At 38.6% G+C, this 60,948-nt stretch overlaps 5 protein-coding genes across 5 annotated transcripts; 4 read left to right on the top strand and 1 right to left on the bottom strand.

Annotated features, from left to right (window-relative positions):
* The first annotated feature begins 255 nt into the window (after positions 1–255).
* LOC128857147 (transcription factor IIIA) lies at positions 256–1,855 on the top strand. The gene is made up of 3 exons (XM_054092747.1): positions 256–582; positions 640–935; positions 995–1,855. Exons 1-3 carry the CDS (start codon positions 400–402, stop codon positions 1,749–1,751), a joined length of 1,236 nt encoding a protein of 411 aa, XP_053948722.1. The 5' UTR covers positions 256–399; the 3' UTR covers positions 1,752–1,855.
* On the bottom strand, positions 1,752–2,766 carry LOC128857148 (39S ribosomal protein L22, mitochondrial). The gene is made up of 3 exons (XM_054092748.1): positions 2,428–2,766; positions 2,148–2,361; positions 1,752–2,087 (listed from the first exon to the last, which is right to left on the bottom strand). The coding sequence occupies exons 1-3, from the start codon at positions 2,644–2,646 to the stop codon at positions 1,870–1,872; spliced, it is 651 nt and encodes a 216-aa protein (XP_053948723.1). The 5' UTR covers positions 2,647–2,766; the 3' UTR covers positions 1,752–1,869.
* Positions 2,767–8,693: 5,927 nt separating this feature from the next.
* LOC128856604 (uncharacterized) lies at positions 8,694–11,758 on the top strand. Its single transcript, XM_054091914.1, has 2 exons — positions 8,694–11,678; positions 11,741–11,758. Exons 1-2 carry the CDS (start codon positions 8,694–8,696, stop codon positions 11,756–11,758), a joined length of 3,003 nt encoding a protein of 1,000 aa, XP_053947889.1.
* Positions 11,759–12,092: 334 nt separating this feature from the next.
* Positions 12,093–13,214, top strand: LOC128856601 (uncharacterized). Its single transcript, XM_054091911.1, has one exon. It carries the CDS (start codon positions 12,093–12,095, stop codon positions 13,212–13,214), a length of 1,122 nt encoding a protein of 373 aa, XP_053947886.1.
* Positions 13,215–17,279: 4,065 nt separating this feature from the next.
* Positions 17,280–26,901, top strand: LOC128856309 (post-GPI attachment to proteins factor 2-like). Its single transcript, XM_054091605.1, has 5 exons — positions 17,280–18,014; positions 23,255–23,530; positions 23,701–23,974; positions 25,901–26,122; positions 26,219–26,901. Exons 1-5 carry the CDS (start codon positions 17,844–17,846, stop codon positions 26,380–26,382), a joined length of 1,107 nt encoding a protein of 368 aa, XP_053947580.1. The 5' UTR covers positions 17,280–17,843; the 3' UTR covers positions 26,383–26,901.
* The last annotated feature ends 34,047 nt before the right edge of the window (positions 26,902–60,948 follow it).

Genomic DNA, 60,948 nt, shown 5'->3' with positions numbered 1-60,948 from the left:
TTTCGTTAGCTTTAAATTAAAAAAAAGAAACAAAACGAAACTTCAAAATGTTCACATTTTGGGTATAAAAAAGCACTAAATTTATTGTGAAGAGCAAATGGTTGGCAACACTGCACAATTTGGCAAACATGACGTTACGCACTCTCTGATGGGCGCAATCTTGTTTCTACCATTCTTGTGATTAAACAATGTATTCCTTTTTGCTTAACAGTCTGGCAATCACTTTAGCATTCGCTTACCAACACTTCTTCGTCGAGGTTTTTTGTTGACATATAAACTTCGCGTGTGATTTTGTTGGTTTGTCCATGCTCTATGCGGAAGTCAATATAATCAAAAGTTGCTCAAGAAGTGTGGAGGAGTAACATAAATAAAAAAAAGAGTGTCTCAAACTCTAACAAGATGACTCCAGGAAACCAAGCAAACTCAGACAGCGATTTGGAAAGTGTTATTTCATTTAAGGAAGTACCCAAGCTTCGACGCAACAGCAGTGGTCCCAAATACGTTTGTAGTATTGAAGGCTGCAGTCAGAGTTTTAAGCGGTTAGATAAATTGGATCAACATGAATTCCATCACACAGGAATAGTAAGTCTTACTAAAAAAAAAGCATAAATATGTAACCGAATTTATTTCGCTTTCCAGAAAAAACATTACTGCATTTATGATGGTTGCGATAAGGTCTATTCCATTTTGACACATTTGAAGCGTCATTTGCGTACAACGCATGAACGCGTTGGGCCGGCAGAGAAGAATGTGCCTTGCCAAATACCCGGTTGTTTGAAAATGTTTCAAACTGAGACCAACATGCGTCGCCACATACGTGAAGTACATGAAAATCCAAAGATCTATTCATGCAAATTCTGTGCAGAAAAGTTCACGCAGAAACTGAAATTGCGAAGGCACGAAATTCAAAAACACACTGGCGATTATCCGTATACGTGAGTTTAAGAATTGTTATTGTGTTTGTAATGTATGTAAAAATGCAATTATCTTACAGTTGCGAGAAGTGTGCAAGGGGATTCTATCAGCAATGGCAACATGACCGGCACATCTCTTGTTGTAAAGTGTACATTTGTGCCAACTGCGAAATGCAGTTTAATAAATGGACGCAATATGTGAAGCATTGCAAGGAGAAGCAACATGGGCGAAAGTTTTACCAGTGTGAAAATTGCGAGCGTGTATATGGCAGACCAAGTGAATTGCAAAAGCATATAGCGGCGAAGCACATGGATAGCGAGAAGAAAATGATTTTCAAATGCCAAACCTGTGATCGCAGTTATGCGTATGAACGAAATCTGAAGCAGCACATGCGCGTTGCGCACGATGGCAAACATTTTGAGTGCACTGAGGACGGTTGTGAGCGTGTTTTCAGCAGTGGACAAAACTTGGCAAAGCACTTAGAGCGTGAACATAAACGTCCAGCCATAGAAGGCACAAATGTGATTCAACAGAAAAAGAACAAAACCAAAGTGGCGCGAAAAAAACGCAAGGACGCTGGCCGGTCAATTATATCGAATCTATCAAGATTTAGCGGTGTTGTTGTGGACAAAAATTTAGATAAATTATTGAGAGAACGTGAAGATGACGCTTTGGATATGGCTGGAAAAATGTTAGTTGAACAACATAGTGAGAGCGATGATAGCGAAGATGATTTGCCACTTGCAAAATTTGCGCGAAAGCAGCAACCTGAAATCACAAAACCAATCGAAAATGGGCTGGAAACATTGATGAGCGCAATTTTGACCGATGCATAATATTTGTAATATATATTATTTTATTTAGTTAGCTGTAAAATGTACATACTTAAACAAATTATAATTAAAAAACTCACTTTATTGTAACAATGAAATTACATTAATTAAGCACAAATTTCTAAAGGGAATTCGTGATCTTGCGTTTACGCATTTGCTCGATCCATTTTTCCAACTGCTGTTCAGGTGTTTGCACAGGTAGATAATAGTCTTTGGGTGGCTCACCCTCCTCCAGACGCACGAAATAGTGGCAGTGTTTGTATTCAACCCTCCCCGTACGTCCACGCGCATGCCGGCGCACACCGCGGAAATAACGTCCTTTGCCCACAAAAGATTCAGCTGTAAATTATAGAATAATTGATTGTGATATGCATTTGTTGATAATCAAATTTTGCATACCAATCCATAAATTGCTTTTATATTCCACATTGTGTTGGCGCACAGCCATTTCTTGTGCTTCTTGTATCACCTCCTTGACATGTGTGGCGCCTTTCTTCAAAACGAAGCTTAACTGCTTTACAGCTTCATCGACGGACATGCCACGCACAAACGAAGCGATATACCACATTTTATCTGGACTATATTTAATGTTGGTGCGCAAATGGCAAACATACTAAATGAGGAAGTTTAAAAAAAATTAAATTAATTGCAAGTTTTCTATGGCATAGCAATGACTTACCGCCTTTCGTGGCTCTTCATCTGGCTTTTGTGGTGGATGTACTACTTTATTGTACTGCAGCCACTTGCGTGGTCCGTAATTTGCTTTATTCCAATTAGCGTTTAGTGCGTCGGAAGTGTGCAGGCTGTTAGTTGCGGCGAGTAGCAGTTTACACGAACCTTGCAACAGATTTTGTTGTGTAAGACTGAGGCGCACCATCTGTCGCACCAACGAATTCATTGTTTTTAGTTAAGTAAATACTTTTAAGTTAATTTAGAGAAAGATAAAAACAAGCAAATTACGACATAACCCCAAAGAAATTGTTATGGAGCCCGATTGGCATTCGATGTGCATTGACAGCTGCTAACAGCTGATTTTAACAGTACTGCTAGTGTTGTAACAGGATAAAAAACCACAGGGTGTAATACAATTCAAATAAAATTAATATGTGATTTTTTAAATTTATGCTACATAAAGCAACAACAAAAAGTTACTTGGTTGAAAAACGCAAGGACAAGGACTCTGATGTTTATATTTAATTTTTTTTTTATTTTAATCAACAAAGAAACCATTTATTTTTTATAATTATAATTTATTATGAATATCTTTTTATTGTAAGTTTTTCGTGGCAAATGCGGTGTATTCAAATGGGAATTTTTGTGAAAAAAATAATAATGAAGAAAAAGGAAAAAGGAAGTAAGGTGTAGGCGGATATACAGATGAATTGCCTGATGAATATAGCTTTTAAGTACACAATTTAAGTTAGAAAAATTCAACAAAATTATACATTAAAATGCATGTAGCAAGCACAAAATAATGTAAATAAAACTTTGGAAGAAATTTTGATTTGAAGGAATTTGTCGATTTATTGCTTATTAATTTATGTATTACTCGCTATTATCTCGCATTTGTTCTTTAAATTATAGAAAATATGTTGAAGGATTCACTAGAATCGCCGTGGAGCTCTACGAAAATGAGCAGACTTATATAAAACTGTTTTTAAAAAATTTTTGGGATATGAAGAAAAAAAAAATAAAAAATGAGTGCGGGAAAGCACAACTTATTTTCTCAGGTTTTAAACATAAAATAATTTTTAATTGGAGCCTATTTTTTGGCTTGAAATATTTAATATTTTATTAAATTTATTAGTCAGCACTTTTGTCATTACTATGGTCTGGTGGTTATTATTATTATATCAATTTGCTTAACCCTGCCAGAGCAATGAAATTACCGATCGCCATCATCCAATTCATCTTACGGTAGGTCCAGGAAACGTGCTGTTTTGACAGGTTGGGTCCAGTGGGAGAGGCGTGTTAGGTGAGTAGGTTTGATGGGGCATGTGCATAAGTGGTTAATGTAGTGCGGGGTGCCTTCAGACGCTGGACATTTTTTGGGTATGTTGGGGTCGATTCTGGATAAGTAGGAGTTTAACCTGCTAAAGTATCCAGAACGTACAATAGTTGAGCCAAAGCTCTTCGTCTGCAATAGGTGGTAAGGGTCTCCCGATGAATATCGTTTAATGTCTGCCTGTATACTGTTCACTACAGCCTGGTATTCCAACGCTGATTTAGGTGAATCCACAGCGACAATCCATCTTTTTTGTGATTGGTGCGATAAGCGCCTAAGCGATTTTGGCCGAATTTAAGAAAGCGCGCCAGACGTTTCTTCCTCGTGCTAACCTGCGCCGCAATTAATTAAACCAACGCAAATGCAAATGCAAAGCAGAGCATCCTCATCTTCTGCTAAAATCAGTAGGTACCGCGTGGAATAGTTTGAGAGCTGGAGCGTTTGAATCCATTCGTGCGACATTTTCTAGCCAGCGGAGCCGCTAGATCTTGATTCGTTGCACTACGCCAATGTCGAATTAGAGCTTATTCAGCTAATTGTGCCATGGTCTGCGATATTTGCCGTCGTTAACGTGCAAAAGGCTAAAAATTTTCCGCAGAATCTTTCTCTCGAGCACTCCAGGTGTCCCCATCATCCGAGCTTCTTTATTTTATCTTCGGATGGGGGGTAAGCATTATTAGCGCCTTTATACAAATTTTGGTGTACATTTCTAAAACTATTCCCCTCTTTTTTATTCTACCTATTCCTAAAAGGCTACCCATAGTCAAAGGTGATAGATTACCAGGTTCGCTATTTAGCTATGGAGAAAAAAAAAATTGTGAGGGGAACTTTGACTGCCACGCCACTTGCCGGCAGCCCCATGCATGTATTCATACCCTACTCCAATCAGTCGCCGCTCAGATAGCAACGAAGTGTCATTGGCTAATTTTTTTCTTATATCACTAGCTCACATTTCAAGTGAAGTTAGCCCATCAGCTGATTCTGTCAAATTCGCTCAGAGCCGAATAACGGGCTGTTAAAGAGCTCACCTTTAAAATCTGACGAAGCCAAAGAATAAAGAGTGACCCCTATAAATTTTCGTGAACCTCATTTTACATTTTTTATCTTCTTACACTTTACTTGGCTTGTGCGAAGATCTGAAGCATATTTTTAAATTTCTTTTTCCATAGTAATCGCGAAAAGTCGATTTTTCCACCCGAACTCAGAAATTTAAAAAAAATGTATAATATTTATATATTTTTTAGAGACCTGCAAAAAAATTCCGGGTTCGATAAATCTTTAATTTCCTCTTTGCTCGTTTTCTATATATGGAGAAGCTTTGAAGTTTTTGCTTTTAATGATAAACTAGAATATACTGCATTTCTTATAGATTCAAAAACATTCTAGGAACTATTTTTTAATCCATTTAATACCAAATTGAAGTTTTATCTAGTATCAGACAACCTTAAAGATGTGCTCCCTCTTCCAACGTCTTCTGTCATACGCATAATTCTTTATTTGACTCCAGGAACCAAAACGCATCAGTACGCACCATTCTCACCCAAGTCATCTTCGGTCGATCATGCGCTTTTTCCCCTTGAGGGTTCCACTCGAACGCCATTTTTGTAATGTTGGCGTTGTCTTTTCGAAGTGGCCATCCAGCTCCATTTAATCTTTTTTTAATTTCTCCCGTCGATGGGCATGTTGTGTGTGAGCGCGTAGAGAACCTCATTTGAGATGGTGTTTGACCAGAAAACTCGGCAGATTATAAAGGGTGTTTTTTTTTAGAGTTTAGGTTTTCAAGATGAAATAAAACGTATATAATTTAATGTTATGGCCAAGAATTTAGCTTTATTATAAAGATAAGGGTTTGCCATTATGTTTTAAAAATGATTTCGGGCAAGTGGCCGCCGCGGCTGGCTGAAATAAATTCCAGGCGAGAGGCCCAATTTTCGACCACTTTTTGCAGCAATTGGGGCCGTACGTCAGCAATAACGCGCCGAATATTCCCTTCCAAGACGTCAATCGTCTCGGGCTTATCTGCGTAGACAAGCGACTTCACATAGCCCCACAAGAAATAGTCCAGCGGTGTTATATCGCACGATCTTGGAGGCCACGCCACAGGTCCACGGCGCGAGATAATGCGCTCACCAAAAGTTTCCTTCAATAAATCGATTGTTGCGTTGGCTGTATGGCATGTAGCGCCGTCTTGTTGGAACCAAAGGTCGTCCACATCAACATCGTCCAATTCAGGCACGAAAAAGTCATTAATCATGGCTCTATAGCGCTCTCCATTGACTGTAACATTATGGCCGGCTTCATTTTTAAAGAAATATGGAATGAATGATTCCCTCTGCCCATAGAGCACACCAAACAGTGACTTTTTGAGGATGTAACGGCGTCTCAGCAATGGCTTGTGGATTATGTTCACTCCAAATGCGACAATTTTGCTTATTGACATAACCATTCAACCAAAAGTGCGCTTCATCGCTGAACAAAATTTTCTTCGATGCGTCGCGCGAGCCGAACCATTATTTTCGTAATAAATTTACACGATTTGCAAACGTTGTTCAGGTGTAAGCCTATTCATTATGAAATGGCAAACCAAACTGAGCATAAATCAAGTGACAGCTGTCAAAAAGACCATCTACGAAAAAAGTAGTGCCAACTTGAAAACCTAACCTCTAAAAAAGACACCCTTTATGTAGCTATTTGTGAATAAAAACGAGAAATGTGTTGCAGATTGCGCCAGTAACTTTGAACCAGTCTTTAAACCATACAGAAGGACAATTTAGTGCTAGTGTTAAAGTTCTTCAGTTTAGTATTTCGGGAAATAACATTTGAGTCGTAAATTCGTTTGAGCTGGAAGAAAGCTGCGCGCGCTTTGCTAATGTTGGAATCTACGTCAGCATTTGCTTCACCACCCTTTGTTATCACATTGCCCAGATAAGTAAACTATTTAACGTCATCAATTGCTACAGTGTCGACATCCAGACAGATGATTTGAGACAGCGGTGACATGTCCATATGCGCATGAGTTTTGTCTTAGCCATATTTACCTTCAGGTCCACCAGCTTTGCGTTTTCATAGAGATTTTCTAATTTCGTCTTTATTCCGTGCAGCGAATGAAGGCTCAAACTTTAGAAAGCAACCCTCCTAAACTTGGCGCGATCGAGAGACTTGTCATTAAATCAATCAGTAAGTAAAAGCTGAACAGTTCTTTAAAAGGATTGGCGATAATCCAACAAGGTGAGTTTGCTTTGTCGTTTTTATTAGCCTGATCCCATTTTCTACGTAATTAAGTAATAAAGAAAGTGAACGAAAATAATCTGGCAGTTGGGCTCGGGAGGCAATCCACTCCTCCATTTAACTATACTTCGAAATTAAGCCGGGAAAATCTGCAAATAGATTAGCAGCTTCTAACGAAGAATGGGCTTGCATTTCGTTAAAAAAATTGTAGATGGAATGCTTGAGTATATTGATGATGCATCTTCAAAAAGCCTTGGGGCTTCATTTTTTTACTGACTCAAATTACCGAACTTAGTTTCTCTTAAGAACTGGACGTAACGCTTTGAAGTACAAAGACAAAATACGCAAGTATCCTTCCATATAGAGAGAGGAACTTGACATTTAAAATTTTCTTCGTCGAATTTTTCAGTGCCCTTAATTCTTTAGTATACCTTGGATTCTTATATACATATATAATTGGCACGTACATCCTTTCTGGGTGTTTGACCGAGCTCCTCCTCCTATTTGTGGTGTGCGTCTTGATGTTTTCCCACAAACGGAGGGACTTGCAGCTCTAAGCTGACTCCGAACGGCAGATATTCTTTATGAGGAGCCTTTTCATGGCAGACTTACACTCGTAGGTAGGGCGACCGCTATTAGAATAAACTTTTTCTTCATTTTCACCGAGAACTCCGAATGGTAATCACGCACCAACCTATTCGGCTACGGTGGACTCTTATATCTACATTATATGGTAGGGATTAGTGGTTGTTGTTGTTGTCGAAGTGGTTCAGTTTTTCCACTGAAATAATCCTAATTAGTGATCAACATCGTTTTACTACCACTGCCCTCGTGTGATGATGTTTTTCTTTTGTTTCCTAAGTCAGATCCATTTAGTGAGGTCCAGCAAATTTTTTATCTCGATGTCTGACATCTCATTAATTCGCTGCAAGAAAGGCTTACCAGCGGAGGCGCGGAGTCGTACCCTAGCTAGCCCTGGACATTCACATAAGTAGTGGAAAAGACTTTCCTTCGCTCCTTCCGCTTGACAGCTTCTGCAGATGGCATTGAAGGGTAGGTTGAGTTTAGCTGCATGATCCCCTACTTTCCAATGGCCTGTAAGGGTTGCAGTGATGCGTGAAGATGTTTGGCCGAGAGCATCCTAACAGATCATTCGTCCTTTGCACTTTGTACGACGGCCATGTGTTTTTTGTTGTAATACATGTAGTTAATTGCTTCCATCTTCTTTCGGCTTGTTGTGAACCCCTGATTAGTTGTAAAAATATTGGGAACCCCTGATTACTTGTAAAACGTTGGGAACCCTTGATTAGTTGTAAAAATATTTGGTGTACTATATACTTTATGTATTTGATTCCCGCTAATTCTGTGTATGCGTGTTTGTACACAACTAGTATGTCCGCACAATAGGTAACGGTCAATGCAGAGTTCCTATTTCGTTGTTTCTTGTTCGCGTACATATGTACAAACGCGCATATATAGAATTAGCGCTAATTTGTATGTGTCCTTCGCCGAATTTGCCGCTGCGTTAATGACTGGTTCGATTTCAGAAATCAGTCGTTAGCCAGCGGAGGGAGGACACACTGCGAAATAAACGCTACAACGCACGGAAAGTTAAATTCGCAATTCCCTCTTTTTTTTCACAAAAACTTTATTTCGCACGTCCGTTCGAAGTCATTTGTTCGCCACTTGTTCCAGCCAGGACCTAGGTAAGCATGGCGACACCAGTTTCAAAGGCCACTACACCTGCATCAGTAGCCGACCAGCAAAGGGTGTCGGATACTGGCACTGCCGTCGGTGTAGTGGATTTGCCAAGTGCTCCCGTTGCCGAGGGAGTCACCACTCGTGCTTCATCTGCCGCCCGCCAAGAAGTGATGTTCCAGGCTATGCAAAAACGCATCGCCGCGCTTGAACGTAGCCTGAAAGTTGCCCAAGACAAAATAAGGGAACACGAGTTAACCAACGAAGCCCAGCGCGCTGATGCGCAAAGCATAGCCAGTGCACCCAGCGACAGTTCCGCCAACGAATCTGCCTTGCCGTCATCAAGCCTGCCGATGACACAGATCCAGTTGCTTCAGCCGCAATCGCCGTTAATAACATGTGCTGCTACCTGTGTGCATACGGTGCAGCCGCCGCCGCCTCAGAACGCTACACGTTATCAGATGTACACCGCTACTCGTTCCTCACCGCTTATTTACACATCCTCAACAAATGGGACGTACAGCAGCTCGACTTTGCCTCCGGGCGACACATTTGTTAGCAGTCTTCCGTCAACGGTGCCAATTTCCGCTAATGTGGGCTCCTTACCCTTGCAGTTTTCAACCCAGCCAAGGAAATTGCAAGATTTGCCGGAGTTTAGCGGGAAACCAGAGGACTGGCCGATATTTTTTACTGCCTACACCGAGTCAACCACTGTCTATGGGTACAGTCGCTTTGAGAACAACTTACGCCTGCAGAAGTGCTTAAAGGGTGAAGCCCGAGAAGCTGTTAAATCGCTACTAATCCATCCAAACAACGTGGCCAATATCATAGAGCAACTTAAGTTCCGATTCGGTCGCCCAGAGCAATTAATTCGAAGCCAGCTAGCCCATGTTCGAGAAATTGCCCCGATATCGGAAAGCTCAGTGGTAAAGTTGATACCATTTGCGACGAAGATTAGCAACGCCTGTGCATTTTTACGTTCTGCATGTGGCGGAGAGCAGTATTTAGTGAATCCAACACTCCTCGATGAGCTCGTCGGAAAGTTACCCATGAGCAAGCGTATCGAATGGGCAGTCTTTGCGTCATCTTTACAGCCTTACGCAACTGTTCAGCATTTTAGCGATTGGCTCACTCAACTTGCCAACGTCATCTGCACGGTTTACGATGGAGAAGCAGCGAAAGATTCGAAGCGTCGGGTTGTGTTGCACGCTGCCGAATCTCAACGTCATTCAGCCTGCCCTATTTGCCAGGGCCAACATAAGCCAGCCGATTGTACGCAGTTTAGTCAACTTACAGTGCCGGAAAGGTGGGAGGAAGTGAAGCGACGTCACCTTTGTTTTTCTTGTCTCAACGTTGGACATGGGTCGCGCAATTGCCAACGGCGCAAACTATGTTCAACTGACGGGTGCAAACGGTGGCATCATAAATTGTTGCACGATATTGGGAAAATAATCGATGGGTCATCAAACCAGTCACCGCGGCCTCGAGATCGCCAACGACGTACTTCCATTGCCGATACACATACAGGTATTAGTACGAGGACGCAGCCAGCGTCTCGTATTGAACAGCAAGGTGATGCGGGTGCAGCGGTCCTTAGTTGCAGTACAGATAACAATAGTAAGTTATTATTTCGGATTCTGCCGGTCGTGCTGTATGGGAACCAAAAGCGCGTTGAGACGTACGCACTTTTAGATGAAGGTTCGTCAATAACAATGATTGATAGCACACTAATTGAAGAGCTCGGCTTACGTGGCCGGACTGAACGCTTGAACCTACAGTGGTTCGGAGGACGTGCCGCTCAGGAGTCGGCCATGGTGGTAGATCTACTCGTGAGTGGTGCCGGTATGCAAAAGAGACATAAGTTACGAAGGGTTTATGGTGTTTCAAACTTGCAGCTGCCTTCTCAGAGTCTGAATAAATCCGATTTGCGTTGCCATGAAAGCCAATTGAATAAGCTGGCAGTTGAACCATACGCACAAGTCAAGCCAAAGCTGCTAATCGGACTCGACCACTGCCACCTCGGTTTGCCGTCAACTACAATGCAGCTAAACAAGTGTGGGCCATTCGCTGCGAATACTGAGCTAGGATGGGTTGTATTTGGGCCAACAATGAACTCCGATCCATCATTGCCATCATGCTTATTCGTTAACTGCCACACTGATCAATCTCTACATAATATGGTTGCTGAATACTTCGAGACGGAAAGCTTTGGTGTTCGAGCTGCACCTATCATGGAGAGTGAAGCTGACGTCCGTGCTCGGGAAATCTTGAAGTCTACTACATGCCGTGTTGAAGGAAGGTACCAGACTGGTCTGCTCTGGAAACGTTCCGACATACAGCTACCTGCCAGCTATTCTATGGCTTTGAAAAGATTAGCGGGTGTTGAAGCAAAAATGAGGCGCGATACAGACTTTGCCGCTGAATATAACCGCATCATAAGTTCTTACGTCATGAAGGACTACGCACGAAAGCTGTCGCCAGAAGAAGCCGCTTTAACTTGCAATAGAACATGGTACCTGCCTCATTTTGCCGTGAAGAATCCAAATAAGCCAGGCAAGTTACGCATGGTGTTCGACGCAGCTGCTGAGGTGGACGGTGTGTCCCTTAATTCACAGCTTATGAAGGGTCCGCAAGAGTATCGGTCTTTGCCTGCTATACTATTCCACTTTCGGGAAGGAGCAACGGGCGTGTGTGGGGACATCAAAGAGATGTTTCACCAGGTGCTGGTTCAACGTGACGACAGATGTGCGCAACGATTTCTTTGGCACCAAGGTGATACTACCAGACAGCCCGAGGTATATGAGATCCGCGTAATGACCTTTGGAGCAGCATGTTCGCCTTGCGCCGCCAATTATGTGAAGACGATCAATGCGTTGGAGTATGGCAACAAAGTCAAGGGTGCTACCCGAGCCGTGAAATCGATACTGGACTACCATTATGTCGATGACTATGTCGATAGCTTTGACACAGAGGAAGAAGCAGCTGACATAACGAAACAAGTTCGCGCAATACATAAGATGGCCGGTTTCGATCTTTGTAATTTCGCGTCAAACTCATTAAGAGTGACAGAAGCACTTAGTGGTGACGGGAATATCCGTCAAATAGCAAATAAAGAAGGAGTACTGGTGGACAGAGTCCTCGGTTTGTTTTGGCAGGCATCAACCGACACTTTTGGGTTTAAACTGAGATTCAACAACGTGGATTCCAACGTTTTGGACGGAGGGCGCCGTCCGACGAAGCGAGAACTTCTCAGTGTGGTCATGTCGATCTTCGACCCGCTGGGCTTTCTTAGCAACTTTGTAGTGAGCGCTAAGATCCTCATGCGGGAAGTGTGGAAGAATGACATCCGGTGGGACGAGCCACTGCCAAACAACGTAAACACCGCATGGGAAGGATGGCGTAAACAACTGCCAATGGTCGCCGAATATACCGTCCCTCGATACTATTATCGAAATGGGAAACCTGAAGTTTTGCAGCTCCATGTTTTCGTCGACGCCAGCGAGGATGCCTTTGCCGCGGTAGCCTACTGGAGGTCAACTAATGCCGCCGGTGAGGTTGAAGTCGCATTTATATCTGAAAAAACTAAATGCGCGCCGATGAAGTCATTGACGGTCCCTCGATTGGAGCTTCAGGCAGCTGTATTGGGTACGCGTTTGCTGAATTGCCTACGAGAGGAGCACTCCTTGCACATCGATGACTGCGTCATTTGGAGTGACTCCAAAACAGTGATCCAGTGGCTTCGAAGTGAACATCGACGCTATAAGCCATTTGTGCAGCATCGGATCGCCGAGATATTAGCCACAACTACTACTGCAAACTGGAGATGGCTACCTACCGAGCACAATGTCGCTGATGAGGCTACTCGAGCTAATAACTTTGTCGACTTCAGCTCGTCCGCCCGTTGGTCCTGCGGCCCACCATTTTTGTTACGAGAAGAGCAGTATTGGCCGACAGAGAGCTCTACATGCAATCATCATGAGGAAGCTGACAAGGAACTACGTCCTAAATTCGCCCTTGCAATCGTAAGCTGTACGTTTCTAGACTATAACCGATTCTCTACATTCAGTAAACTGGTGAGAACGACAGCATGGGTCCTGCGATTCATTGACGTTTGCCGCCGCCGTAAACCGCCAGACCGAGGCTATGGGTTGACTGCCAAAGAAGTTGAGACTGCTAAGCTTTGTTTGTGCCGCCTCGTTCAACGCGGTGAATACGCCGAAGAGTTTCAGCACATCGAAAGCGGTCGCAACCTGCCACGCACCAGTTCGCTCATTCAACTTTCGCCGTATATAGACGAAGATGGTGTTCTTCGTGTACGAGGACGCATAGAAGCTGCCAGCTGGCTCCCAATAAGCGCGAGACGCCCTATCATACTACCGCCAAAGCATTGTTTCTCAAATCTGGTCGCCATGCACTACCACGTCAAAATGCATCATCAAAATCTAGGAGCTGACGTACGCACTTCGAGTGGATTAAAGCGCCGTGCCGTCTCCAAATTGGCAGTTCTGGACGTTGATGATGGTGAATCGGGTTGATTCACGGAGGCGGGAATGTTGTGAACCCCTGATTAGTTGTAAAAATATTGGGAACCCCTGATTACTTGTAAAACGTTGGGAACCCTTGATTAGTTGTAAAAATATTTGGTGTACTATATACTTTATGTATTTGATTCCCGCTAATTCTGTGTATGCGTGTTTGTACACAACTAGTATGTCCGCACAATAGGTAACGGTCAATGCAGAGTTCCTATTTCGTTGTTTCTTGTTCGCGTACATATGTACAAACGCGCATATATAGAATTAGCGCTAATTTGTATGTGTCCTTCGCCGAATTTGCCGCTGCGTTAATGACTGGTTCGATTTCAGAAATCAGTCGTTAGCCAGCGGAGGGAGGACACACTGCGAAATAAACGCTACAACGCACGGAAAGTTAAATTCGCAATTCCCTCTTTTTTTTCACACGGCTGAATCATGATAGTGTGAAGCAATGGATGCTTTTAATGTGTGGAGTGGGGTGGAGACTGCCACCGCCTCTGCTATGTCTAGTGTCGAACCTTTTCTTGTTAGCTCATCCGCTATCTCCATAGCCCGTATGTTCCTATGATCGGGAACCCATGTCAGAGTAATTTCAAGCCGGCATTAGTGGTATAATATGTATGTATGTATATAAATTTCATTTATTTTAGGCTTAAAAATATCAAAACATTCGAATACTTCGACTACAGTAAACAACGCATCCCAGTCAAGTAAGAAAATGGTATCATTAAATATATCGAAATTGCAGTTTGTAAACAAAAAGACGCTACCATAGCCGAATGAGTGAATACCATTTGGAAGTGCGTAGGTTCGCATCTTCGTGTATGAAATACAAAAATGATAGAAAGTTTTTTCTAATAGTGATGGTCCCTCGGCAGACAACCGTAAGCCTCCATGAAAACTCTCCTCACAAAAAATATCTGCCCTTCGGAGTCGGATTTGAACTCATAAGATTCGAATTACAAAGTAAGTGGAGCATGATGGACACCGGGTGTCGACAAAGCGTCGAAGCATTCATGTAATGAAAAAATCATGCTGTTACTAATAAAATAATTAATATAATATTATAATAAAGAAGATCTAAAATTCGTAAGAGTTTATTCAAAAAGCTATTTACTTGAGTCCGATCAATATTTCAAAAATTCAATTGAAATTGGAAAAAATGTTTCTAGTAGCGACTGTCAGCTTCCCCTCAAAATGAAATGCCACTTCACTCTCTCAATTTCTCCTACTTTGTTGGAGTTTTGCGTACGTGAACGCGAAAAGCTGTTACTTTGGGACCATCATCATCATGCACAGCACTAAAGTTCGGCACAGCACCGCAATTTTTCTCCATGCATTTCGGTCCATAGCCATACTACGGTAGTTGGTCGCTCAAAGTCTTCAACGCCATCTAATCATCTTTTCTGCGTCGCCCTGTTTGCTTTTCACCATACAAGCGTGCATCCAAAACTTTGCGAGATATTCTTTCAACTGACATTCTGCGATCGTGTCCTAGTCATCGGATGAGCTGTGATTTTACAAACCGCACGACGTTTTCACCTTGTAGGAATTCTTTTAGTTCGGAATTATATCTGATGCGATAGAGACCAGTTTCTTCTAATACCGGATCCAGTATTATTCTTTCCAATATGCTTAATTGTGTAATTGTATCTGCTTTCAGTGTCCGCGTTAAGTCCATATGTTGCCACTGGTCGAATCAGTGTTTTATATATTTTGATTTTTGTTTTTATACGCAAAAAGCTGGCTTCTTAACAGTTTAACCCCTTGCCATGCCATTTAGCTCGACGCAACTCGAGCCCAAGTATTATGCGTGGTAAACAGATCATAATAATATACATGAACTACTTTGTAACAGCAATTATGAGACTCGTGACTAACTCTGGTGGCGTACCGATAGAAACTAACATTCAATCACGACCCGGGCTCGTGAAGTTTATGTTTGATTCGACTGACTGTACACGACCTCGGCTCGTAATATTTATTTTTGGTCCGACGATCTTTTCACGAGCCTGGCTCGTCATATTCAGGCTTGGACCAAAATTTGTATCAAAAGTCAGATTCGTTAAAGCACGGCAAGGGGCTAACGTGGCTAAATATGCTCTGTTTGCAGCCTGCACACATTCTTGGGTTGCAATCGTTGTTTCATGCGTTCTACTGAGAAGAAGTCCTAGATATTTAATATGATCAATACTTTCAAGTTTAGGATCGCCGATTGTAAGCTCTGGCGCTTTTCTCAACGTCTTAAGTCTTGCGAGGTATTTCGTTTAGCTTTCATTGATCTTTCATCCAAAGAATTTTGCTTTTATTTGAAGTGCTTGGAATATTTCTTTTAGAACATTCATATTTCTCGCGAGGATGACCAGGTCCTCCACAAACTCAATTCTCCTGTACGGCAGCCAAATATAGGGAATTGTGCTAAAATTGCAAAGCCACTCTCAAAGCACTGGAGGCTGTACAACGAACTGCGGCAATTAGAGTCACTTCAGCCTACCGCATTGCCTCAGGCGCAGCAATTTTTGTGATCAGCGGGGAGGTACCCGTCGACCTCATGGTACGGGAACGAATGGATGCTTGGGACTCCAAGAAGAAACACGTTATTTGCGTCGCGGAACGGAGATGCCAAACGTGCTGCGGTGGCAACACCGATGGGACACGGAACCGAGTGGTAGATGAACGGTGAAACTTATTCCATGAATAGGCAAATGAATCCAAAGGAGCTTCGGAGCAGTGAGTTGCTTCTTAACTCAGTTCGACAAAGAAATACATCGAGAACGTACTACGGAAAAAAAATAGATTTCGACACAGTGCAACAAAGCGAAGCCGCACAGATAGCGACACAAGAAGACGAGCCTATAGCAGGAAAGCTGGCTACAAATATGGTGCGCCCAGAGGTGGGTGAATAGAATTGGTACTTTATGGATGCCATTCCGGGTCCACCTGAAGTAATATAGAAAGCAATCCCGGGAAGGATGCCTCCCCAAGAGGAGAGGAGGGATCGTTTTAGTGGCCACACCACACGACGCAGTAGACGACGGTCGCTGTAAGGGCGAAGATATTTTGAACTCTACCTCACCCACCAAAGAAAAAAATTACCAGATCATCAGCAAAGCCGCTTATTTGGGAAGTTTTGGTGAATGTAGTCGCTTATGGATAAACATCTTTAATTACATAATCTAGGATCAGATTGAAGACAAGCATCTCCCTGCTTTACTCCTGTTTCAACTCTGAATGAATAATACCCTTTGCCTTGTAAGAGGCGGCGGGTTACACTTAATAGCGAAGCCAATGTTTTCGGTATTCTTTGCATGCGTGACACGCATTCAATTTTTCTTCTTTGAATACTATCGAAAAAATCTATAAAGATGCAAGTTAACGAAACTTTTTAAACTTTGGCAAAGCTTTAACCGGCCGTCGACCTTCCACTCCTAAAACTACGTTGCTACTCGCCTAATATTTGTTCAGCGTACCCATTCAGCCTCTCAGTAACTGGATATTAGTTTATTCCTTGTTTGGGAAATTTTACAAAAACAAAATACTTGGAAAGCATTGCCGAATACTGGAGTTGTAACTTTAGTGATAGAAAAAGCGGTTGTCTCTCAGCAGGCAATGGCAAGCCTCCGAGTGTATTTCTGCCATGAAAACTATGGTCATAAAAAAACATTTACCGTTTAGAGTCGGCTTGAAACTGTGGGCCCCTCCATTTGTAGAATAACAGCAAGGCGCACGCCATAAATAGGAGGAGGAGCTCGGCCAAACACCCAAAAAGGGTGTACGCGCCAATTATTTATTTATTTTTGATTATTAAATTTCGATCTGAAAAGCCTCAACGTATTATTTTTATACACAAATATCTTCTTTTATATTGCCTGACTTTTGTATTTGACTGTAATATTTTGAGAAGTTTTTCACATAGTACAATCGGCCTCACAAATACGAGTGCAACAACGACGTGCACATGACAAATATGGCGAATAAAGTGAAAAGGAAAATCCATGGTGACATAACAGCAGCACATCCTCAAAGCAACACTGCTTCCGCGTATTGTGTAAGACTGAAGCGGAAAGTGATTGAATGTGGGGAAAAATCGAAATCGAAATTTGTTATTTAGAAAATTTTCAAAAGTCGCTGACTAAGTGAATCTAAGTGAATTGATTATAAAACCCATGGATATGAAAAAGTAAAAACAAGACGCACAATTCATAGTGAGGCAAATACATAGTTGATGGTGCACATGCGAGTATGCGTGTATGAATATTTGTTCGCCACCCACGCATATAGTTGAAGAAGCGACGGCTTGCAGCCTCACTCAGGCAGCGTGTTAGCGAAAAAATCGATATTTCTTGAATATTTACGTAAAGTATAAATAAAATGCAAAGCATGTGGCAAGTGCAGGGCAAAGTGAAATTTTAGCATAAAGCCAATTTAAAAACATACGTTCAGCGAGCAACCAGGCAGCAAAGCCTTGCTATTATTTTGTGAGAGTCTATCGGCGGAGTGAAGTTTGTGCAAATAAAGTTTATTTGCGCATACGAGCACTCGTACTCACCTACATATAAGTTTTATTCATAGCGGCTGTGTTCGGGTGTGTTTTTGTTTTTGTGTTTGGAGCGTCAGGCCTGTGCTGCAATGATGGATGGTGTGACCGCGAATGCTGAATTGAAAGATATGTCCGACTCCAGTGATAGGCCGAGTTCAGCTTGTGACAGCAGTGGTGCAGTCTTGCGTAACTCAAAGAATTTGACGGCATTACCGCTGGCTCAGCAGGCCAACGAGCACTCGAATGATGATGAGCAGTTGGTAAGCATTAAAGTAGAGAGGAGGGGAAGGGAAAATTAAAATTAAAGTTTAAGTTTAAGCTACACTTTTTATGTGTGTAAGTGTGCGTGCAGAGTGCTTGAGAATGGATTTAACCATCCGTTGGACATCTTTTTTAAAACCGTCGGTTGGGCACCCGGATCTGGACTTTTTTCGTGCTGCTCAGGAGCCTTTTTAAAAGAATATTTTTTATATCCATAAATTGATAGAAACTTAAATTTTAGGAACCTACCTGGAAGCTCCAGTCGTTAGCTATAACAGAAATATGTTAAATTCTCATCCAAAGTAGAAAAAGTCTGGTCAGACCCGGGTGCCCAGCGGAGGATTAATGCCCTTAATAATTTTTTTTAATATATGTACTTATTTTCATGTTTATATGTATGTAAAATCCTGTAAGCAGGAGAAGGGGTCGACTGAATTGGCCTCAGAGACCTTCTACCCGGTCATCGGTCAAAGGGGAGCTCCACAAATTATTTCTCAGGAAAGCGCAGAAAAGATGGGGAGCTCCATTTCTTCCTGTGCTATTTCGAAAACCCCTTAGCACAAGATGACCTCCTACCCGGTCATCGGCATCCCTCTGAATGTTGTTAAAAAGGGAACTGCACAAATTATTTCTCAGGAGAGCGGAGAAAAGATGGGGAGCTCAATTTCTGCGTGTCCTATTTCGAAAACCCTTTGGCCCCAATACGATATACGAAGGACTCAGAAAGTTCTTTGGACTCCTCTTCATTTAATTTACAAACTCGTAGCTGTGTTTACCGGTCACTGGACGATCGGCACACTCGCGGAAAAGCTAGAGTTACCATTTAGCCCCCATTGTAGAAACTGTGGAGACCTTTCAAAGAAGGATACTGTTGAGCACTTTCTCTGTAAATGTCCGGGTTTGGCAGCTAGACGATTAAGGTCACGATAAGGTGCTCTTTTCTTCGACAGTCTGGGGCAGTGCGCCAACCTAAAGCCCATCAATCTTCTCCATTATATCAACACCTCTGGCTGGCTGTAGATATCTGCTTGTTGGACTGGCACTTCAACCATTTCACCTACCCACCTATGTATGTATGTATTAACCTCATCGCTCGGCGCTTCGCAGTAAATACCATTGGGATCGCTTACCACCGGATCGGTATCTCCGAAAGTATCCGTGGACCGAGAGGAACTGAGTTAAGAAGTAACTTACTGCTCCGAAGCTCCTTTGGACTCATTTGCCTATTGATGGAATAAGTTTCGCCGTTCATCTGCCACCCGGTTCCGTGTCCCATCGGTGTTGCCACCGCAGCACGTTTGGCATCTTCGTTCTGCGACGTATGTGGTGACGTGCTTCTTCTTGGAGTTCCACGCAACCATTCGTTCTCCGGCCATGAGGTCGATGGGTATCTCCCCGCTGATCATAAAGTCTGCAGTGCCAGCGACAGTGCTGTAGGCTGAGGCAATTCTGAGTGTCGCTGTTCGTTGCACAGCATCCAGTGCTTTGCGCTTGGCTTTGCAGTTTTGCACAATTGTCGAGACTTCGCTGCCCTAAAGGAGAATTGAGTTTGTGGCCTAACCACCGATAAGTGTTTGAAGGACGCATAGGTGTATACCTCTTTTTACATAGTCAAGCGGCAATTAAGGTAACATCTAAACTTGCTAAGTGGACACTCTTGAGCTTCTGGCAGAAGAAAAAAATGCTGTTATTTCGTCCTAGCCACCTGGTAAACACCTTTATGTGACAGAACTCCTTGTGTGGCACTAGCTAACGGTTTTCCATATTTAAAATTAGTGAGTGGTTAAAACCAGAGCAAACTAGGTACTGTAGTCCGATGAGGAGCCTCAGTCAGGCGCCACTATGTGGTCATACGCTCAGTAGAACATTAAGGCACTGTGTGGGGCTGACATTAAGTTGCTCTCTGGTTAGCCATATGGACAGCGGTTTTACGAGCACCGATTCATCGATCTACTGCATTAGATTTCCTTCTAAATATCCGAGCTCGGATCATCATTTGATGTTTCATGCCCGGAGATTCGAACCTGTGAACTTCCGAATGGTATGTCATGCAAAAAACCAATCGGCTACGGTGTTCGCCGTACGAGAAACTTCTTGAGAAGCCTTGTCTTGCTATTTTACAATGTGGTACCAGTGGAAATTGCACCAGATATAACTACCACTGTACGAGCCGTAATCAGACTAAGAGGCTCCGACCTCAAGCTTGACCTCACTAACGGACATTCAAGTATTCTCAGAAAAGATACATTCTTCACGCAAATTCCATTAAGAGAAGAGTAGGCGGGGTGTAGAAATTGGAGACAGGGGCTGGTGAATCTTTTTACGGATGGCTCACAATTGGATCAAAGAGTTGGTGGAGGAGTTTTCTGTGAGAAGCTCCTCATCAAACTCAAGCTATGGCTACCGGATCACTGCTGTGTATTCCACGTGGAGGGAGCCGCAAGCAAAGAAGCAACTGATTCGCTGCTTTTTTGCAGTAACTGTCAGGGAAGTAAATAGTTACTCCGAGCGGCAATTACTCCGAACATCAATCAGGATCCTAAGCTCAATGATGTTGCACTCGAAACTGGGCGGGGAATGTCATGTCTCTCTTTCGATTGCATCTAAATTCTTTGATATTAGGCACATCCGGATAACTGGCCGCAGGAACATTACAGGAAATTGCTGGCCGTATGAGCTAGTTAAACAGGAAGCCTGTGAGATGGTTTCTTCGGTAAATGAGAGAATTGGGACTATGACTACCTCTGGCCTGCTTCTGGAAGGGTGAGCTTCGCGTCAACTCAGCGATCGTTGGGAAAGTACACAAACTTGTAAGATCGAGAAATCCTTCTGACCACTTGTGAATAAGTGGCGCACGAAGAGCTTCTAAGGTTAGCAAAGCCTGATCTCTCAAATTTTGTAGGTGCCTTTAGAAGGCATTGTTTGTGAGATATGCATTATTTCAAGTTCTTCGAGCTGTTCTATTTATGCGAGGCATCTTGGTGCTTACTTTTTTGCTACGGTTGCTGATATTAAGGGTGCCAAATTTATAGCTATCAAATTTTAAATTGAAATAAAACAATGAAAATTTAAATTGATCAGGCAATCTTTATTATTTTTGAGTAGAACCATTCAAAGAATTAATTTTTTAAATACAAAGTGAAGTCCAAAATAAACAAGCTGGTGTCATAAAAATGTTTTTGATGGCGCCATCTTTTTAATGAGTTAGTGCGTCGGAAGTTACATCCTTAGTTGACTTCCAGTGAAAGCTCGGCGATATTCGGTTCAGTGGAAGCGAAGTTATTGCACCTAAAGTGTCAGTATGTTTGTGTCATCGGCGCAAAAATGAGTTTCGAACAAAGAGCTAATATCAAAGTTTTAAAATCGGTAAAGAGTTTACCGAGACATTTGAATTTATGTACAAAGTTTATGGCGGTGCTTGTCTATCTCGTGCCAGAGCTCATGAGTGGTTTACACGTTTCAGGATATGAGGAAGTGAGGACATAAATGACAACCAACCTACGGGAGGCCCAAAATCAGTTTTCACTGAAAACTCCATCGAGGTTGTTCGTAAATTGCTCAAAAATGAACCGAAATTATCGTTGAATTTCATGGAATCCGAGTTGAATATCTCCAAAGCATCGATTTATCGCATTTTAACTGATCATTTGGGCTTAAGAAAGGTCTGTGCACGATTCATGCCGCACAAGTTGGCTGAGGACCAAAAATTGCTCAGAATTCAACATTCGAAAGACCTCATTGAAGACGCGAGAAAAGACGATAACTTCCTTTACAACATTATAACTGGTGATCAAACGAGGTTTTTCCAACATGAACCTGAAACTAAGCGTCAAACCGCCGATTGGAAGGCCCCAGACGAGCTACCACCCAAAAAATCGTTTTAGAGAAGCCAAAAATCAAGTCGATGCTCATTTGTTTTTACGATTCCAAGGGAATTCTCCACAAGGAGTTCATGCCAACGGGCCAAACCGTCAATGCAATTTTCTATCTTGGTGTTTTGAAGCATTTGTTGCATCGCATTCTTCGAATTCGCCCTTAATACTGCGAACCACCTTCTCATCGATCTATTCTTGTGGCTAGAAATCGCATTTTAACCATCAATCACTCACCTTATTCGCCTGATATGGTTCACTGTGACTTCTCTCATGAAAGAAAAAAACGTTTTGCGTCCGTAGAAGGCATCCAAACGGCTTGTACCGACATCCTGAAGGACATTCCGATCAATAACCTGAGACACTCTTTCGAACAGCTTTTAGATCACGCAAAACAGTGTTTCGGGGCCAGAGGGGACTATTTTGAATGAATAAACTCGAAACTATCAGAAAAAAGCTCCTGTCGTTTCTCTTTTAGCTCAGTCTTGCTTATTTTGGACTTCACCTTGTATAATCCCTTTCAAATGTTAGCCGCAATTTTGAATGACTGGAGGACTTCGGTCGCTATCTCGTGAATAGGTTCCCAATACCTTGGTGTTAATCTGCGATTTTCGTTAATACCTCACACATAGTTTTTTTATTTTTTTTCGACTCACCTGGCAAACTCAATGGCAAACCTTTTTGCAAACCTAAGTTTATTTTTATTAACTTCCAAACTTTAATAGCAAACTAAATTTAATTTGAAATTAATATTTTCTAATTATTTATATTCAAATTAGTTACAAAATAAAAATTGTTCATTGTCGCGAGCTTCGTTATATCGAGGTTTCACTGCATTTAAATATCAGTTTTCATGCGTTATTTACTTTGTAATGGAAATATTTATTTAATTTTGCAATTTATTAAATTTGTGTAATCCGTTTCAACCTCCCCGCAAAAATATACCATTTCCCCACTACTTATCTACCGTTCATGCTCGTCCTTCTCTCGAATGACCTGAATTTACTTGTCAATGTATGAATGTAGCCACATACATTTACTGTCACCGCTGATGAGTTGTCATGATGAGATGCTTTTATGTAATTTATTACTTGCTATTGATTTTCAATGTTTGTTTTTTGCTTGTTTGCGTGCCTGTCATGTTTTCGCCCTCCCACGGCGAACAAAAATGCTAAATGGGGTGTTGTGGGCAGACATGGCGTATGAGTGACATTAACAATAGCGCACGACCACAATTAACGAGCACAATTTAACTTGCTCTTCTTCTTCTTCTTCCTTTTATTCCTATTCATACAATTCTTCTCGTTTTTTTTCATTGTTTTTTTGCGCTTATTCTACGCTTTCTCGCTTCCTTCCGCCGCTTGCAGTTTTGCGCAACAGCAACAAAAACAACAACAGCCGCAACGACAGCAGCCGCCGCTACCGCTACCGCTAACGCCACCGCCGCAGCAACAGTCACAAATATGTCTTCGCTGTCATCGACGTCCACCACGTCTGCAGCGCTCCCCGCTGCCGTGCATTTCTTGGCCAGCTTCCATCAGATTTGTGTGGTGACTGCTCTGCTTCCATTGGTGACACTATTCACCTGTTTCGTCACCGCGTACGTCTTCCAATATGACGATGTGCACGAAACGCATTGCCGTGTAAGTTTGTAGAGTTCGTAGTTGTCCTTTACAGTGCAAGTCGCATGCAAGGGCACTTTCACTCTAATATGCGATTGCCCATTAGGCAGCTAATGAATTTTCAATTGTAATGCCTTCGATTGCTTGATGTTAATGATTTTTCTTTTTTTTTCGTTTCGTTTCGTATGCAGGTCTACAACGTTGTACCATCGATAAGTGCCATTACCGGCGTCAGTCCACAACGCTACTTCTGGCGCCTGAGTATTGCCTTACACATCGGACCACGTTTTCCCATCGCCTTCGTGTATAAGAATTATTACCGCAGTTTGTTGGGCAATTTGCAGCAACGTCGGCCGCATCTGGTGGCGAAGGCCGATAAAATGATTACGTTAATTTTAGTTTTGAATATCATCGAAATTTCATCGTTGGGCGGCGTCACCTACATTTCGAATAGAGAGAATTACCGTAAGTAAATACATAGAAAAATTTATTTAAGTTTGTGCAGGGATTTTTGTGGTGGTAAATCAGGCGGCAGGCTAATCGCCTACACTGTCAGAAAGCAAACTAGATTAACGAAACCAACGCAAGACAAGTCTTGTCGAGGCCCTATGCTCCCGAGAGGAGTGAACAAGGGGAAAAAATAAAAAAAATCAGGCGTTTGGAATTCAATTTAATTCGGCTATAAAAAAAATGCATGAATACTTTTCAAAGAAAACATTTTTCTTTACAAATATGGAAGTCATTTTTAGCTTCTTTATTTTAAGAAAAATAATTGAAGAAATTTTACTAAAATGAAGTAAAGCCACGAGTTAAGACAAAGAAGTTTAGTGAAGAAGTGAAAGAAGATTAATGAGTTAATAGAAAGGCAGACATGGTGAAGTTTTCAAAATCACAGAGGATTAAATAGTCAAGACACGTGACACATACGGAGGCGGAGAGAGTACAGAAGAGATCATCAGAGACTAATGACTAAGGACTTGGGACAAGCGAAAGAAGTCAAGAAAGTCTAAACTATAGTGGAAAGATGAAATAGCAGAAAACATTCTAAAAATGAGAGTTAGAAACTGGGAAAAGACTGCTTGTGAACGAGAAGAATGAAGAAAAGCCGTCTGGCAGGCAAATGCTCACAAGTAGCTGGAGCAGGCTTTGCACTAACCTAATCTGCCAACATCCCAGGGAGTGTTTGATAGAAAGATTCCGTGGAAGATTTTTGGACCTTTGCACGTTGGCAACGGCGAATATCGCAGGCGATGGAACGATGAGCTGTATGAGCTTTACGACGAATAGACGTAGTGCAGTGAATAAAGATCCAGCGGCTACGTTGGCTGGGTCCTGTCGTCCGAATGGATACAAACGCTCCGGCTCTGAAAGTATTCGATGCGGTACCAGCTAGTGGTAGTAGAGGAAGAGGAAGGCCTCCTCTGCGTTGGAAAGATCAAGTGGAGAAGGACTTGGCTTCACTTGGTGTGTCCAATTGGCGTCGGTTAGCACGAGAAAGAAACGACTGGCGCGCTTTGTTAAGCTCGGCCAAAATCGCATAAGCGGTTATCGCGCCAATTAAGAAGAAGAATTGGATGGTATTGATGTGGACAACGTTTATTTTCAACAAGACGGCGCTACGTGTCACACAAGCAACGAAACCATTGATATTTTACGGGAAAAGTTTCACAACCGTATTATCTCTTGAAGAGGTGGTCACATTTGGCCACCGAGATCTGGTGATTTAACACCTTGTGACTTTTTTCTTTGGGGCACGTGAAAGAGAAGGCCTACGCCAACAACCCAGGGTCGATTCAAGACTTCAAAGATGGGATTCGTGAGGCTGTTGAGGACATAGGGCAGCCACTTTACAATTCGGTTGTGGAAAATTTCATCAAAAGGATATTGTCCTATATGCGTGTTCATGGTGGTCATTTGCCTGATGTTATTTTCCACTATCAGCAGCATACCTTCCTCTTTATAATGAAATCAACATTCGATAATTTATATTAAAAAATAGCATTTTCCTTTGAATATCAAAATAACACCTCTCATTGGAAAACCCTGTATAGCTGAACACTTATATTATTTTAACTTGTTTCTATTTAAACTTTTTCACTACAGATCATTCAAAATTGGGCTTTTTATTTGTTTATTGTATGATTTAATGATTTGCTGTCTATTTCTTACAAGTAAAAAATTATCCAATTAAAGTTAACTTCAAACTTCCCCGTAAAGTTAAACACCACTCTACGCGCCCTCAATTTCCCCTTCCTTGCAAGTTTGTCATGTAGAACAAATGCAAAACGTGACAGTTAGAAACAGTTGGTATAAACAGTGGCTCAGGAGACCACTATTTATATAACTTTTATAACTTTTTCTAACACTTTCCCTACTTTCTATGTCTTCCAGCAATTCACGAAAAAATCTTCATTACATTTATGGTTTGCTCACTCTGCTACATGTTGGCCACAATCAAATTGCACGGCATACTCTTCGAGGATGAAAGCCAACTATTGCCCCTACAACGCGATTCAATCAAATGGAAGAAAATACTTTTCACCACCTCCATTATCAGTACCGTTGGTTTGTTGGTATTTTTTGCCAAACACCGTTTCTACTGTCATGATTTGGGTAAGTTGCAGCAAAATTGATCATATTTTTATTACTAACTAATTACTAACTATTTTTGTTTTTGAATTTTATACATTTACTTTATAATTCGTACAGCATTCAGTTGGTTCGCTTTCTTCGAGTACGTGATCGCCTTTGCGAATATGCTTTTCCATTTCACAATCATTTGGGATTTCCCATCGCAATTTATGCTAATCGTGCAGGGATCGAGAAATAAAGTTGAGGAAATGATCGGTCGAGTGAGCGCGAAGTGGGATTAAACGCAATCGGAATTACATACGTAGGCCGTTGATATTTCACGAGAGCACGAACATGTACACGAACACATGTAGAAGGTGCTCGTGTGTAGTATTCGTTGTGACTTGGATATCAAGCGTTATACACACAATCATATGTGTGTAGGTATGCAGTTGGATTCGGTGGTTTGGTAACGGAATAAATCAATTTATTTTGATTTGTTAGTGCTTGACAGACGTGTTTGAGTAACTTCGGAGAGCGCGCTTCCACTGTGAATTATCACCAATTCATTTTTTTAAAGCATTTCTTTTTGTTTTCGAGAAGTATATACAGAAATACTAGTGCATAGATAAGCGTAGTGTGAAGGTAAAAGTCTCCTAACAGCAGCTTGCGAAAAGCCATAGTTAAATTCATTTCAAAACATGCAAATATATTCACAAGAAAATGTTTGTATATATAAATTTAATTGCACATATTTATAAATAATCATAAATAATTTAAATTATTTTCGAAATAAGTTTTAAAATACAATAACACTTTTATTCCGTTGTTAAATATAGATTTCAAATAGTTTTGTGAAATTTTTAAAAATAAGGCAACGACACAAGTTTTAAATGCACTTAGAAAGCAAAAGTAGTTGCAATTTACATACATACAAAATGCTAAAAATATCTCAATTACTCAAAAACGTTATGACTTATTGTACATGTACATACACAGTGATGAATATTTTAAAAATAAAGTTGTTACGTACTCAGTGAATTTGTAATAGAATCTTAGCTCTGTATACACAAACAATTTTAAATTTTACAGCTAATTTAGTGAAACGAGTTTCTATAAAATAAATTTAGCATTATTTCTACTTAGCAAACTAAGGTTCAAATGCTGTACAATGCTTATAAATCCTACAAGACAGCTGACTAGCATATAAGCACTCATATTATCATCATCACTATCCTCATCTGATAGTTTCCCCTTGTCGGTGTGATATTCAATCTCTCTTTTACCAATAAGAAATTCCTCTTATAACTGAAAAAATATATCTACTATGCTCTAAAGGCAAGGCAACTAATCATTTTTATTCTTACAATGTAATAACTGCTGACAACTAAACTCCTCATTGTCGTCATCACAAACTTTTCAGCACTAATAATCATACTTCTCATTTTTGTTCTCAAAAAGTAATCAGCACTGATGGGCCAAACTACTCATTTTCATTATCAAAAAGTAATCAACACAAACTCCTCATTTTCGTAAAAAGTAATCAGACTGAGGAGTTTTTGTCATCATAAAATGTTTTAGTTAGAAATATATACAATTTATAGTTTTTTGTTTATTTTGTTTAATTTATGTTTTTTGTTTAGAAAACTTTTACATATCAATTTGGTGTTTTATCCACGGGGATTCGCGCTCACGAATTTTTTCAAATGTTAGCCTAGCATCTACTCATTCGGCTATGGTGACTATACAACAAAGACAGCCCAATTTCACACTAGTACTTTTTTCAGAGCAGCCGCATTATATCGTTGAAATCGTTAAAATTAATCAACACTGATGACAAAAACTCCACATTCTCGTTAAAATCGTTAAAAAGATACAGACTGAAGAGTTTTTTTTATCATAAAATGTTTTATTTAGAAATATATAACATTTATATTTTTTTGTTTTCATTAGAAAACTTTTACATATCAATTCGGTGTTTCATCCACGGAGTTTGGAACTCACGAGTTTTCAAGTTTTACCCAAGCATCTACTCATTCGGCTATGGTGACCAGTCAAATTTCACACTAGAACTTTTTTCAGAGCAGCCACATTATAAGCATACAAATGAGTGGCCTTGGCGTTTAAAGTACAGTAGATATATTTTTCACCTTTATAAAATTGCTATTGGTAAAAGAGAGGTAGAATTCACACCGAATAGGGGAAAAGAATATCAAATGAAATATTTGATTTCCCCATTAAAAAATGTTGTATTTGCTATTCTGATAATGCGCATGTATTAAAGACTAATAAAATACTTGTAAATGTGTTGGAATTTTTGCCGAAAGTGCTCAGCACTGTCTTGTAGGGAAATAGTTTCACTTACCCATATACATATATGCAAATATTTTTTTTTAATACGCTCCCTGCAGAGAGATCTCCAGTAACACCAAACTGATGCGCTTTTAGTTATATTAGAACTATCACTAATTTCTCTTTTTCCCCTTTCTCTATATGCAACTGGAATGGTAGTAAATGTAGTCAAGCCAATTGGTGAGCGTAGAGTGGCATATCCACAGTGAGTGCAGAGTTCGCTCTCCACTGCAATGAGCAACTTTCCAACGGTATTTCTGTCATAAACAGTTATTCATAAAAACGCTATCTGCCTTTCAGAGCGCGCATGAAATTTTGAGGTTCTCCTTTTGGTATACCTATACCTATGAAATGAAAATTTTTTTCAATTTCAAACGTTTATTAACAAAAAATGGTTACACATTTTATCTTCAAAATAATAGCCATCGCTAGCGACACATTTTCCCCATCTCTCAGGCAATTTGTGGATGCGGCGCCAAAAAAATTGGCCGTCTTTGGCCGCAAACCAATCATCGAGTCATTTTTTGGCTTCTTCGTGAGAATTGAAGCGGCTGCTCGGAAAGTGCGTGGCCCATCGATGCAAACAAATGATAATCGGAAGGCGCCAAGACTGGTGAGTAAGCCGCATGCACCAGCGGTTCCCAATCGTACGTCTCCACCAATTCCCGGGTCGCTCTTGTTCGATGTGGCGGTGCATTGTCATCAAGAAAAATTACTTTGTGACGCCGATCGGCATATTGTGGGCGTTTTCGGTGTATAGCGCTATTCAAATTGGCCAATTGTCGTTGGTAGCGTGCACCGTCAACTGTTTCACCTGGTTTTAATAGCTCGTACCAAACCATACCACGCTGATCCCAGAAAACACACAGCATTGTCTAGCGGCCGAAGCGATTTGGCTTGGCCGTTGTTTATCACTCTTGGATTATCATTCGCCCAAATGAGGAAATTCTGCTTATTGACGAATCCACTGAGGTGAAAATGTGCCTCATTACTGAAGATGATTTTCTTCACGAAGTGCGCGATATGCATTTTGATTTGAATGCCCGTTCTCATTATAAGCCTGAATAACTTTAACGCGTTGCTCGATTGTGTATCTTTCCATGGTTCAAATTGAGTTAGTCTGAAATTGAAAAATGTCAAACGAAATACAGAAAAAAACTTGACGTTTAGGTGTGGTTCACATTTAACATCGGCCTTTTAAATTTACCCTTTCCTTTATAAGCGAGTTATTTTGGTAATTTAATTAACAATTATTTCAAGACGGCTTGGTTAGGTTAGCTAAACAGCAATGATCTCATTTATACCACATATATAACTAGTGTTTAGTGTTGTTAGATAATGGAAATTATGAAGGCATAGACCTCAGCTTAGATTTACATACTTATATCTCGAAGCAAAAGTTCTCCTACTCAGATACTCTCTGTTAAAATACCCCTCAATCAGTGGAAGATTGACATCGCACACTTTTACGCAATTCGTAATTTCATAACCAATTTGATTGTTCAAGAAAATCTCTACTCTCCTTGTCTTCTTCCAAGTCAATTTGAGCTCTACAATATTCCAGTTATATATAAGGATTTTTGCTTAGTACATTTAAAGTTTTTTCTTCAAATATTCCCGAGATTCAAAAGCTTTTGGCACTATCTCCAACTTTCATTTTACAGTGGAAAACTTTTTTGCCTTACCTTTGTGATAGAATTAGTGTTAGAACATAATAGATCCTCTACCTGCTTCCATTATAGTAGTTTATTGACTGCCTTTTGTGTTATATCGAACGGGATTTACCCCTATAAAAAGCTGCAAATTGAATTGGAACACTCTCTAAATTTGCTCACAATTGCTCGCTCTGCGAAATCTTGATCCTAAAAAGCAAATTAGAATTGCTTTATTAATTGAGTCGCAGGCTTTAAAAGTTATTATTTCGCGCTTGTTAACACGAGTGGATTCTTGTTAATGTAAAAACTAGTGGAAATTAATCCCATAGCCACCCTTGCTTGACTTAGAGCAGCGCCGGTGTGTTGTATTAGTACAACACAACTCAACTAGTCGTTGCTTGAGGGGAATTGTGGAGAGCAGCTGTGAGGCTGGCCAATGAAAAGCTACCATTAAATAATGTAACATTCAAATGTGTTTCAACATATTGGGGAAGCGCGATCTCAATCCTCTTGTGACGAGACATTCTGTAGGGGTGTACACTGCTTGAATGATGATAATTTTTTTTTATATTATATTTGTCTTGTTTTCAAGCAAAACTTTTTTTTGTTATTTTTTGTTCTTAATACTGTCAATTCTTTAACCAAAGCCATATACTTATACAGGGTTGCCCATATTGGACGGACCAAACGGATTTCGATGACTCTTTGGGCCCATACCAATCGACGAGGTTACTCAAAATTTATACAAAGTTTAGAAAAATGTATCAAATTTTCATCTGAATTTTTAGAAAATTTTCGGCTACGCAGTAATAGGTTTCACGAAATTTTAATAAAATAAATCCAAGTTTTAGGTGGCTAAATTAACCCATTAATTTTGAAATGTTTTTTTATTTCGGTGACGGTTCTTGCGGTTTTAGTGGAAGATGAAGTATCAGAAAACATTCTAAAAATGGGAGTCAGTTACTGGGAAGACTGAGAAGACTGCTTGTGAAAGAGAAGAATGGAGAAACATCGCCTGGCAGGCTAAGGCTCACAAGGAGCTGTAGCGTCAAACGATGATGATGACCTCCACGGCGGGCTTTTGCAAAAGCCTCTTCTCTCAAAAGCCTAAGCTCCTGTATCGTGTTTTTTGTCCATAATAAATGCAATTTATAAAACCGGTATTTTTTTTTTTGTCTTGCACATTTTCTTCCTCCACAAATTAATTTTTAAATGAAATAAAGTGAAATTTTTCCAAAGATTCAGATTAAAAAGTTTAAAATTCAGCTGAAAATTTGTTAAATTTTTAAAAAATTTCTATAAAATTTGTAAGTGTGATTTATATGATTTTGGCTACAGAATGAACAATGTTCCAAAAAAAAATATAACAACAAAAAATCTTAGTCGCAAAAACATTGTAAATATTAAAAAAAAATTATCGTGCACTCAGTTATGCTCGTCACTGTAGCGTCTCATTATTATTGACAATGTCAGCCTTCGCTTAATTTCTATGAATGCTGGGAGTTCATTGGCATTAACATTTTGAAATTAAGCTAGTCTTCGGCTTGACTTAATTAAGGTGAAAAGTAAAATTTCATGCTCAAAGTCGCTGATCAAAGCAAATGACCCCCTTAATTAAGGGGAAAAGCAAAAAATTTCAGGCTCAAAATCGCTGATCAGAGCAAATGACCCTCTTAACCAAGGAGAAAAGCAAAAAATTTCAGGCTCAAAATCGCTGATCAGAGCAAATGACCCCCTTAACCAAGGAGAAAAGCAAAAAATTTCAGGCTCAAAATCGCTGATCAGAGTAAATGACCTCCTTAATTGAGGTGAAAAGTAAAAAATTTCAGGCCCAAAATCGCCGATAAGAGCAAATGCCTTTCTACCAAATGCCTGCTCCTAGTGAAGTGGTGGTGAAACTGCACATTAGTCTAATTTCCCAACCTAACATGCATACATACATAATAATAATTACATTCCTACTCCTTAAGTGAGTTACTTGCTGCCCCTCTTACTGATAGGAGAATTTCATGAGAGCAACAATCAAATAAGTACCCCTTAAGTTGCATAGCTAGCCAGCCACCTGCTCGAAGGCAGTCTCTAAATTCTGTAGTCTCCTCACAGTCATACAAATTATGACACACTTTAGTAGATTAATTTTGTTTAGAAAAATATTGTAATTATAATAAAATTGAAAAAAAAAATCGTTTATCACAAGGCAAATTACAAATACAAACTTTAAATAATATATACACTCATACATATGTACATACACACTCATACAGTCTAGAATTATCGCTTGAGCAAGTTTTTGTGTAGATATGCATTTCTTCTGGTGAATAATATAATTTTTTTCTAACTATCTCAAATGAAGCTCGTAATTCAGAAATCAATTTAAACAAGTTTGTAATAACTCGAACCACTTTTACAACTTTTTGCTACAATAATAGAAATTTTTGTTCTAATTCTAACTAAATACTAAAACAACGTTTCTACTGCTGTGTGGCAGCCTCATTTTTTTTATTTAACTAAACTATTAGTATATTCGCAGTACAACTTTCTAGCAACTCAAAATAGTTACAATTAAAATTAGAGAAGAAAAATAAAAATAAGCAAATAAATATTTAATGAACTAAGCTACATCAAAAAAGGTTAAACAAATCTGATACACTAAAATTACAGTACATGAAAATCGAAATTTAAATAAAAATAGAAAATGTAAAATTGCAAAAACCAAAAAATAAAAAAATAAAAAAAATGAATAATAATATTAATTAACATATCGTACAAGGTCTGCAAACGAAAAAAGCGAAACAAGTAATAGACAATAGGGGTAAGTAGCAAGAGAAAATATGTAGTTAAAGAAATCAGGAAAAAATGTATTAACACAAATTAAGTAGAAAACGTAATGCCGCAGCAGTTTAGCACATTTTGGCGAAATTTTAGAAATATTTAGTTACCAAAAGTAAATGTATATGAATACTATTATTTTCTAGTATTTTTTTATTTTTCTATATTAGTATTTTTTCTTTTTCTTGTATTTCAGTTTATTCAGCCAATAAGGCCAAGTCAAGTTTTTATTTTAATATACGAGGCGTGTTTTTAAAGTAAGTATCGTTTTGACATAAAAAAACAACAAGTAAATTTTTTCCAAAAATAATTTATTCACTTGAAAGGCCATACTTTACTCTACTTTTCTACATAACTCCCATTACTATTGAGACATTTACGTCAGAGACGTCAAAGAAGATTGCCGCCTGATTAGAGAACCACTGCTTCACAGTCGTTTTCACTTTGTCATCATAGTCGTTTTCACTTTTGTGCACATCAGTCAACTTTTTGGTACCCAGCGTGAACACAATTCGCGATCATTTAAGGGAGTAGTATGGTATTTTTTTTTTTTCATTTTTTTTTTTTTTTTTTTTTTAAATTATTCTATAACATTTTAAGATTATTGTGTGAAAGTTTGAAGTGCATTAGAGTAAAATTGACAAAGACACAAAGGATTATGTATCTACCTCTCCAACCGGATTTCACGCTGTAAAAATCTTCACAAATCTTTAAACGCGTTTTTCTCACACTTGCCTTTTTTACGGTCGGTGTCCACTGTAGATTCATATCTACTGCACCGATTCTTTTCAAATTTGGTTTTTTTGTTTCTTTACTTTATTCACGAGGTAATGACGTCGAGTTTTTTTGTTTTTTAAATTTTGTCATATTTTAAAACAACAAAGTTTTCAAGTTTTTTTTATGAAAAATCGGTGTTTTGACTTCAAAGCGCTTTAAAAAATTAAAAAAAAAAAAAAAAAAAAAAAATTCGACGTTGTTACCTGCGAAACTTTATTAGCTGATGAAATAAATTTGGTTTTTTGATTTTAGTTGATCCAGTAATGAGTTCTGAGGGACACCGCAATAAAACTTTTTTATGAGACGTCCGCGAAGATTCGCTGCCACCAACTCATTTCTTCATAAAAATCAATGAAAATTTCACACAATATTCTTTAAATATGACTTTATAATGAAGTAATTTTAAAACTTTGAATAAATCAACTGTGTCGACAAAAAAAATTTCGAAAAATATGCTTGTTTTACACCGAATTAACCATACTACCCCCTTAAACGTTCGAACACAATTTCGTAAAGAACACTTCTTGAAACAGCAGGAAACTTTTCAGCTAAGGACGAAAACGTGAATCGTCTGTTCTCTTTCATTTTACAGTCCACTTTTTGAATCAGTTCATCGGTAATGACTGAAGGTCTTCCACTTCGTTCCTCATCATTAATGTTTTTGCGGCCATCTTTAACCCATTTCCGCACCATTCCATCACTCATAATGTTTTCACCATACACTTCACTGATTTGGTAATGAATGTCAATTGATTTGAAGTCTTGAGCACGGAGAAACCGTATTACAGCACGCACTTCACAGTCGGCGGGATTCTCAATAGGTGGAGGGACTTTAAAATCACGTAAACAGATGTGGACTCGATCGGATGGTTCCGTAATGGCGTCTGTGGCTTTCCAACAGATGTTGTTACACGACGCGCATGCGCTAAACGGCGACCGCAGCGTTGTGGCGGCGTAATTTAAAAACGGTACTTATGTACTTTAAAAACACGCCTCGTATTATTGATTTTTCAGGAGTTAGTGGATATATAAGTAGATATGCCCTACCAACTATTTAGATGGTGCGGAAATGGAAAATAAAATGTATTGAAATTTATCAAAAAAAAAAAAATATATATATATTTAATAATTTTTTTGAGATTTTAAAGTTTTCAATAATAATAATGCATTTTTGAGTTTTTTTGTATTATTCAGAAAATACATATGCATAATCATAAATCATCATCAGCATAACATCACAGTTCGGGTGAACAGTTGTTTTCGTTACATTTCGCCTCCACGTTACTCGGTCAGCAGCTTTTCGTTTGCTAGCAGATATGCCCATAGCTCCAAGCTCTCCTTTAATGCCATCGCTTTCTCAGCCGGTCCCTTCTTCTGTTACCTGGTGGATTTGTTTCGAAGTTCTTTTTTACAGCTCTTAAAGGGGGTTATAATTTTTTGATCAAAAGTAAAACTCTTTTTTCAAGCGTTATTTTTTCGCTCTTAAATAATGAGTATTTTTTGTGTTTTGTATTTTTCATCAACGACTACTTTTTGCGTTTTATTTTTTTGATCAAAAATGAAACTCATTTGGTGAACCTTACTTTTTTGCCCTGGAATAAAAATCGATTTTAGAGTTTTCATTTTTTGGCAGATTGAAAAACGCAAAACGCCAATCGCACTTAAACTCAGAGAAACTCTTTTCAACTCACCATAACTACCTTCCTCTCATTTTATGAAACTTAAGTCGCAGTCCATGAAAATCTTGATGAAGCCCCGCTCAACCCAGTGTTATGTTATGTTAAGATCCAAATATACATACAAATATCACAAGGAAGATAGATTAGTAGGTTTGCTATTTAGCTATGGTGAAAAAGAAAATTGTGAGGGCAACTTTGGCTGCCACGCCACTTGTGCATTCGTTAGCCGAAATCTGCTCGATTGGTATTCACACACTCGTTCAATCAGCCGTTGCTCAGACGGCAACGAGGTGCCATTGGTTGTTTCATTTTCGTATATAACCAACACAATCTCAGTTTTTTGTAAACATATCCCTTGGCGGCTGCCGTAGCCGAATGTGCCGACAATTTTTTTTCTAATAGCAGTCGCCCCTCGGCAGGCAATGGCAAACCTCCGAGCGAATTTCTGCCATCAAAATTTGCACCTTAAGTAATTCGATTTATGACTGCCGTTTTTGAGCGCTTAATTAGAAATCGAAATTTGATTTTTGTGTGAAAAAGTTTGGAAGAAGTACCTCCAATCTGATCTCCCTTTACTTCGCGTGACTTAATCAGTTCGCAGTTGCTTTGCTTGAAACTCCCAGCGCCCTTATAAGGCCGTTAACAACATGAAAGCTTCAGCATACGAAAGTTATTAAGTTCCTTAAAATTAAGATAAGGAAAAGTCTCTTCGACAAAAATACTATTCGAAATAGTCTCCATTTAGCTTTACACTTTACACTTCATTCAACGTTTCTCGCCTTCTAAATAATTCGCTTTCTCGCAGCTCTCAAAGCAGACATTTGTTCCATGAATGACCGCTTAATTTGACTCAAATCTCTTACTGTCGCGCCATTTCTTTCTATTTCGAAAGTTTTCGCATGGGACTGCATCTGAAATACGGAGCTGGCTGAGGCAACTGCTCGTAACCTGATTAATGCATTTTTATGACAGCGGGCTCCTACGACGGCGTGTTGCACTTACTGATGGAAGAAAACTTTTTCCTCCACAATAAAAAAAAAATAAACTACGCGGCTATTCGATATGGTCCTCAATACTATGGCTAGATACTGTAATTTATTACAAACAGTTTAAGAAACTAAAAAAAAAACTAAAACTATTGAAAAAAAGTGATTCAAAGATTTATTTTTTTTTATTATTTGAAGCCGGCAAATTAGTTTTCTCACATTTGGTATTTAATTTGAAAAATGTTTTTTGATTTTGATAACCCAAAACCATTGCTTGATAATCTCAAATTATGTTTATGAAAGCTAAAATTAGTGCTAGAAATATATATTAAAAATAATTAAGGGTGGCGCAAAATTAATCGGGTGGCACAAAATTAACCATTCAACTTTTTACTAAAAAAAAAAAATTATTTTGAATGACGGAAATCTTTATTTTGACCCTCACGAGCTCCATTGCTTGTCTGTTTGTATGCTGCAGCTGTCTAGCTCACAAGTGTCAAATATGATTGTCGTAGGACGATATTTGCAAATATTATAAGTCTTTCCATAATTGATTAATTTTGCGCAACCTGTTACAATAGGAAATAGGAAAATCAACATTAGGGCTGTTCACAATTAAGTGCAAATAACTTGGCAGCTTAGCATTTGCGCATTACCATGACAAAAGCACAACTGTATGGGCAAGTAAATATATGGCATACAGTGCGGAAAAAAAGTTTTGACACAGCGGGTTTTTTTGTGCAATGTTTTCATGCAAATTTTGTTTTCGTTAATTTTGTATAAAAATATGGGTCATATTACAACAAAGGCAATACATTTTAAAGTTTCAAAATTTATGCGGCGAAAAAATGCATACAATTTTCTAAAAAATTTCAAACTTTTCACGACGAACTAAACATTTTTTTGAATGCAATTTTATTGTTCATTTAAGTTTAGGGCGAGGTGTTGAAAGTTTTTTTTTTCAACAAAATTTTTGAACAAAAAATCTTGAACGCTAGACGGGAAGCAATGCAATGCAGAGATCGTCAGCAGAAAATTATTAAAATGGAATTTCAAAACACAAAAAAAAAATTTTTTTTCTGAGTAAGAAATTACGATGAGAGTTGGAGGAAATTTTTTGAATTTGAACTTTTTACTTGAAACTACAATAAATATATATTTTTTAAATATAATTTTATTGCTCATTTAAGCTTAGTGCAAAAAGTGCAAGTTTAAAGCTGCTGAAAATTTCTCTTTTTTTTGTAAAATTTTTTTTTGGAATTTCAAACCTGCACCTCAGCACACTAGAATTAAATTAGCTACTGAAGAGGTGTCGAGGTGGCGAGGTTTTACAAGAAACTGCTGCCTTCAATATCATCGCAGTCATGAGAATGCGCACGGGACTAAGTTAAACGCGATATTCCACCACTGGCCTTAGTCTTAGCGAAAAGCCATTGGCGCACTAAAAGCTAACAAGGCGCCAGGGCCAGATAATATCAATGAAGAACTTCTCAAGGTTAATCCGGAGGCGGGAGCCCGATGCCTACTCTCCCTACTACAGGATATTTAGAACTCAGAAAAGATATCCAGTGAACTAATGGAAGACGTCGTTACGCCTTTACCGAAAAAAGGCAATCCACCTGAGTACACAGATTGGAGAGGCATTACGTTGCTGACTTTGACGAATAAAGTCAGCTAAAGGGCTGTGAGCCCTAAGGAAAGAACAAAGCGGATTTCGGCGACGGTGCAACGAGTTGGAGTTGTGCTGAGCGGACATAACGATAGATCTACTGCCATACAAGCCAGGATACAAGCTGCAAATACGTCTTACTTCGCACATACAACGTTCATGCATTCATTTTTTTCTTCTTTTTTTTGCATTCATTAAATTCGTTAAAAATCATGAAATTAAAAAAATTAACGAAAAAATGAATGAGCAAAAAAAAAAACAAACAAAAAAACGAAAAAAGCATCATTAATTTTTTAAATTAATTTTTTTCCCTAAATTGTTTTTTGCTCATTAATTTTTTTCATTAATTTAATGAATACTGATTTAAGAAAAAAAAAGATTAATGAATGTGTTTTTTTTTTTTTTTTAAAGTTAATAATTTTTTTTTTTCGGTTTTTGCTCATTAATTTTTTTTTCATTAATTTTGTCATTCAAAAATGCATTAATTTTTCTTAGTCTTTTATTTTGCTCATTTTTATTTTGCAAATTTTTTCAATTTCATGATTTTTAACAAATGCAAAAAAAAGGAGAAAAAAATAAATGCATGAATTTGTTTGAAAAAACAAAAACAAAAAAAATTTATGAATTTGTTTTCCTCATTAATTTTTGTTTCCTTCATTTCCGGTAATTCAAAAATGAATGAATTCTTTGTTTTTTTGTTTTGCTCATTCATTTTATTTTCTTTAATTTGAAAAAAAAAAATAATGAGCAAAAAAAAAAAAATAATGAATGTTTCTTTTTTTTCAAATTTAAATTTTTTAAATTAATTAAATTGATTAAAAAAAAATTAAGAATTTTTTTGCGCATTAATTTTTTTTTCGTTAAGTTTTTCAATTTCGTGAATTTTAATGGATGAATTTTTTTTGTTAAAAAAAATTGATGAATTTGTTTTCGGTTTTTTTGTTTTGCTCATTAATTTTGTTTTCATTAAGTAAAAAAAAACATCAACGAGCAAAAAAAAAAAAAATAAATGAAATTTTTTTATTTTTGTTTTCAAAAAAAAAAAAAAATGAATTTTTTTGTTTATTTTTTTGCTCATTTTTGCTTATTGAATGAATTTTTTCCATTAAAAAAAAATGAAAGAATTTTTTTTTTTTAATTAATGATTTTTTTTTGTTTGTTTGCTCATTTTTACCCTGAACCTATTTTTTCTGTTAAAAAATAAATGAATTTGTTTTTGTTTGTTTCTTTACTCATTACTTTTTGTTTCATTCATTTTGTCGTTTTGAATGAATGAATTTGTTTTTCTTTTTGCTCGTTTATTTGTTTTTTCATTATTTTCTTTAATTTCATTAATTTGTTTTTAATGAATGAGTTTGTTTTTTTTTTTCTAGTATAACTACGAAATTGCTAATAAAAATTTTTTTATTATGGTTTTGAGTAAAAAGTTAGAAATTCCGACAAAAGTTGCTTAGGTTTTTTTTTTGAATTTTGGAAAATATTTGAAACTTCGATTTATACTGCTTGTAATAAACCAAAAGCCTATATTTTCATACAAAACTAGCGCAAAAAAACCATTGGAAAATTGTAAAAAAAATCGCTATGCCAAAACTTTTTTGACTCACTGTACTTCTATATAATTGCCATTACAATATAAAACTGCTGTAACGCCAAATTATTTGCGCTGAATTGTGAACCGCCCTAATGTTGTGCTGCTTTTCGTAGACCAGCCAGAACTGGTATTATAAACTGACACAAGAAAAAAGTACTAAACAGTACTCGAAAGGACTTTGAACCAAAAAGTGAAATACATAAAATAAAAAAGGGAATACTAGTTAACGAATATATTATTCTGTATTCCAAACGAGATACTCAGTTAAGAGCATTAAAGCTGTTACAAAGGCAAAAAGAAATACAAAAAACACAACTTAAATACTTAGCAAATAAATTTTGCTGTAGAGTTAAATCAATTAAAAAATAATTAATAAATGAGTGAAAGTAGTAGAAAAAAAATACTGAAGCATAAGTAAAAAAGATTCTTTTGCGAATAATAAAAGAGAATTGCGAACAAAGTAAATGCAGCAAACGCAAAAAGGCGCTAAAAAATTGCACGCAATAAGTTTCAGTTCGTATGAATTTTCAAAAACTGTTATATGAAGTTAAAAAAAAAAACAATGAATAAAACAAATGAAGATATTCAAGCAAATAAATCTTTTTCCTTAAATTTAGGTTGCAAATAAAATTTGTTTTAAATTTAAATATAATATTTGTGTATGCGAGTATTTGTAACGCTACCTGCATAGAATAAGTAATCATTATATAACTCTTGTATTCCAATTACTTATATATTATTTATTTAAATTATAAATAGAATAATATAGCGCGCACCTAACGGTTAATTACAATACATTGATTCGCGATATTTATTTTCGTTGAAGGAAGTCTGAATGAGCAACAAAAATTGGCCCAAGTGCTGAAAAATTCGTTTGCATGGGATTGAAAATGTGAATGTTTGAAAAATGTAAATTTATTGTATGCAAAAGTCGCAGTGAATATATACAGACATACAAAAATATGCGAATAAATAAATAAAAATACTTTGTTAAAGCGAATATTTTCCCCTCTTCCTCAAAGAAATGTAATAAATGCAATTTATTTCCAAATAATTCAATAAAGCATTACTATGAAATTAAAAAAAAAAATTAAAAAAAAAATATTAAAAAAAAAAAAAAAAAAAATCTACAACATTTAAATGAAATGTTTTTTCTTTATATCTGGTCGCCACTGGTGTAAATATTGGGTATGGGAATAAGTTTCCGCCCTCGTAAAATAGGTGTCGCTGCTGTCCAGTCCATGAGTTCATGCGTTTTTAAAGGTGGTTTTAAAATTAATAAAAAAGATTTTGAAAGTATATATTTATTAATCAATAGTATATTTTCCTTCATTATTTACAATGTCTTCCCAACGTTTAGGCAAATTTTTAATTCCCTGCTCAAAAAATTTGTTGTCCTTGGCGCCAAAATACGCTTCGATATCCCTTTTTATAGCTTCTTTTGAGGAGTAGTTCTTGTTACTCATATGGGTTTAAAGTCCACGGAAATGGTGAGAATCACAAGGTGCAACATCCGAAGAGTATGGTGGATGCGGCATTAGCTCCCATCCGAGGAGCTTCGCCAACAAGCAAAATTGTCGGATCTGGGGCTCAGAAAATCCCAGAGTTATTGTTGAATAGTCTCTCTATTCTCAACGTGTGACTGTTTGGTACGGTTTATGGTCCGGCGGAGTCATTGGACCTTACTTTTTCGAAAATGAAGCTGGAGCAACAGTTACGGTGAATGGATTGCGCTATCGAGAGATGATTAACGATTTTTATGACCAGAATTGGATGATATTGATCAGGACAACATTTATTTTCAACAAGATGGCGCTAAGTGCTACACAAACAACGAAACGATTGATCTTTTACGGGAAAATACCTCCACCTTTATTTGAAAACCCTTTATAAAAATGTCAATGTCACTTTTGCTGAGAAAACATCGACTACGCAAAACTTATTGTATTTCTTAGGAAACCCCAGAAAAGATGCAGCGCCATTTCTTTATGTGCTATTTCGAAAACCCTACAATAGACGGGGGACTCAGATAGTCCTCGGGACACCACGCCATTAAATTTTCAAACTCATAGCTGCGTTTACCGGTCATTGGACGATCGACACACGTACAGGAAAGCTAGGTGCACTAATTAAACCCCATTGTAGCAGCTGTGGGGACCTTTCAGAGAAGGATACTGTAGAGAATTTTCTCTGTAAATGACCGGGTTTGGCAGCTAGACGATTAAGGTCGCTCTGGGTGATCTTTTCTTCGACAGTCTGAGGCTGTGCGCCAACCTGAAGCCCATTAATCTTCTCCATTACATTAAAAGCTCTGGTTGGCTGTAGATATCCGCTTATTGGAGGTCTCAAAATCGTATCAAAATGGAGTTTTAGTAATACTTTGGGAGTGGTACTTCAATCATCTCACCTACCTACCTACCTTTCTACAGTAGGCACTGAAGAGCCTTTTGAACCAGTAAGAACAACAACGAGCATCACAACATCATGTGTGCATTTTAGTAATAGGTTAAATACGTATCTGAAATTATCGCTACATGGCACCGTACCTACATATGTAGTTCTCGTTCCAACGACAGTCGGCTCTACGTTACTGGAGAGCTAGCACTCCAGTAGTTGGTAGTTGGTTGGTTTAAGTGGTGATTCGTCCAGCATCCAACTAGCGCTTCTGCACCATTTTGTTGCCAACACCTCGTTATCAACTTGTTTACCAGTTATTTGCAGCATGACTAAATCCAGTCTGTGTGGTTCAGGAATCTTATCAGGTTGTTGAAATCTAAGCCAGACAGTTGTTCGAGACTCTCGAACAGCGGTTTGCCCAGGGTTAACATTCTGTCATTCCATAGGGCAGGACACTGTGGCAGTATGTGTTGGAACTGGGACATTATGTGTTGTGAGGGATGCCCATTTTGGCTGCTTGTTGTCCGACAGACCAAAAGCCGGTTATGGCTGCCGTTAGTCTCCAGACGTCCCGTCGTTTCATGCTTATGAATGTTAATGTTTGCTTGAGGTTATAGGTGGACCATCATGTCGCCTGGTGTCTCCATCTACAATCCGCAGTTCAAAGGCATTTTGAGCAAAAATTGTATTCTTGACTGCATCCAGTGTTGGGAATACGGATTGTGCAAGAGCGTTATTCATGACAGATTCCCCTCTAGCTTTCAGTTCATCTGCTTTTTCGTTACCTTCAATGCTTCGATGTCCCGGGACCCATATTAAGGTAAAATTATGAGGGATCCCTACAAAATGCTGTATATCAAAATCCTTTTCGTACGAAATACTGTAAATTAACGTAACAAAATTCTGCAGGGACTAAATTCTGTATTTACAGAATTCTGTATTTACAAAATTCTGTAAAAACAAAATTCTGTACTGTCTTAAAAAAATTCTGTATTGACAAAATTGTGTATTGACGAAATTCTGTACTGACGAAATTCTGTACTGACGAAATTCTGTATTAACAAAATTCTGTATTGCAAAAATTGCGTGTTGACAAAAGTCAACGAAAAAAGGAGTTCTACGCAAAAATACTGTGGATTGCGTAGCCGGAGTTGGACTGATGAGGGTTATTTTTTTAAAGCGCGGCCGAAGGCCGCCCACGCGAAAAGGAGTTCTACGCAAAAATACGGTGGATACTATAGAAACTGAAGAAAACAAGTGCGCACTTTTTTATAAAATTTGTTGAATTTCTTATCATTTACTTACAGCATTTCGTCAATACAAAATTTCGTCAATACAGAATTTCGTCAATACAGCATTTCGGCAATACAGAATATTTTTTACAGAATTTTGAAATACAGAATTTCGTAAACAGAATTCTATAATACAGAATTCTGAAATACCTAATTTTGTATACAGCGTTTTGTAAACAGAATATTGTATCATACAGCATTACGTACCCAACCCAAATTATGATTTTCACTCAAAGTGATAAAGATATTCCTACTTTGTTCCACCAGTTTAGAGGTTGTTGTATCCAAATCCCGTGCCTGGATTAAAGCTTGGCTATCCGAAAGAATTGCGATATTGCCCTTAAAAGAGAAATCTGCGGTTACTTACCTACAAGCATCCCCAATTGCTTCCGCCTGAAAAACACTGCAGGCATTAGAGAGGCGCACATATTTTTCAATTTTGAGTCGACAAGGATAACAAACAGGCAGACAATCATTTCTTCGGATGGACGCTCTCAATCGTTTTCATTAAGCCTGGCGTCAAGGTAAATGCGAAATATTATCGGGAAAGTATTCTGGAGGTTGCTTTGAAGCCATGGGCAGACAAACATTTTGGTGGCAGACCATGGACATTTCAACAGGACCCAGCAACGTCTCACAAAGCTCAAGTGAACTAAGAATGGTTATAAAAACAACGTTCCGAACTTCATAATGTCCACACAATGGCGCTCAAATTTATCATACGTGAATCCGATGAATTATTCCCTCGGGGCCATTTCGGAGAGCAAAGGTCGAACTAAAAGATTCACCAGTCTCGAGGCGCTGAAAAAAGCCATTGTCCGCGAGTGGGCCAAAATACCTGCAAGTCACATTCGGGCAGCTTGCGATTCGTTTCTGGACTGCCTCAAGGCCAAAGTCAAGGCAAAATGTGGTCATATCGAGCAAAAGTAAATTAATTCTTAATTTGGTATTATTTTCACACATTTTTGCTTTGAATTGAATAAGAGTGATTCTCCAAACTAAATTTACGACCTTTTTAATTGGTTACACTTTGAGTGCCGGACCCTATAATCACATTTATATTCATATGCATATCCCGATTCATTTTTGTGTCCGCAATCGTAATGGTTTTCAATTCATACTCGCGTCAGTATTCGTAGAGATGGAATGGTCCAAGGTGATGTCACTATTTTCGAAAGTGTATCCTGCAGTGTGACAAACATCATTTATGACTGTGTGTCCGTATGTGTGTGTGTCACACACACTGTGTATATCTGTCAATATCCCATTCTTCCTATCCGGTCACGCTCTACATCGCACCAGCACTACAATACAAGTTTTTATTATTTTCACTGAACTGCCAATATTTTTTCTTTTACTCCCTACACACACTCGCCCATAGGCACTAGTTAAATAGAATATGTACATATGTATTTTATACATACATACGTACAATCTGTCTGCATGCGCGTCATCTTTGCAGAATGCTGATAAGTCGGTGTTCATTTTGTTCTTGCTTTGCCGATCTTTCTTTTCTTTCGATCTCGGCTTCCAATTAAATTATTCGAATCATCTGTGGAACTCCAGCGATCCAGTCGCATCATCTGTTATTACGTGTGTATGTGCGTATGTATGTATATAATAAAGTATGTATGTATTTGGTATTTGCTGATCGTTCCTTGTACTTAGTGGCCAGGCCAAATCCATTGATGCTGCCGCGTCTGCTACGGCGGTGACTGTTATGTACGCGTCCACATGGTTTGCGATAACTTTGTTGCGGCCCCAAAATGCCGCCATTGAGGCGATATGTTGTGTGTTGTTGTTGTTGTCCCCGCGCTTCGTTGACCTCTGCTAAGGCACTGACTGCATTTTGTTTGTTCTTTCTGTGTTTTTGTGTTTTTTGTTTTTGCCATGTTGTTCTTTCGTAATCTGCACATATTTTTGTTGGGGTTTTGTTTGGATTTTGCAAATTGTTCCCCTTCTTGATTTCTGTGTTGAAATTCTCTAAATTGTTGCGCGTTTTCGTTTCGAAATTCCAGTGCTCTCTTTTATGCTTCTTGCGTATTCGCAAATTGGAGGGGTCTGTAGTTGGTATTGCGATCGGATTGAATTTGTTGTTTTGTTTAGGAATTGCGTGTGCGTTTGGCTAAGAGAAGAAGGAGACTTTCAAATGAATATAAGGAAATATCTTGAATTTTTGTAGCAAAAGATTAATCTGAAAGTTTTTCATACATACACATGCACATATATATGTAAGTATGGGTAATCTTATACATATATCCTATATATGTACGGGTATTTTACTTGTAGGTTATGGCTCACGAAGAAAATCATCTCATAGTCGTTTTTTCGCCCTTTGCGTTACCAGATTTATGGCAGCCTACTATGGGTAGATGGTCAGCAGTAGTGATATTTTTTCAACAAATTCGGCCTCTGGAGAAAGAAGTACCTAAGTCTTTCATCCCAAAGTCATTTGCGTTATCAGGTTTATTGCAACCTTCTATAAGTAGATGGACCCTATTTCAAGAAGTAGTGTTTCTTCTTCAATGAATTCCTGCAGAAACAAGTACTCAAACCTTTCCGCCTTAGTCGCTTCGGAAATACTGGGTAGTCGAAAAAGTCTTTTCGTATTTTGTCACTAGATGTAGTTGGAGTCATCTATATGCAGTGCTACCAAGCACATTGTGTTATATCATATGGCGTTAGAAAGGTGACATTTTAAGCTTCATTTAACCAAAAAAAAATTAAATTCGGAGAAGTTGAAAAAAAGTTATAGCTGTTCAAAAATGAGTGAAAATAATGAAGAAATTCGCTATATTTTGAAATTTTTGTATAAAAAAGGGAAGAATGCCACGCCAGCCACCAATGAAATTTGTGAAGTTTACGGAGACGATGCTGTATCAGTTCGTGTAGCACAACAATGGTTCGCTCGCTTCCGTTCTGTAAATTTCGATGTGAAAGATGCACCTCGCTCCGGTCGACCTATCGTTGAAAAAGTCGATGAAATTCTGGAAAAGATTGCCCAGGACCGTCACATAAGCTGTCATGACATCGCCAAGGCACTAAACATTCATCATCAAACGGTTTTGAACCATTTAAAAAAGGCTGAAATCGAACCATTTCTGAAGAGAAAGAAACGAAAAGTGGATCAAATACGACAATAATGTGCGAAAAAGATCATGGTGCAAGGGTGGTGAAGCTCAACAAATGGTCGCAAAGCCAGGATTGACGCCTCGAAAGGTTATGCTGTGTGTTTGGTGGGATTGGAAAGGAATCATCTACTATGAGCTGCTCCAGCCTGCTCGAACGATTGATTCTACACTTTACTGTCAACAACTGATGAGATTGAAGCAAGCAATCGAAAAAAAACGGCCAGAACTGATCAGCAGAAAGGGCGTCGTCTTCCACCAGAAAACTGGGAGAGCTTGGCTGGGAAGTTTTGATGCATCCACCATATAGCCCTGACATTGCACCATCGGCCTTCCATTTGTTTCGGTCAATGCAGAACTCCCTTAATGGAGTAAAGTTGGCTTCAAGAGAAGCCTGTGAAAATGACTTGTCGCAGCTTTTCGCCGAGAAACCACAAAAGTTTTACACTGATGGAATAATGTCTCTAGAAGAAAAATGGCAAAAGGTGGTCGACAAAAATGGTACATATTTGGCTTAATAAAGTTCATTATAAATAATATATAAAAAAAATGAGTTGAAGTTTGATTAGAAATACGAAACGACTTTTTCGACTACCCAATATATAAACTTCCTCTTCTATTGTTTATCGACAGGAGCTTTGTTCTAATAGCTTCGAGCTTATTTATTCAAAATAGTCCCCTTTGTGCGCGATCTGAAAGCTTTTCGAAAGAGTCCAGGATGTCGGTACAAGCCTTTTGGATGGCCTCTATGGACGCAAAACGTTTTCCTTTCATGGCCAAATGCAATTTTCCGAACGGTGAGTGAGTGATTGATGGTTTAAATGCGATTTCTAGTCAAAAAATCAGTCACAAGAGTGGATCGATGAGATGGTGCATTGTCATGCACTAAGCGCCGGCTTCCTCCTTCGCGGTATTTAGGGCGAATTTGACGAATGCGATGCAACAGACGCTTCAATCCTCCAAGATAGAAAATTGTATTGAATGAAGGAATTACCCATCAAAAACATTTTAATGACGGCGCTTTAGTGCTACTTGAGGAGTGCAGGTGCACTTCAACCTTTTCACCTACTTACTACCTACCTATTGGTTCAATTCTCTCGAGAGCATAGGACGTCGACAAGATTCCTCCATCATACACGATTCTGGGCCATTGTTTTTGCACCGCCCAATGAGATGTCGGCATCTGCCAGGCATCCGTCAGCAATATCTGCCTTGCGTTATTGTGGTTAACTCTCATAGCCTTTGTCTTGGCAATGTTGACCTCCAGTCCGAAGTTGCGTGCCAGCGCGACTAGTTTGTCTTCGCTTCCATATCAGTGAGTTTGTGAGGGAGGAGGCAGATGTCGTTGGCGAAATCCAGGTCCTTAAGATATCTGGTGAAACACTATACGATGCCTCTTTTGTGTAGGGTCAATTGGCTCATAACGATGTCTAGGAAGAGAAAGGGCGTCAGGGGACAACCTTGCTTTACACCTGCGTTGGTGGTGCATGCGTCGCTGATGCTACCGTTGTGGAGCACTGCCAGTTCGGAGTTCTCATAAAGGGCTCTAATGAGGCGGATTATCTTGGCAGAAACTCCCGTAAATAAAATCGCCTTAATAATGGGAATGTTTGGTCTTTCGAATAAACGAATAATGTGCCGAAAAAAATGGTTTTTGTTAATTTTTTTTGAATTTTTAAAAATAAGTTAAAATTCCAAGTGAATTGGTCAAAATTTGTTCGAGATGGTACGTTACGCGTTACGCACTGAGTGGAGCTGCACCTGAATTTCAAATGAAATTATTCAGTAATTTTTTTGCGTTTTTTAGGGTTTTTGGACTGCTTTTAAGCAAAAAAAAACTCTGGTTTTGCAATTTTTAAAAAATTTCTATAAATAAATAGAGTAACACAAATGATCGATATGACAGTTAAGAGATCGGACATCCCTATTGAAAAACCAGTGACATGTTCCATACGTATGTATGTGTGTACGTATGTATGGGAGTAGAACGCCCTTTACCCTCCATAAAATTCGCACGATCGCCAACTGATGGCTACTATTAGCCAATCGTGTGCGTCGTTTTGTTTCTTTTTCGCTTTTTGGAGTTTTATTTTTGATTAATTTTCTTTTCTTCTTATTTACTGCCGTTCGTGGAGGGCTGACTCATGGCACCCCTGCTCGCTCAAATACATACTTACACACACGAAAATATATGTATATACACCTATACCTAAATACGTTCATATGTCTCGATGCGGCCACTTTTTTGCAGCAAACTAGCAGCTCCCCTTCAGATGCGCCCTGCCAACATTGCCCTCTAGTCTGCCTTTTCATCTTCTTCTTCTACTTGTTTGATGAATTCAATGAGATCATGTATTTCTTTTGTTTTAACTATTCTCATCTACAATAAGTCAACAATTTACGCGGATAGCGGCAATAAGCGAAAAAAAACCTCATTGCGAATGCACCGCCGTTTGCTGCCGCATCGAACTGGTTCTCCTCTTAGTACCCCATGCACGTTTCGGTATCGGCTAACTACTTAGTGTCGAATGTCGCTGTCGATGCGCCGCACTGCATGTGTTGATGTTGCCATACATGGCGGCAACCACCAGCCAACTGCTCAGATGGCAATGTTGGGCACAGCAATTCCATTCATTGGCCAAGCAGTCCATTGCCTTGCCACTTGACGCTTGTCTGCTTGTCTGCTGGCTATACGCCAGTCAAGTCATAGCCACGATTCGATTGAATTGCATGCAACTGTTGCCTCTGCCTCTGCCGTTGCGTTTGCCGTTTGCGACTGCAACATGTCGATTGTTGTTGCTTGCAAGCGGTTGCTGCATCGACCGCATCGCTGGGATTCTTTTGTGCCATTCCACAGATGCCACAACAGCAAACCAGCTAACAAGCGAGCGAGTAAGCGAATTTTTTTGTCTTCTCACTTCGCTGAAATGCTGAAAGAAGGAGAAGTTGCAACTGGCAACACAGTGCATGTGTGTGCGTGTGCGTGCGTGTTTAAGAGAGTGCACATGTGTATTGCCGCATTTGTGCACGACAACGTGAAATTCCAAACGGTGAATGCAGCGATACGTTCACTTGCCTCCACTGATAGGTTCGGGCATTCGAGCAGCACAGGCAGCGACGTGTATCTGAGAAATTCTTTGCTGCGCGCGAAAAGCTTGTTCGATACAGTGCGGCGATGTTGTGCGCCAAGAATGTGACAGAGAAAAACAAAAGCCAAGTGGCTGAAAGAAAAAAACGGAAAACAAGTACAAAAAAAAAACAAAAAAATTCTTCAACTACAATAACAAGAAACGCAATTAAAGAGACGCTGAAAGGTGGAGTTTGTGGACAGCGGCAGTTAACACGCCGCCAACAAGTTGAAATCAACGACGTTGCCACATGCTGGATTTTTTCCTCCCTTTTGAGCCAAGACTTGAATTGAATTAAAAAAAAAAAAAAAACTTTGGAATTCTACTTTTTGTGGGCGGAAATTATGTAACCTACCAGATATTGGAGATGGCCCCTAATAGAGGATTTTGTGCGTCGATTCATCACTATGGATGAGACTTGGGTATATCACCATGATCCTAAATCAAAGCAAGAGGCTAAAGAGGGGTGTAAGCCTGGTTCTTTCAGCTCCGAAACAAATTCATGTTCAGAAATCGGACAATAAGGTGTTAACATCAGTTTTTTGGAATACGAAAGAAATTTTGTTGGTGGACTACTTGCAAACTGGTAAAACAATAAATTCTGAATGTTTATGGTAACCTTCTGAAGGAAAAAATGTGTGTTAAAAGACCCAGTTTGCAAAAAAAAATATTTCTTTTTCATCATGACAATACACCGAATCACAAGAGCAGTTCGACAATGGCTAAAATCCATTCATTAAAGAGCGAACTGCTGAAGCTTCCACCGTATTCCCCAGATTAGGTCCCTAGCGACTTCCATCTGTTTCCAGACCTAAAAAAATTCTTGAGTGGAAAGCGTTTTTCATCAAATGTTGAGGTCGTAACAGCTGTGGAAGCGTATTTTGTTGCAGCTCTTCCAGATTCTCACTTCAGGGATGGAACTCTTGAATTGGAATCTAGTTGAAAGAAGTGTTTTGAAGCTCACAGGCCTATAATTAATAATAAAGTGCATTTCAAACCATAAAATCGAAACGCCAAACTTATTGAACAACCTAGTATATCTGGTATATAACATGAGCGGATAATATGGATAGAGACTAATAATATTAGATCGACTTTCTTTTGCATAGCGAGGTAGAGAAAATGAGATAGATGAAGAAACATGTCTAGAAAAATGTTAAAAATTAAGGAGCAACTATTTAAGCCTCTCGGGGTGTTCGTTCGCCACAGCGAAATGATTAGTGCGTAACTACCATTCGGAAGTACACAGGTTCGTAACCTCGATACGATACATCAAATGATAGAAAAAAAGTTTTTTTCTAATAACGGCAGCTCTTCGGCAGGTGATGACAAGCCTCCGCGTGTATTTCTGTCCTGAAAAAGCTCCTCATAAAAAACCGGCTGTCGCTTGGAGGCGACTGAAACTTTAGCTTCCTCCATTTCTGGAACAATTTTTAGACGTACAGCACAAATAAGAGGGCGTATCAGGTTTGTGACCGTATTCTCTCTGTTCTTTACATTCGCGTTACTTCCTTCTTTTCCAAACTAGGTTGCCATTTTTTTGAAGACTCTTTATTGTAAGCGAAAAAGAGAGGGATCAGAGTTCTCCGACTATTCTTATACAAAAGTTCGCCTCTTTAAATATTTAATTTCTTCTTCTTCTTCTTGATTGGCACGATAACCGCTTAAGCGATTTTCGACGAGTTTAACAAAGGGCGTCAGTTGTTTCTTTCGTGCGCTAATCGGCACCAGTTGGACATACCAAGTGAAGTCAAGTCCTTCTCCACTTGATCTTTCTAACACAGAGGAGGCCCTCCTCTTCCTCTGCTACCACCAGCTGGTACCGCATCGAACACTTTCAGAGCCGGAGCGTTTGCAACCATTCGGATGACATGACCCAGCCAACGTAGCCGCTGGATCTTTATTCGCTGCACTATTTCTATGTCTGCGTAAAGCTCATACTCCATGTTACTCCATCGCCTGTGATACTCGCTGTCACCAACGTACAGAGGTCCAAAAACCTTCCAGCGAATCTTTCTCTCAAACACACAAAGGGACGCCTTTACCTTGCTTACCTTCTATGTACTTGCCAACAGACACCACTTTTGATAAATTTGAATCCAAATGGCAACACTACCACTAGGCGGCATTACAAGCAATGCCCCTCATATCAGTCGCGTCTATTAGTTATTTACCGTGCATTCTCTAACCTCCGGTCCGCACCCGATTCTCTCCCTAGCCTTGGTTCGTCTATCACAGTACGTCAGAGAAAATTTACGCGCGGCATATTGGGCGCTAGTATCCGCGCGGCCACTAAGCTACCACTGCTGCTGTTGCTGTTGCTGCTGCTATGCAATTCGCCGCCATTCGCCGCGACACATCGAACAGCTGAATTTCCAATAGTGTTGTCAACACTAACGTCATGGCTTTTACTGTTGGCTGTATGGCTGTGTGACTGCGTCTGGTTGCTGCGACTATTGCTGTTTTCGTTGTTGGCTTTATCGCTGTGAGCCGTAGTCGTGAATTCCTTGTCTCGTTTCGGAATTTTGTTTGTGTTTTGCGGTTGCAAGAATTTTTCGTTTTTCCATTTAGCTTGGCTATCGTATCGAGTGGAGTCGCGCCGTGTTGTTCGTACTTTAATTGGCAATGAAAATTCCAAATGTTTTTTTTTCGTTTTTTGCGCTTCAAAAATGCGTTTCATACCGCCTTGCAGAGTTCGGAGCGCCGCTGTTCGTGATTGAACATTTGCGCGCATTTAGTTCTGCAAGTTGAGCCAAAGAAATATAGCAAAGAAAAAAGAAAGAGCGAAAAAAACAAGTAAATAAATACTGAAATAATAATAACAAAAGCCACTGAGGACCGCCTCTGTCCGCTGCGGCCACTTCGTTCATTCGTTCGTTTGTTTTTAGTGTTGGGGCGGCGCGTTCATTACATTGCATTATATGCGTTATTTTTTATTGTAGTTTGTTGTTTTTGCAAACACTGTTTTTATTTGCGAGAGTGAAGAGGAGTTGGGGTGCGTGCTCGCGCGCTCACTTGCGTGCGTGTGTTGGTGTAGTGAAGCGAATTAACCGGCAGCCGTTTGCAGACTGCCTTCATTAATTAAGCCCAGTTAGTGTGGGGGGGTTGCTCAAAAGGCATTCGTGTGGTGCGCGTTTCCCGAGAATTAATTAAAAGCAACAACTATGCAGCGCGCTACAAACGGCAGTGATATAGTTATGTGAAAAAAAGCGCACTGAGCAACGCAATAAAAACAATAAAAAGTGCATATGAGAAAAAAATCGCGTGAATAATGAAACTATTGTGCCGCTAAAAAGTGAATGCATAGGCGTACGTGTGTGTGTGTGTGTATATGTGTGGCTGTATTGAGTGGCAAAAGTGCGGTAGCACAGCTCTTGTTGTAGTTGTCGCATAAATAATAATTTGAGGCAGCAAGAAGCAACTGCTGCCGGCCATCTGTCGTCCCGCCAATTGTCATTGTGCATGGCTTAGTGCGAAACCATGCTTAGTGCGAAACCTCTGCTGCATACATATCTACATTAGGATGGCTCAAAACAAACATCAAATTCTTTATGCCATGGCCTAAATTTCTTTAACGACCGAAAAAATGACAGACTGATTAAAATTTTTTTTTTCACTTAAAAAATTTGATATAAAATTTTTACATTATCGCTACTACAGGGTGTTTGTTTTAGTTGCATGAGAACTATCGAATCGATAACTTTGGTTTGACAGCTGAGAATGGCACACTGTGTTGATATTTCGGTTCAGTAAGATTGGGCATTTGTGGAACAACATCAAGACGCACACCACAAATAGGAGGAGGAGCTCGGCCAAACACCCAAAAAGGGTGTACGCGCCAATTATATATATATATTGTATATAAGATTGGGCAACCTCAAAGATTGTTCAAAAATGTAAGAAGAAGCTTAATTCTGTCGCCAGACAAAACAGGCTTGTACTTATATGGGTTCCGGTGCACTCCAGTGTTCAAGGAAACGAAATTGCCAATGAATTGACTACTCAGCGGTTCCCCACAAGGGCTAGAACCAATAAACGGAATCAGTTCCGCAGAAATCATGGATTAGATCAGCGATTATGTATGCAATTTACATAAAGAGCAGGTCTAGAATGCTGCACAACTGCAAAGTGTTTTGTGACAAGTCCGAACAGAAAACTGTCAAACTTAATACTAAAACTTGGAAGGAAAGACGTTCGGTTGTTGGTCGGTATTATTACAGGACACAACCCATGGGGCCAGCATATGACCACCATTGAAATCATTGAGAACCCAATGTGCCTGTCGTGCTTGGAGGAGGTGGATAGCCCTGAGCGCTTTATCACTGTGAGTGTCCTGCCCTTGCTAGAGCACGGCTACGAGTTTTGGGTTCCGATGTCGTGAGGATGAGTAAAATTCGTTCTCTAAAACTTGAGGATATTTAGAGATATGCCAAAGAATCTGGAAAATTCTTACAGGCCTAACTACCTCTGTCTCTGTGTCTATTCTTTCCTATCTCTTTCTCTGATATTTTTCTCCTTCCCTCCTTGACTATCTACGCTCATTCCAGAGCTCTAAATACAATGGGCTTTTTAGCCTGAGTGTTTTAGGAGCCCCCAAATCTCCTGGTGCTCCTTGGCTCGACCTTTTCAAATTTCAATTTCAATTTCAGATTTGGCAAGTCATCATGCATCGTTTAATGCCAGATCAACGTTTCCAAATTGTGCAAATTTACTTTGAAAAAATAAAAATAAATCTCTGCGCGAAGTTCATAGAGCACTTCGTCCATTTTATGCGCTCTTTACACGCTGGCGGCATCATCGGTCCTTATTTCTTTCGAAATGAGGAAGAAGCTGCCGTTACGGTGAATGGCGAGCGCTATCGAGTCATGCTGATTGAACTTTTGTTTCCAAAAATTATTTAGCTAAACATCGACGTCATTTGGTCCAAACAAGACGGCGGACTCCCATAGTCCCGATTTACACATAGAAGAGGAAGAGAGACACCGGAAATTATATTTTGATGTTTCATGTTTTTGGCAATATTCGTTGATTTTGTTATTTCTTTTTAGAGGTTTAACAATACGAATAAGAAGCACAAAGCGTATTGTTAAACAAAGCGTGTCGCCAATGCAGGATACAAAATCATCTCTTTCTTCCCCGTTAGACCTTCACCCACGAACAAAATATTTCACTTCCAAATGTTTCCCTGTGTAAATCGGGACATACAACGCGCTTAAGAATCGATTTATTGCAATATTCAAGCCACAGTTGACGCCATACGCGCAAATTTATGGAAAAAAGGCCAAAAATTTGACTGATTGAATGGTCTGTGGAGCTCGTAACCGTGGCAAACATATGCCGGGTGCCATATTCAGAAAAAATGCCTTGAAGTTATCTACAAGATTATAATAAAAAAAATCATTCCAACAATATTTCCGCTTTGTATTACCATTTCAAGTTCTCCAGTTTCCGATACTTAATGTCGCCCTCTAATTTCTTCTTCAAAAATGTACAAAAAATTATATTCCTCGAGGCTTTATTAAAAATAAAAAAAGCACTATCTGTATTTACTTATATGGGCCCTTACCCCCAAAACTAAAAAAAAAAATAATAAAAAATAAAAATTCTTTACTATCTTTATAGGGAACCTAAAACTCTCAAAATATAATAAAAAAGTTCTAAAAAAACAAAAACATCCGATACCTTATCTTCTCCTTTTATTTGACATTCCAAAATGCACAAAAATGATACTCGATGCTTTATTAAAAAAAAAGTATCTACTATTTTTATTATATTAATAGGTCTATTTATAAGTTCGTGCGGTTTTACAACAGATGGCGTAACTTGATTATTATTCCATCGATCCACATTTCCAAACATTCATTGGAGAGCTACTGTCGTAAGGCACAAACGTCAGTATAAGTTTTTTATTTGAAGCGTAAACAACAATATTTTTACCACACTTGAAAATGTCGAATTTCGTGCCAAATAATGTGTTTTTGCGGGGAATTCTTCTTCATTATTTTAATATGAAGAAAAAAGCAGCCGAAAGTCATCGTATCTTGGTGGAAGTTTATGGTGAGCATGCTCTATCTGAGCGAACGTGCCAGAAGTGGTTTGCACGCTTTAAAAGTGGTGATTTTGGCTTGGAAGACGAAGAACGCGAGGGTGCGCCGCCAAAGTTCATGGATACCGAATTGGAGGAATTGCTCGATCAAGATCCGGCTCAAACGCAAGAAGAGGTTGCAAAAACTTTGGGAGTTGATCAATCAACCATTTCCAAACGTTTAAAAGCCATGGGAATGATCCGAAAGGTAGGCCATTGGGTGCCGTATGAATTGAAGCCAAGAGACGTTGAACGCCGTTTTATGGCATGCGAACAACTGCTTCAACGGCACAAAAGAAAGGGTTTTTTGCATCGAATTGTGACTGGCGATGAAAAGTGGGTCCATTACGACAATCCAAAACGTCGGGCAACGTATGGATACCCTGGCCATGCTTCAACATCGACGTCGGCGCAGAATATTCATGACCTGAAGGTTATGCTGTGTATCTGGTGGGACCAGCTGGGTGTTGTGTATTATGAGCTACTGAAACCGAATGAAACGATTACGGGGGATGTCTACCGACGACAATTGATGCGTTTGAGCCGAGCACTGCGAGAAAAACGGCCGCAATACGCCGATAGACACGACAAAGTTATTTTGCAACATGACAATGCTCGGCCACATGTTGCACAAGTGGTCAAAACATACTTAGAAACGCTCAAATGGGATGTCCTACCCCACCCGCTGTATAGTCCAGACCTTGCGCCATCCGATTACTATCTCTTCCGATCGATGCAACATGGCCTGGCTGACCAGCACTTCCGTAATTACGATGAAGTCAAAAAATGGATCGATTCGTGGATTGCGGCAAAACCGACCGAATTTTTCACAAAGGGAATCCGTGAATTGCCAGAAAGATGGGAAAAAGTAGTAGTAAGCGATGGACAATATTTTGAATATTAAATTTGTAACCATTTTACGTCAATAAAGTTTCAAATTTCGAAAAAAAACCGCACGAACTTATTCATAGTCCTATTAGATTCCCTAAAAAACCCCCAAAATTAAAAAACAAAATAATAAAATAAATAAAAATAAAAATTTTCATTTAATTTTTTTCGTTGGCCATTTAAAAGAAATTTAAAAACTAAAAAAAATTATGTCTTTTTTTTCTGTTTTTTTGGCCATCTAATGTCCATATACTAAAAGTCCCAAAATAAAAAAAATTAAAAAATAAAAAAAAAATTCAGTATCTCGTTTTCGTTAATTTGGTCATCCTAATGTCCATATACCAAAACTCCCAAAATTAAAAAAAAAATTTTTAAATTAAAAAAAAAAAATTACATCTCGTTCTTTGTTTCTTGGCCATCCTAATGTCCATATACCAAAACTCCAACATTAAAAAATTTAAAAATTAAAAAAAAATAATTATATCTCGTTTTCGTTTTTTTTGCCATCCTAATGACCATATACCAAAACTCCCAAAATTAAAAAAAAAATTATATCTCGTTTGCGTTTTTTTGTCCATCCTAATGTCCATATACCAAAACCCCCAAAATTAAAAAAATTTAAAAACTAAAAAAACAAAAATTACATCTCGTTTTTTGTTTCTTGGCCATCCTAATGTCCATATACCAAAACCCCCAAAATTAAAAAAAATTAAAAAAAAAATTATATCTCGTTTTCGTTTTTTTGTCCATATGTCCATAAACCAAAACTCCCAAATTACAAAAAAATGTTAAGAACTAATGCCACCATACTAAAACCATCAACATTAAAAAAAATTTAAAAACTAAAAAAAAATGTATTTTTATTTGATTTTTGTGTTTTGACCATCCTAATGTTCACATACTACATGTATGTATGTGTGTATGTATGCACACACAGGTAGCTTTCAGTGTTGTAAACAAAGTTCATGTATTGCTTTTGTTTTCATTGTTATTGCACTCTTCACTTCACGTCTTGATACGCTTCTTTTCCCCAACTTGCTTTTGTTGTTCCCATTCAGAGTTTCTTTTGTTTGTTTGTGCTGCAGCAACGCTTGAGAATTGCATTCGACCTACTCGATTTTCCTTCACTCGCACAAAGCTTTATTAACAACAACACACAGCCACAGACACATGCATACATCTATATGCAGTTGCGCGTGTGCGCGTTTGTTTTTGTTTTCGTTGGTGGCATAAACAGTGTTGCAACAGTTGTAGAATTCGCCGTAATTTTATGATTTGTTTTGGCCCGCTTTTCCAACTGAGTAGCAGCTGCTGAAACGACAACACACTCACACAGTGACATCCGCGGATAATAACAAACACACAAACAACAAGCACAGTGGGCGTGATTGCGTACGAGTAGTGTTTTTAAGGTAAGTCAGATTTTAAGAATTTTAATTAATTACAACTATTAAATTTATTGAATTAAATTTTCCATCTGTGAATGAAAGAGCGCAAAAAAAAAAAGATATTTGGGTAGTAAAATTTTTAAGGCTTTTCTGGAAGCAAAAAGTCTGATAATTGGGGAAAATTTTAACCGCCTAAGGGAAAATTTTGCTTCAGGGAATTGCGGAGTGTCTCAATCGAACTGAAACTTAAAAAAATGATGTGTTTTGTAGGTCAAATGAATTTTTATTCAAGCAGAATGAACAGAGGAAGAAGAAGAAGAGCAAGAAAATGAAGAAGAAATTAAAAAATTACCAAAAACATTTGTAATGTATTCCTAAATTTTGATTTAGCATCATTTAGCTTGAACTATGATTTTATGCCAGGCAATAGATGAGTCGCGTAATCTGGAATCTTTTTACTACTCATAAAAAAGCGATGCCTTATGGACGTCAGATCCAAGCAGAATCAAGTTGAAGGTTCACTTTTCCTCTTGGAGGTGTTTGATTGATCACTGCTTCAGATTACCTTTCATAACTTTTTTGCAGCAACCAATCGTATACTAGAACCCCGACGGAGTGCTACCAGCAACACGAGTATACAGGATAACTGAATTTTACAAACACTTTTGCTTGACTTCTTGTGTTCGAATGTTTAAGGCCCTCGCCGCATTTGAAATGGTATTTCTTTAAAAGGGTGTAAAACGGAAACGAAAAAAGAGATTTTTTATTTCCTATTTCAGTATTTTAATTTCTTGAACTAATTTTAAAAAACCAAATATTTTTTTTGGCCATACGAGGTTTGTTCAAAAAGTTGGCAGCCTTCAAAAAATGGTTTTCCAAAAGAAGGTATTTAACTGGCGACACGTATTCCGGGCATCGTTACTGTGTGAGCTACGGCTTTTAAAAAACAAAATTAAATTCGACAAAATGGCGGACGTTCAAAGATGAAAACCCGTTTTTTGACCCTTTTATTGCTTTGAAGGTCGGAAAAAAATACTAAATTTCTTTTTTTTCGAATGATCGTAGTTCACACGATAACGATATGAATTCTATTTCACTTTAGTTTTATTTCATTAAATTCGGCTTAGTGGAACCGCCTACATCTGTGTCTATTGTCCATTTGAAGACCATTTTTTGAAGGCTGACAACTTTTTTCACGAACCCTGTATGGTCAAAAAAATTTTTTATTTTTTAATAATGGATCAAAAAATAATTTACTCAAAACAAAAATAAAAAATCTTTTTTCCTTTCCGTTTTACACCCTTTTAAATAAACTAGGGGTGTGCGAATCCCATTCTATTCGAATCGAATCGAATCCTAGTCCGAAATATTCGAATAATTCGAAATATTCGAATAGTTCGAAATACTCGAATAATTCGAAATATTCGAATAGTTCGGAATTTCCGAATAGTTTGAAATATTCGAATAATTCGAGCGATTTGAATTATCCGAAGAAATAAAATCCTAAACAGGTTATTCTATTATAGTAATTCTACATAATAAAAATAAAATAAATTTTCTATCATTTAATTATCGTTGAATATAACATTTATCAATAACATTTTGAACAATATAAATAATTATAAGCTAATAAACTTTTCTAATTAAAAATTTCTTTCTAAGAATACGTTTGCTCGCGTGTCTAAATAGAATAGCGTTATTTTATTTAAAATTTCGATATAATATTCAATCAAACATAACGAGTTATATTTTTATTTAAAAATAACAACCGAGCAACATTATCAGGTGATAATGAATTGCGCTTTTCAGTCACAATGTCTCCAGCAGTAGAAAACAGCCTCTCACTCTCAACAGACGTAGATGGAATTGGCAAATAACGTCGAGCCAGCATTGATAAGAGAGGATATTCAACTGATTCTTTTTTCCACCAATGAATAGGATCATCCCAAGGATCAATATCTGCTGAACACAAATATTGAATAAGTTCTTGATCAATGTCTTTCTCAAGGCGCAAGGTTACTGTTTCTTCTCTATTAGCTCGTCGCTGTTTCATGAAGTCCCAAAACTTGGTGGGTTTGATTACAGGAGGTTCAGCAACAGTTTCATGTTCGTTTTCAAAAACACTATTAAAATACTATTCACAGACTTGATAATTCTAGTCCTTGGAGTCCGGGACAAAGTTAGGACTCCAAGTATAGTTGCCATCAACCACCAAATAGTTCGCTGATAGTGGCTGTAGATACACTTGTCATGTAAAATAATACTATATGTTTGGAAAAGCCAATTGCATTCGGCATTTTTTTGATATGAAATTAATGGTATTTTATTCATGAACTTTAGTATTATTTTTTCCTTTCCTAAGCAGATATATGTAGCTTCCAAGTATAAACTTGAATGTACACTCATTAAAATTAGAAAACAGGTTTAAGAACAATACTGTAGTGGAGAATTGTAATATGCATAAGAGATTAGTGATTAACCATTCATCTAAGATAGAAATCATTTCATGTGTCGATCGATACGTACGATTAGAAGAATCGATATCATTTAAAAACCTATATCAAGTTATTTAAAACTACTAATTCTATAAAAATAATGATATCCTAACCGAAGATTAAACAATGAACTTTAAGCCATGTTAATTTTGCTTTTATTAGACCTGAAATCTTCAGAAAAATCGTTTAAAAAAATAAAAAAAAAGCATGCACTCAGTTAAATATTCGAATTATCTGAATTATTTAAACTATTCGAATTATTCGAATAGTTCGAACTATTTTAACCATTCGATTAATTCGAATAGTTCGAACTATTCGAATAGTTCAAACCATTCGAATATTTCGAACTATTCGATATTCGACTCGAATATCGAATCGAATCCTAGGATTCGATTCGCTTCGAATAGTTCGAAATTTCGAATATTCGCACACCCCTAAAATAAACACCCAAAAAACCCCATTTCAAATTTTTGTAGTAGCCTTTTGTCAAGCGGGATTGGTCATATCGCGAAATGCGATGAGAAGTGTC

The sequence above is a fragment of the Anastrepha ludens genome, chromosome 3 (genome assembly GCF_028408465.1).
Source record: "Anastrepha ludens isolate Willacy chromosome 3, idAnaLude1.1, whole genome shotgun sequence".
Lineage (NCBI taxonomy): Eukaryota > Metazoa > Arthropoda > Insecta > Diptera > Tephritidae > Anastrepha > Anastrepha ludens.
The sequence above is the reverse complement of the archived record's forward strand: the minus strand, read 5'-3'. Positions and strand labels throughout refer to the sequence as shown.

Excerpts from the sequence above, each read along its gene's own strand:
- LOC128856604 (XM_054091914.1), top strand. The coding sequence starts at position 8,694 with ATGGCGACACCAGTTTCAAAGGCCACTACACCTGCATCAGTAGCCGAC.
- LOC128857148 (XM_054092748.1), bottom strand. The coding sequence starts at position 2,646 with ATGAATTCGTTGGTGCGACAGATGGTGCGCCTCAGTCTTACACAACAA. Across the intron at positions 2,362-2,427 it reads ATGAAGAGCCACGAAAGGCG|TATGTTTGCCATTTGCGCAC; the intron begins GTAAGTCATTGC and ends TTCCTCATTTAG. Across the intron at positions 2,088-2,147 it reads TAAAAGCAATTTATGGATTG|CTGAATCTTTTGTGGGCAAA; the intron begins GTATGCAAAATT and ends TATAATTTACAG.
- LOC128856601 (XM_054091911.1), top strand. The coding sequence starts at position 12,093 with ATGGTCGCCGAATATACCGTCCCTCGATACTATTATCGAAATGGGAAA.
- LOC128857147 (XM_054092747.1), top strand. The coding sequence starts at position 400 with ATGACTCCAGGAAACCAAGCAAACTCAGACAGCGATTTGGAAAGTGTT. Across the intron at positions 583-639 it reads AATTCCATCACACAGGAATA|AAAAAACATTACTGCATTTA; the intron begins GTAAGTCTTACT and ends TTCGCTTTCCAG. Across the intron at positions 936-994 it reads ACTGGCGATTATCCGTATAC|TTGCGAGAAGTGTGCAAGGG; the intron begins GTGAGTTTAAGA and ends ATTATCTTACAG.
- LOC128856309 (XM_054091605.1), top strand. The coding sequence starts at position 17,844 with ATGATGGATGGTGTGACCGCGAATGCTGAATTGAAAGATATGTCCGAC. Across the intron at positions 23,975-25,900 it reads TTCGAATAGAGAGAATTACC|CAATTCACGAAAAAATCTTC; the intron begins GTAAGTAAATAC and ends TATGTCTTCCAG. Across the intron at positions 26,123-26,218 it reads TTTCTACTGTCATGATTTGG|CATTCAGTTGGTTCGCTTTC; the intron begins GTAAGTTGCAGC and ends TAATTCGTACAG.